The sequence below is a fragment of the Ranitomeya imitator genome, chromosome 4 (genome assembly GCF_032444005.1).
Source record: "Ranitomeya imitator isolate aRanImi1 chromosome 4, aRanImi1.pri, whole genome shotgun sequence".
NCBI lineage: Eukaryota > Metazoa > Chordata > Amphibia > Anura > Dendrobatidae > Ranitomeya > Ranitomeya imitator.
In genome coordinates, this window is record NC_091285.1 from 445,542,559 (window position 1) to 445,614,647 (window position 72,089).

The 72,089-nt window shown below is 45.3% G+C and overlaps 1 protein-coding gene across 1 annotated transcript; it reads right to left on the minus strand.

Moving 5' to 3' along the window:
• Nucleotides 1-4,219: 4,219 nt before the first annotated feature.
• Nucleotides 4,220-40,940, minus strand: ANXA2 (annexin A2). The gene is made up of 13 exons (XM_069765690.1): nucleotides 40,805-40,940; nucleotides 33,601-33,659; nucleotides 33,000-33,102; nucleotides 30,706-30,800; nucleotides 30,448-30,561; nucleotides 29,710-29,800; nucleotides 28,561-28,640; nucleotides 26,128-26,187; nucleotides 25,618-25,711; nucleotides 25,437-25,532; nucleotides 25,111-25,169; nucleotides 15,826-15,948; nucleotides 4,220-4,437 (listed from the first exon to the last, which is right to left on the minus strand). The coding sequence occupies exons 2-13, from the start codon at nucleotides 33,646-33,648 to the stop codon at nucleotides 4,378-4,380; spliced, it is 1,023 nt and encodes a 340-aa protein (XP_069621791.1). The 5' UTR covers nucleotides 33,649-33,659; nucleotides 40,805-40,940; the 3' UTR covers nucleotides 4,220-4,377.
• Between the last annotated feature and the right edge of the window lie 31,149 nt (nucleotides 40,941-72,089).

Sequence of the window (72,089 nt, forward strand, 5' to 3'; positions counted from 1 at the left end):
CTGCTATACACATTGATTGTGTGCCACCTTTTGTCTCTGATTTAAGAGCTGTGCCGCTCTCTCTTTTCTTGTGGTGTTCTATATCTATATTTAGAAGAAAGGTGGATGGTTACCATGCAGCATCCTTACATCTGAACCTCCTGATGATCCGATATGGTGAAATGCGTAGAGCTCACGGAGAAACCATGAGTACCTCTTTTGCTTGCTGTTATCAGAGTTATAGTATCTTGTTAACTATCACCATGTGTCATCGAACTTTCATCTGTTCTGTATTGACATTTTTTTTTTTTTTACTGCCTTTTATATAATAGGGCAAGCACGGTGGCTCAGTGGTTAGCACAGCAGCCTTGCAGCGCTGGAGTCCTGGGTTCAAACCCCACCAAGGACAACATCTGCAAGGGGTTTGTATGTTCTCCCCGTGTTTGCGTGGGTTTCCTCCGGGCAGGGCTGGCTCCAGGTTTTTGTGGGCCCTGGGCGAAAGAGTCTCAGTGGGGCCCCCCTTTAACACATACCACGATTCATGATCGCACATAAACACAGCCATGTAGTATATAACACAGCCCACGTAGTATATAGCACAGCCACGTAGTATATAGCACAGCCCACGTATCATATAACAGCCCATATAGTATATAGCACAGCCAGATAGTATATAACACGGCCCACATAGTTTATAGGACAGCCATGTAGTATACGCACCCCAGCCCACGTAGTATATAGCAGCCCATGTAGTATATTGCAGCCCACGTAGTATATAGCAGCCCACGTAGTATATAACACAGCCCAGCCAGTATATAAGAGCCCATACCTTGTCCTCCCAGCCAGGCTCTGCATCCCCCCGCAATCCATTGTTCCAGCCAGGTGGCAGGTGCTGCACACTTCCTGCTTGGGGACGCTCGGCTCATTCTCTGGGCACTGGACAGTCGGAAGTCACTCTGCTCTGCGTATCCATGGCAATGGATTGTGGGCGGCCCTTCAGCAGCTGCAAAAGTCCCAGAGCTCCGTGCTGCCTCCTCTCTTCAATCGTGTACCTCGGACCGCAGATGCCTGCCTCAGGGGCCGCATGCGGCAGCCTGCCCCTAACGCCAGCCCTGAATGGGCCCCCCTGACTCGCCAGGGCCCCGGCATTTGCCCGGGTACGCCTGGTGCTGACTCCGGCCCTGCCTCCGGGTACTCCGGTTTCCTCCCACATTCCAAAGACATACTGATAGGGAATTTAGAATGTGAGCCTCATCAGGGACAGCGATGATAATGTGTGAAAACTGTAAAGCGCTGTGGAATATGTTAGCGCTATATAAAAAATAAAGATTATTATTAAATACACAGCTACCCAATGAGTTTATATCTTCTGGATCTATTAGACAATAATTAGGGACTCCTGGGGACAGTCGCCGTGGAGCGGGGGCGCCATATCCGCTGACAAGTAGGGTGCCTACCTCCACTGTCAGGCATGTTTTGCATCAGCAGGGAACAGCATAGCGAGGTACTAATTTCTATCTACTTTATTACTTTGTTATTGTGGTACTATTAATCCTATTGCACATTGCTGCCATCATCATTGTCTACCTGTTGGTTATCGGTCCTCAAATTGGCAATCTCTTTGTTACTCCTTTTTCCTGTGTGTATAATTGGATGAACATGTGACTCATCAGCACAGGGCTATCTAGGAGATTCAGGGAGAGCCGCCGAGGAGCGGGAGCGCCATTCTCTTTTTTTGTGTTCAGGGTACCAACCTCTGCTGGTAGGTAGGCTTTAAAACAGTGTTCACTGTGCAGGGTGTAAGTAACCAGCACGGTTGGCTGTATGGTGATTGTTTTTATAGGTGGTGTCTGTTTTAGAGATACGTATTAAAAGTTACATTTTATCTGATTTATAACTTTGGTATAAGGTTATGTTGTTGGGTTTCTGACCTTATTGGTATATCTTTGAACATTTGACAGACCACTGTAATTGCAAACAAAGGTTTCTGAACCAAATATTAACTTGTTTTATCAAATACTTATTTCAAGTTCTGTTTTATCAGATACGTATTTCAGTGTTTTTCTGTATTTTTTTTTCCAAGATTTTGTTTTTCACAGTTGAAGTGTACCTACCATAAAAGTTACAGATACCTCCATTCTTTGTAAGTGGGAAAAGTTGCAAAGCCGGCAGTGTATCAAATACTTATTTTACCCACTGTATATGCACAGCAAAATGATGGCCAGCTTCAAGGATTTGGCTTCACAGCCTATCCACTTCGCTCGTGGCTGGAAATCAGAGCACCATGCTCGGCTGAGATCATCAAACAGACAATGATTCCATGCATACATCATTGCTCCAATTCATTCAGTCCACGAAGACTAGTTCACTTGCTAGTACATAGAGTTGATTGAATAGCTTCAGATAAGTGCCTGACTGTCACACAGCCGTGACACATGCAGCTGCGGAGCCAAACAGCTAATTATCGAGAGCGCTCCAAGAAACTGGGTTACCGGAGCAGTTATTCAGTAAGAACTATAGCTGTTTGGATAAGCACTTAGCCGAAGCTATTCGATAAACGCTACTAGTAAGGCTGATGTTTGTGTTGATTGCAATAATTAATGAAAAATTGGAAACCCATTGTATAACCACTATTATTTACACATACGAGTAAAAGGGTAACAATGTTTTGAACTTTTGACTTTCAGGCTCCATATCTCAGCATCCATTACTGCTCTGAACGTGAGACTACCATCAATCTATAGAAAATCATCTTTTTAGTTACGCAGATTCTTGCCCTGTCACTGCATCGATACGGTTTTGTTCCTGGTGGTGGAAAAATCTTTTCTTCCCGTACTATAAGTTATAAACTTGCTCTCACATTCCCTAATGGCACAGTGTGTTATTAGGTGGATTCCCAATGAAAAGGTCACTGGTTCAAATCGAGGAACAACCATGAAGATTTCCCAAGAACAGAGAAACTGCATCATCAAGCTCACCTATTATTGGTCTCTCAGCAAAGAAAATTGCCAAACTGTATGATGTGAGTGCCATGACACTTGGAATACAAAATGAAGTCTGTTCATCCATTCAAAAGCCAAAGAGGTGGATGTCCAGGACAAAATAATGGAGTCAACAAGTCAGCTCATCACAAGGTCTATCAGTTCTGGCGTGACAAACATGGTAGTGGAGTGGGCACATGCTTCGTAATAGTGAAATGAGAAACATCCATGCAAGCACCATGCTACGCATTTTGCACAAGTCTGGATTGGTGGCTTGAAAAAAGGTGAAGAAGGCTTGATTGCAATATCATCATAAGACGCGTCGGTTCGAGTTTTAAAAAAAAAAAGTAAAAAAAAAAAGTGGACAGTAGAAGATTGGAAATTGGTGATTAGAAGGAAAATTGGTAGACTAAGCTCTGATCGGTGCAAATGGGTCTGGAAAAAAAAAAAGGGACTTACTGATCGAGAAATTGAAAGAAATTACAAGTTTGGTGGAGGAAGCCTGACGATATGGGTTTTTTGTTTGTTTTCCACAGCCAAAGGTATTGGATACTTGACCAGGATCGATGATCTCACTGCTAATGGCGTAGCAAAAAAAAAAAAAATTAAAACTCCAGAATTGCTTTTTTTGATTGCTGTAACAGATGATCAAAACATCGTATCTATCCCAAAAAGGTGTCAATAAAAAGTCAGTTGAGCAAAAAAACAAAAGACCTCATCCAGCCCCAGATCCCGAAAAATTGAGACACTACGGGTATCAGAAAATGGCGCTTCTTTTGTTCCAAACTTTGGATTTTTTTTTTCACCTCTTAAAATAAAAAAATAACCTATACATGTTTGGTATCTATGAACTCATAATGACCTGGTGAATCATAATGGCAGGTCAGTTTTAGCATGTTCACTAAATGCTAAAAGAAAAAAGAAAATAAACCTCCAGAAACACCACACTTAGAAATTTTTCCCCCATTTTCCAGTACACAATAGGGTAAAAGCAATGGTGTTGTTCAAAAGTAAAACTCGTCTTTCCATATTGATGGAAAAATAACAGTTTTAGCTCTGGGAAGAAGGGGAGCAAAAAAAATGGAAATTCTCCTGGTCCTTAAGGGGTTAAACTGATTATCCTAATTTCCTTTTTACCAGGGCATGCATCCCATTATAAGACTACAGTTTGACAAATATAAACTTCTAATATAGCTTATGAATATTCATTGGCTAAATGCATCTGGAAACAGCAGAAATAGAAACCATTGGAGACAAAGTACAGAAAAAAATATATATTTAGATGGCAGAGTTGTTGTTTTGGTCATTATACTAGATAGGAACAGGTTGCGGCTCGGGAATTACAGGCCATAGGAAGCTCTGTGCAGACTTTTGAGCCAAGACGAGCAGTAAGGCAGGAGGGCAGATTTCCAGAAGCTCAGTCATCACCACCACATAGGTTTAGCAGGGCACGCTGATAGTCGCCTTTTGTATCTTGCTGCAACATAAAAAAGGAAAACAGTAGAATTTTTAGGAAAGTATTTTGACATGTACAATATCTACAAGGTGTTTTTTTTAAAGATATTGCCACCTTAAAGAAAAATATGCTGTGTAGAAGACAGAAATTAGATTAATTTCATTTGTGTACATTAAGGTTACAGTAAATTTATGAATACACATCTACCTACACTGTCTAAGAGGAGCCCAAAAGTTTTGTATACTGAGGTCTTCAGTAGGCTGTTCCATCACCACTGGTCCATGCGCTTCTTTCTCAGGGAGTGTACCGGTTTGTTCACAAATTACATATTTGCAACAAATTTTCCAACCATAATGTCTAGACGGTAAATCCACTGCTTTTTGTAGTACCAGTGTGTTTCCAATGTGTGGGTGGATTTCATAGAGTCTCAGAAAACCCGCATTGTAAAGTGAACAGTGCTGGAGATTTGCCATCCGAATTATGTTTGTTTCTGTTGTGGATACCTACTGTATATTTTAACCTTTTGATGTATATAGTCACAACATTTGTGCAGCGGAAACTTGAGCAATATCTGCATAGCTTCTACCACAGCAGATATGGTGTGAGGTTTCTACAGCAAATACATCTTGTGTGATGTCACCTCCTTTTATACATATCCTATGTTGGTACAACACAAGACTTGTCTGTGGTTAGATCCATTATACAAGTACTATCTGATAATTCTAACCAGATGTCTCCAAACAACCCATTCAATCAACACAAGCAAAGAAATCAAACCATAGATGTCTATGCATGGTTATGTGTAATAATAAGAAATGACACAGGAAAACAGGATTTTTGGTTGCTTACCGTAAAATCTGTTTCTTGAAGCCTCCATTGGGGGACACAGGAACCATGGGTGTATGCTGCTGCCACTAGGAGGCTGACACTATGCAAATAAAAAAAATTAGCTCCTCCTCTGCAGTGTACACCCCACCGACTGGCATTAAACTCTTCAGTTAGTGAGAAAGCAGTAGGAGAAAGAACAAGGTTGAAAAACCATAACCACAAACTTGAGAACTGTAAACGTGAGAACAGTCAGAGAACATATAACAAAAACATTGGGAGGGTGCTGTGTCCCCCAATGGAGGCTTCAAGAAACAGATTTTACGGTAAGCAACCAAAAATCCTGTTTTCTTTATCGCCTCTCATTGGGGGACACAGGAACCATGGGACGTCCCAAAGCAGTCCCAAGGGCGGGAAAAACAGACTTCCATCAGGTCAGAGGACTCACCACTGCCGCCTGCAGGATCCTTCTGCCTAGGCTGGCGTCCGCCGATGCGTAGGTATGGACCTTGTAAAATTTGGCGAACGTGCGGATGGAAGACCAAGTTGCCGCTTTGCACAGCTGTAGGGCGGAAGCCCTGTGGTGCACCGCCCAGGAGGCGCCGACTGCCCGGGTAGAGTGAGCCTTAATCCCAGGAGGGGGCACTCTGTTCTTGACCTGGTAAGCCTCCAAGATTGCCATTCTGATCCATCGAGCAATAGTCGCTTTAGAAGCCGGCTGGCCTCTGCGCGTGCCATCAGGAATGACGAAAAAGGAATCCGTCTTCCGGAAAGTGGACGTTCTGTCCAGATAGATCCTCACAGATCCTCACAGCCCTGACAAGATCCAGCTTGTTCAATGATCGCTCCAGAGGATGAGTCGGAGCTGGACAAAAGGAAGGTAGAACGATGTCCTCGTTGAGGTGGAAGGTGGAAACCACCTTAGGAAGAAAAGAAGGTGGGGGCCGGAAGACCACCTTGTCCTGGTGAATGACCAAAAACGGAGGACGGCAAGACAGGGCCGCCAGCTCGGAAACGCGGCGAATGGACGTGATGGCCACAAGAAAGGCTACCTTCCATGATAAAGCTGATAGAGGAATCTCCCTAAGAGGTTCAAAGGGAGAAACCTTCATAACGTCCAGTACCAGGTTTAGGTCCCATGCCTCCACAGGGGCCCTGTACGGCGGGACGACGTGGGCTACCCCCTGAAAGAAGGTCTTAACCTGTGGCCGAGAGGCCAAGGTCTTCTGAAAGAGGATGGAAAGCGCAGCGACCTGACCCTTCAGAGAACTAAGAGCCAGGCCCGAATCCAGTCCTGCCTGAAGGAAGGCCAAAAGAGAAGGCAGGGAAAAAACCATAGGCGGAAGGCGGTTGGACTCGCACCACCGGAAGTAGGCCTTCCAGGTGCGGTAGTAGATCCTGGAAGACGAAGGCTTCCGAGCCTGAATCATGGTGTGAATCACCCGGTCCGAAAGGCCCGACGCTCTCAGAACCGCGGTCTCAACAGCCACGCCGTTAAACTGAGCGACCGAGAATTCGGGTGGCAGATCGGACCCTGGGACAGCAGATCGGGCCTGTCTGGAAGGCGCCAGGGAGCGTCCGCGAGAAGGTTGACGAGCTCCGCGAACCAAGCTCTCCTGGGCCAATCCGGGGCGATCAGGATGACCGGCACCCCTTCCGCTTTGATCTTCTTCAACAGTTTGGGAAGTAATGGAAGGGGTGGGAACAGGTAGGGCAGCTCGAACTGTGACCAAGGAATGGCCAGAGCATCGACGCCCACTGCGAGAGGATCGCGGGACCTGGAGACGAACTGCGGAACCTTCCTGTTGACTCGGGACGCCGTGAGATCCACATCCGGAGTTCCCCATCGAAGACAAATCTGATGGAAGACCTCCGGATGTAAGGACCATTCCCCTGCCGCGAGGCCCTCGCGGCTGAGGAAGTCGGCGGCCCAGTTTTCCACGCCGGGGATATGCACCGCGGATATCACCGGAACCGTTGCCTCTGCCCAAAGGAGGATCTTGGATACCTCGGCAAGGGCCAAGGAGCTCCGAGTCCCCCCCTGATGGTTGACATATGCCACAGCCGTGGCGTTGTCCGTCTGGATCCGGACTGGATGGCCCCTGAGAATCCTTTCCCAGTGGCGGAGGGACAGGAAGATGGCCCGAATTTCGAGGACGTTGATCGGCAGAGAAGACTCCTGCAGCGACCAGCGGCCCTGGACCGTCAGGTGGCGAAAAACCGCACCCCAGCCGAGCAGGCTGGCGTCCGTTGTCACCACCTGCCAGTGAACTGGAAGGAAGGACCTGCCCTGGGAGATGAGAGGTGACGTCAGCCACCAGTTGAGAGACCGCCTGACCCGAAAGGAGAGTTTGATCTGTCGATCCAGGGAGAAGACCGACCTGTCCCACTGAGACAGAATGGCTTGCTGAAGGGGTCGCGAATGGAATTGGGCGAAGGGAATCGCTTCCAATGTAGCTACCATCCTCCCCAGAACCTTCATGGCCGAACGGAGGGAGGGAGGACGAGGACCCTGGAGCAAGCGTATGTCTTGACAGAGAGTGGATCTCTTGTCTGTGGGAAGGAAGACTCTGCTCTGACGAGTATCGAAAAGCATGCCCAGAAAGATGATGCGCTGAGAAGGAATAAGGCAGGACTTCTTCCGGTTTACCAGCCACCCGAAACGGGCTAAGGTGTCGAGAACAATGGACAGGCTTTCGTGGGCCTGAGCGAAGGACGGAGCCTTGATGAGGATGTCGTCGAGATATGGAAATAGGACCAGGCCTCTGACTCTCAAGATGGCCATCAGCGCCGCCATGATTTTCGTGAACACTCTTGGCGCGGTTGCGAGACCGAACGGCAGGGCGACGAACTGAAAATGGTCTCGTTGCACTGCAAAGCGCAGGAAACGGTGATGTCCGGGAAATATCGGGACATGGAGGTAGGCGTCCTGGATATCTATTGAGCATAGAAACTCCTGAGCCTCCATGGAAGCAATTACTGAACGAAGGGATTCCATCCTGAAGTGTCTCAGGCGAACTCTCCTGTTCAGCAATTTGAGGTCCAGAATGGGGCGAACTTTGCCGTCTTTTTTCGGTACCACAAAAAGATTCGAGTAGAAACCCGTGAAGCGTTCTTTTTCTGGGACGGGAACGATTACCCCGGATTTGAGCAGAGAAGCGATGGCTGAGAAGAAGCCCGGAACTAGAGCGGGGTCTCTTGGAGGACGGGATTGGAAGAAACGATCCCGAGGTTGGGAAGCGAACTCTATTTTGTATCCCGAGGATACAACTTCCCTGACCCATGCGTCCTCTACTGCGGAAATCCAGACGTCCCTGAAAAGGAGAAGACGGCCGCCCAATCTGGGAGTTGGGCTGGAGTCTTGCCGAGAGTCATGCCGAGGTGGATCTTCCAGTCCTGGGCCTGGAGGATCTACCCTGGGAGAAACGAGGACGCCAGGACGGAGTGGGCCTAAAGGACACCGCCTTCTTCTCTTGACGTGCCTGTGGCCTCTGTTGCTGCTGGGAAAGGGAGTTTGACGCAGCGAAGCGACGAAAAGGCCGAAAAGAACGAAACTGTCGTCTAGGGGGAGGGCGACGAGGCTTAGCCTGAGGGAGAAGAGAACTTGTACCCCCGGTGGCGTCCTTAATTATTTGGTCCAGCTGGGAACCAAAGAGACGAGAGCCCTGGAAGGGCAGACTAGTGAGGGACTTTTTGGAGGACAAGTCCGCCTGCCAGGCCTTGAGCCAAACGGTCCGGCGGATGGCAACGGCATTGCTGGAAGCTTGAGCCGCACAAGACGCGGCATCCAGGGAGGCGGAAACCAGGTATTCACCAGCATGGGAAATCTGGTTGGCAAGTTCCGCTAATTGCGCGGGAGGCGCCCCATCCAGGATACCCCGCCGAAGATCCTTGGCCCATTTTGAGATGGATTTTGAAGCCCAAGTGGACGCAAAAGCTGGACATAGAGCCGCTGAAGCCGCTTCAAAAGCAGATTTCGCAAAGGATTCTATAACTCTATCGTTAGAATCCTTCAGAGATGCTCCGCCGGACAGAGGAAGCACCGGGTTGGTGGACAGCCTGGAAACAGGGGGGTCCACCGAGGGAGATGCTGTCCAATTGGCGGTAAGTTCTGGAGGAAAAGGATATAATACACCCAGGCGTTTTCCCCTCTGAAAACGCCTAGTGGGGTTCTCTCTCTCTCTGGACACGATTTCCTCGAATTCAGGATGAGGAGCGAAAAATTTTGAAGGTGGTTTGGTCCGTCTGAACGAAACCGCCTGATCTGCGGGTTCCGTAGAGGGATCCTTGATGCCACATGTTTGGTTTATTGCCCCAATGAGGTTCTGAACTGTCTCACTCATGGTGGCGATTTGGTGAGGATCCAGCTCCGAAGTATCCTCCGAAGGCGCATCAGATAATGCCTCGCCTGACTCAGGGGAGGAGGATCGGTGGGACACCAACCGCGGGGGAGGGCCGAGCGGCGAGATGGAGCGCGAAGAGGACTCAGACCGACGTTCCTGTCTGGACCTTTTATGGCTTATCAAGGAGGGTTCGGGCGGCGGTTCCTGCGACCCGCTGGCCACTGCAGGGGTCTGCAGGGGTAACCGATCCAGCGCGGACACTAGAGTTTGAGATACCCGTGTTAAATCGGCCACCGATTGTGACAGAGAGGCGGCCCAGCCTGGGATGGGGGGATCACTCTCGGGCGGAACAGCCGGGGGATCCTGGGCGGTGGGAACAATCGGGTTGCTGCAGGACTGACACAGCGGGGAGGACTGACCTGAGGGAAGTTTGCTGTTACAGGACGAACATGCAAAGTACGTGACTAAGGCAGAAGATGAAGAGGTAGGGGGACGAGAGCGGCCCCCTTTAGAGGTAGACATTTTTAGGGACCCTGAAGATGCCAGTGGGTTAGGGGACAGTGGGCAGAGGGGGGTGTCAGTCTGCAGTGCAGCTACTCACGGACCCGGTCCTGGAAGATGTCCCACTTGTCCTCGGCGGAGAACTTCCCTGAGGTGCTGATTCTGCGATGCTGAGCCACAGAAGATGCGAGTGCTGCTGCTGTGAGAAGCGGTGCACACCGGCCGAGGGACCCACGAGGAAGGGGGTGGAGCCAGACGCAGAGGCGCCGGTGGGCAGGGCGCAGTATGTCGGGCGGGAAAGAAGCCCGCCCGCAGAACCGGAAGTGAGGAGCCGAGAAACCGGAAGTAGGCCCCGGCCTAAGCCGGGACCTAAATTAGAGACCGGCGCCGCCGGAGAAGGGAACCGCGGCGCCGGAGCAGTGCGCCGCAGAGTCTGAGAAGAGCGGCAGTCTGCCAAGGCTGTCCGAACGGAACTGGCGGGGTCGCGGCGCCAGAGGTAGGCCCCGGCAGAAGCCGGGACCTAAATTAGAGGCCGGCGCCGCCGGAAAATCGCGGCGCCGGAGCGTCGCCTGAGAATAGCGGCGCCGGAGCGCCGCTGGAGAGTGGCGGCGTCGGAGCGCCGCAGAAAGTAAGTGGCACGGCATCCTGCCAAGGACGCCGTGCAGACACAGGACGCCGTGCAGACACAGGACGCATTGAGGCCCCCGAGCAGTGAGACCGCAGGGGGAAGCGGCGCAGCAGCCTGCCAGGCTGTGACTCTGTAAGGGGCTGTGCGGCTGCAGGGAAAGAACTGCGGCCGCTAAGGAAGAAGAGCTTATGGCTGTCCCTGGGATCCCAAATAAACGCCATGAGGGGAGACAGGGGGACATCTGGAGAAAAGATCCCGGGGGAATGGAGGGGGAATACTCACCTAAACATCCCACGCCGTTACTAACCTGAGGGGAATGAGACGTCACGGAGCTGTGATGGACGTCCTCGTCTCCTCCAACCGACAGGCTCTGGTAGGCGAGTGGGTGGGGGACGGAGCCAGGACCGGACTTCTGAGCACGCTTCTGTGCTAGGATCTTGGTCCTGGAGAGGGATCTATGAGGATACGGGGTGGCAGTACACGCCGTACTCATAGTCCGTATTGTGGGACTACAGGTGTGACTGCTCACCCTGTATCCCTCTGGAAAAAAACCTGAAAAGAAACGACGCACATTGAGGTAGATAAGGGTCTAATGAAAGACCCGTGTCCACCTCCTACTGACACTAAGCTAAACTGAAGAGTTTAATGCCAGTCGGTGGGGTGTACACTGCAGAGGAGGAGCTAATTTTTTTATTTGCATAGTGTCAGCCTCCTAGTGGCAGCAGCATACACCCATGGTTCCTGTGTCCCCCAATGAGAGGCGATAAAGAAATAAGTATTGAACACAAGGAAAGAGGTGCAAAAAGTCATAGAAACTCATGACACCAGCTGAAATCTGTCAGCAATTAGAAAGCAATCCTGCCGCTTAATGAAAAATATCAGCCGATTCAACTGATTGTCTCAAAACCAATGTGCCACACAATAAACATCTCATGATAGGTAAAACCAGTAAACTGTCTCAAGACCTTCACACCCTTTTTGTTGCAGAACATACTGTTGGCATTGGTTGCAGAAGAATTTCTAAACTACTGAAGATTCCTGTGAGAACTGTTGGGGTCATAATCTAGAAATAGAAATAACAATTTCACCATAAACTGGCCATGACCAGGTGCTCCCCTGTAAGATTTCAGACAAAGTAGTGAAAAGATCTATCAAATGAGTGGTCCATGGACTACCTGTGCAGAGCTACAGAAAGACCTGGAATCAGTAGATACAATGGTTTCAAAGAAAACTACAAGTAAGGCTAGGTTCATATTGCGTTATTGACATCCATTTTAACGGATCCGTTAAACAGATATGCTCCAGATATGCTAACGCTGATGCCCAAAATCTTTTTCTACAATCGCACTAACGCATGGTACCATTGCATTGGCATGCGTTAGCAATAGAGGTCTATGCACAGCAAATGAGTCAGTTCGCTGTGCGTTAGACCTAACGTACCCAAAAACACGGTAAACCGAGTTCGAGGGTGCGTCACAAAGTAACAAATCATAGCTAACACATGCATTAGGATGCGTTACAATAATGTAAGTCTATGGGCACGTTAGTGCCGCTAAGTAACGGATCGCCCTAACGCAATGTGAACCTAGCCTAATGCACTCAACCTCCATGTCCTGTATGCAAGCTCACCACAAAAGACTCCATTTCTGAACAAAAAGCATGTTCAAGTGCGTTTAAAGTTTGCTCAACTACATTTAGACAAGTCTGAGAAATACTGGGAGAATTTAGTTTGGTGAAATGAGGCAAAAACTGAACTGTTTTGGATGCTGCAATACACACCATGTTTGGAGACCAAAAGGCACGGAATATCACCCCAAAAACACCATAACTGTGAAGTTTGGAGGTGGGAATATCATGGTGGGGGACTGTTTTTCAGTATATGGCTCTAGCAAACTTCATATAATTGAAAGAAGGATCAATGAACAAATGTATCGCGACATTCCTGATAAAAATTTGCTGCCATCTACCAGGATGATGAAGATGAAATTGGAATGGACATTTCAGCAAAACATTGATTACAAACATACAGTCAAGGAAACTCTCAATTGGTTTCAGAGAAAGAAAATAAAACCTAGAATGGCCCCGCCAATCACCTGTCCTGAATCCAATAGAAAATTTATCAAAGGAACTAAAGCTCAGTTCATAGAAGGGGCCCAAGGAACCATCAAGATTAAAACATGTTTATGTGGCAGAATGGGCCAAAATCACACCTGATCAATGCATTTGACTAGCTTCTCCATACAGGAGGTGTATTGAAGCTGTCATCATCAACAAAGGCTTTTGTACAGAGTGTTAATTAAATTTCAATAAGTGTAGCAGGGATTAGATTCTAACACCTATTTAACATCATGGCAATATCTGATTACCATTCCTTCAAGAGAAATATACCATATTTTCTGGCGTATAAGACGACCCCCAAATTTTCAATATAAAATATAGTTTGGGATATACTCGCTGTATAAGTCGGGGGTTATCTTATACGTCGGGTGTCTTATACGGCGTGTGCGGTTCGGATGGTTTTCAGGGTCTGGAGGAGAGGAGACTCTCCTTCAGGCCCTGGGATCCATATTCATGTAAAAAAAATAAAAATAAAAAATAGGGATATACTTACCTTCCAACGGCCCCCTAAGTTCTCCTGGCTCTCAGTGGTGCACATGGCGGCTTCCGTTCCCAAGGATGCATTGCGTGAAGGACCGGAGATTACATCGCGGTCATCGCTGTGAGCCGGGGGCCGTCGGAAGATAAGTATATCCCTATTTTTTATTTATTTTTTTTTTTACATGAATATGGATCGCAGGGCCTGAAGGAGAGTCTCCTCTCCTCCAGACCCTGGGAACCATCCGGGACGGCTCCCTGCACACGCCGTACCCGGCATAGAAGACGACCCCCAACTTTTGAGCAGATTTTCAGGGGTTAAAAAGTCATCTTATACACCAGAAAATACGGTAATCTCCCTTTTAGATAAATATTTTGTTATCCACTAGGACTCAGAATGGTCCCAAATCTGGTGACCTTCCACTGGAGGAATGCTAAATACCCTAATGCTGGAAACTATATTATAAAAGGTGTTGACAAGGTACCTGACCCCAGCTAGAGTGGCCAATGCAGTTCCTGACTATTCTTCTAATTGCATTAGAAGCTATAATACCACCGACGATATGCATCATATATGATGGTCATACTCCACAGTCCACAAACTCTGAATTAGGCCGGAGGTCACACTTGCAAGTTCAAAGCGAGAAACTCGCACGAGTCTCTCGCATCAAGTCCCGGCACTGCCGCCGGCACTCACGAACAGAGCATGTGGCTGCATGTATTTCTATTATACATGCAGCCGCACGCTCTGGTCCCAAGTGCCAGTGGCAGTGCTGTCACTTGATGCGAGTTTCTCGCATTGAACTCGCAAGTGTGACCCTGGCCTTAGAGTATACTTCCTTATTCTTTTTCTCACTGACATTAACCTTAAAAAATTCCTCATCCCATAAATATTTTTAGTGGCTAAGGAGACCATAGCCTCGGTCTGGAATAAAATCAGGTCTAGACCTATCTGAAGTTCAAAGACATCTTTTGTGGTATGGTAGTAACGAGAAATTATCAGCCATATTCACAGATAAAGTCCACAAATTTGAGAAAGTTTGAATCCCCTGGGCGCAATATGCCAATCATACCCCATTCGCCACTTCAACCAACAATTTCAACCTTTTTCAGTAAGCCTGTTGAATACTTTTTCACTGTGTTATTCTCATATTTTCAAATTGTCTCTTCAGAGAGGAAGAGGACTTTAACGCTAATGCCACCTAATGGAAGTAGCAATCCTAAAAGTCATTATCAACCCTTTAACTAGATAAAAGTCAAACCATAATCAAATCTCAAGTTGCCAAATCAGATCTCATACTCATACTGCATTTTGGGGTTTTGCGCCTTGTCAGTGCAAATTGAGATTCTGGTTTGGCTTTTATCCTAAGTCATATGGCAAGGCTCATTAAAGGGTCAATAATGACTTTTAGGATTGCAACTTCACATAGGTGGCACTAGAGTTCAAGTCCTCTTCTTTTCTGAAGAGGCAATTTGCATATTTAATTTCCCAGAGGAAAATGCATGGCTTATACTTAAGGTACCGTCACACTAGACGATATCGCTAGCGATCCGTGACGTTGCAGCGTCCTGGCTAGCGATATCGTCCAGTGTGACACGCAGCAGCGATCAGGCCCCTGCTGTGATGTCGCTGGTCGGGGAAGAAAGGCCAGAACTTTATTTCGTCGCTGGCTCTCCCGCTGACATCGCTGAATCGGTGTGTGTGAAACCGATTCAGCGATGTCTTCGCTGGTAACCAGGGTAAACATCGGGTTACTAAGCGCAGGGCCGCGCTTAGTAACCCGATGTTTACCCTGGTTACCAGTGTAAATGTAAAAAAACAACCACTACATACTTACCTACTGCTGTCTGTCCCCGGCGCTGTGCTTCTCTGCTCTGGCTGTGAGCGCCGGGCAGCCGGAAAGCAGAGCGGTGACATCACCGCTCTGCTTTCCGGCCGCTGTGCTCACAGCCAGAGCAGAGAATCAGAGAGCCGAGGACAGACAGCGGTAGGTAAGTATGTAGTGGTTGTTTTTTTTACTTTAATGATGGTACCCAGAGTAAACATCGGGTTACTAAGCGCGGCCCTGCGCTTAGTAACCCGATGTTTACCTTGGTTACCAGCATCGTTGGTCGCTGGAGAGCTGTCTGTGTGACAGCTCTCCAGCGACCAAACAGCGACGCTGCAGCGATCCGGATCGTTGTCGGTATCGCTGCAGCGTCGCTTAGTGTGACGGTACCTTTAAGTCTCCTCACTCTGACATGCTAGACCTGGCTTGTCACTCTCCACGAGGAGATCCTTTAGATCCCATTTCTTACACATGCACATCTATGGTTTTATTTCTTTGCCTGTGTGGGTTGGATGGGTTGTTCCCGACATCTGATGAGAATTTAATGTCAATAGCACCTTTAGAAATAAATTTACTTGAACAATTGGTGACGTGTGCAATAGTTATTTCACCTGCAACTACAGCAGTATGAGACAGCATAACTAGTCGAGCAATAACGTAGAATAAAGATGTGCCATGTAATACTTACGCCAATGAAGTAACTCAGAGATTTGCCATATTTCTTCTTGAACTCTGCTCTGATTTTCAGCATGTCGACTTCACTTCGGGAAACCATATTACGAATTAACACTTTATCCTTTGTTCCTTTGCCCTGAAATAAAAAAAATATATAAATATAAAATTTAATATAATCGTGGCAACTCTGTCTCTGCCATAAAGTTTCATAACTTTAGTGAAATATATTTGAAAAATATAAAAATTTTAAAAGCTGCGTCGGGAGTGTATAACAAAATGTGTGACCATACAGAAGTTCTGTTCAAACATTACAGCATTAAACATAGAAAATTGCAGCAGTTACAATTTGTCAATTTATCTTGAAAACTTATTAGTTTGGAAAACATTAAATTAATATATACATAAACCTGCAGATATCAGGAGTGCTAACTGACCCCAATAGGGTATTAATCTAAAGAGTATTAGCATGACAGCACACGGGTCATTCTGCCCACCACAGTGACCTCCAGCACCATTATGTTGTGTTGTATGATTGCAATAGCTGAGCAGTCATTAGGATGTGACTAATTTTACAATGGTCTACACTTGCCTTGAATTGAGTGGCTTTAATAACTGCTATTCTACATTCATGCATGAAGCAGGTGATTCTAACCAGTGGCTTGGTAGCCACATGTGGCAGATGGAGCCATAATGTCTGGTTCATGGCTGCCTGTTAAAGGTACCGTCACATTTAGCGACGCTGCAGCGATATAGACAACGAGCCGATCGCTGCAGCATTGCTGTTTAGGTCGCTAGGAGACGTCAAACACGGCAACAGCTGAGCGATGCAGGAGCGATCCAGTGACGTACTTATCGTTCTCTCTGGTTGTTTGCTACATGGAAAACCATTGCAGGCATCGTTGCTTTTGCTGTCAAACATGACGATACACGCCGATCTGACGACCAAATAAAGTTCTGGACTTCTAGCTCCGACCAGCGATGTCACAGCGGGATCCTGATCGCTGCTGCGTGTCAAACACAACGAGATCGCTATCCAGGACGCTGCAACGTCACGGATCGCTGTCGTTCTCGTTGGTAAGTTGCTTAATGTGACGGTACCTTTAGATTGGTTTATCAGCAAAGCGTAAACCTTAATGTGCATATATTGGCCTTGTAGATGGAGAGATAAATATGGTAAGTTGAAGATTGAATGATGCTGCTAGTTACAGGGGTGTGTGAAGCTGGAAGCAACAGTATGGTGGGATAACTCATGTGACAGATGTAATGGTGTCTTGAGATGCCGTGGAGAATGATCTGCTCCCTGCAACATCCTCCAGTAGGACCGGTTTGGCAGTGGGTCAGTAATGGTGTGGGGAGGCATTTATTTATGTGTTAGCCAGAGGTACTCTGAAGAGATCATCATGTGGTGCTCGGATTAGGCATTCATAATGCGGACAGGTCCCTATATATTATATCTCTATCATATAAAAAGAAACAAAAAACCTTCTGCAGGCAGGCACCAGCCATGGCACCTGCACTGCAACATAAATCGCATATATACTGTCTATATACTTATTGTGGATGAGGTTATCCTGATAGAAAAAAAAAAAAGTGAAAATAGCGCCCGCCACACCTGCGCTGTAGCAGCTATCGGTGTATGTAGAGGTGATTCAATAGTTGCTATTGTACAGGTGCCACCATCGCAGCTATCAGATCACCGCTATATACACAGATAGCTGCTACTGCGCAGGTGTGGCGGGCGCTATTTTGAAATGTTTTTTATTTATTCTTATTACCAGGATAACCTCAACCATAATAAGTGTATTTATAATTATATACATACATACATACATACACACACCTAAGCAGAGCATCACATGAAGACCCCCACATTCTGCCCCCCAAAGCACAAACATATCACAAACTCAATAATGAAAAAGATTACACAACAACCACAAGATGGATTTCATCAACCAAGGCATAATTTTAATACGCAAGTACAACGTCGCCAATCAGTCACTGTCTGTAGGTTACTGTGCACAATCCTGCTGACAGGTTCCCTTTAAACAACATTTCCCACATCTACTTTACATTAACACATTAAAAAAAAAAAGTTACAAAGTTATACCCTCAAGGTACTCAATACCACATTCAAGAACTTAACCCTTCGGGTGCTTCACAGAAATTTTTGGAATGTGGGGGGGAAAACGATCATTTAACTTCTTTTCACAAAAAAATTACTTTAGACCCAATTTTTTTTATTTTTACAAGGGTAACAGGAAAAAATGGACCCCAAAAATTGTTGTGCACTTGCTCCTGAGCTACTATTTGGGCACTCGGCAGATCTCTGAAGGGAAGGAGCGCCATTTGACTTTTTGAATGCAAAATTTGATGGAACAATTAGCGGACCAAAAAACTAACAAGAGACCTAAAAATATATATTTTAATGTAATAATTAAAACCGGATAACAATCTATATATATATAATTGTCTAAGGGTTTTTCCGTCTGTCTGTCTGTCTTTCTGTCTGTCTGTCCTGGAAATCCCGGCTCTCTGATTGGTTGAGGCCGCCAGGCCTCGACCAATCAGAGACCGGCACAGCATCGACGTAGAAATCCCGCGTCTCTGATTGGTCGAGGCCGCCAGGCCTCGACCAATCAGCAACGGGCACAGCGACGATGATGTCATAATGGTTGCCATGGCGACGATGATGTCATAAAGGTTGCCTCGACCAATCAGGGACGGGCACAGTCTGCCGCGAATTCTGGAATCATCATTGTCCATATACTACGGGGACATGCATATTCTAGAATACCCGATGCGTTAGAATCGGGCCACAATCTAGTAATATCATAAAGACCAGCAGTAGAGAGCCTGCGGGAAAAGGGTCTCTGGTATATATCAAAATGCCAGAAAAAATACGTACGCTACTCACCTGGTAGCAGTGTTTTTTCAGGAGCCATGACAGCACAACGAGAGAGGGGATCCGCCCTTCAGGGACAGGAAACCTCAGACATAAAAAGGGCGGCACCTCACTCCCCCGTCAGTTGGTTTACAGAGTATGAAAGGACCTTCTAGGTTATTAGCACATAAACAATATTAATATATGGTACAATTCACCCAGTGAATAAACTTAGGAATTAACTAAAGGAAGTGTTGAACCCATAAAGCAAAGAGGGTAGGGAATATAAGGGTGCTGTCATGGCTCCTGAAAAAACACTGCTACCAGGTGAGTAGCGTACGTATTTATTCAGTCGCCATGACAGCACAACGAGAGACTTTCAGAGAAGTGAAAAGTGACTAGGGAGGGATAATAGCCTCCAGCACCCTTCTCCCAAACGTGAGGTCGGAGGAGCCACCTAGATCTAACCTATAGTGTCTAAGAAAGGTGGATGGAGAAGACCATGTGGCCGCCTTACAGATGTCTTCAATCGACACTTCTGCTCTCTCAGCCCAGGATGTGGCTACCGCACGAGTGGAGTGAGCCTTTATTCCTTCTGGAACTTCCACGCCACCTGCGGTATAAGCAAGAGATATCGCCTCCCTAATCCATCTGGCTAGCGTATTCTTTGATACTCTAAGCCCCTTCCTAACTCCCTGGTAGGATAAAAATAAGGAGTGATCTTTCTTCCAGGTGTCTGTTACTGAAATGTATTTGAGAAGGCACCTACGTACGTCTAAACAATGAAATCTCTGTTCCTTATCGTTAGAGGGATTAGGACAAAATGAAGGCAGGACCACCTCCTGAGATCTATGAAATTTTGACGCAACCTTTGGAAGATAAAGAGGGTCAGGCCTCATCACCACTCTATCTTTCGTAAATTGCATATATGGACGTTGTCTGGACAATGCCTGTAGATCACTAACCCTTCTAGCCGATGTGAGGGCAACTAAGAGGGCTGTTTTGACCGACAGGATCTTGATTGGGAGAGAGTCAATAGGCTCGAACGGAGCTTTTGTTAGAGCCGAGAGCACAAGATTTAGGTCCCATGGAACTATTCTCTGTTTAATAACCGGCCTGGATCTGGTGACCGCTTTGAAAAACCTTGTTATCCAGTGATTACTAGCTATGTTGGAATTATATAGTGCCCCTAGAGCCGAAACCTGAACTCTAAGGGTGCTGGTGGCTAAGCCTAAATCTAGGCCCTTCTGTAGAAATTCTAGGATCTGAGCAATATCAGGTTTCTGATCGATCTGTGCTCCTGAGCTTGATAGGAACTTCCTCCATATCCTAACATAAATGCTAGTCGTGGAGGCTTTCCTACTTTTAAGCAGCGTATTTACAAGGTTCTGAGAGAATCCCTTCTTTTTCAGAAGTGACCTCTCAAGTTCCACGCTGTCAGATGTAAGTTGGCTACTCGTGGATGCAAAACTGGACCCTGGGAGAGGAGGTCTGGAATTTCTGGGAGAATCCATGGTTGGGAAATGGACATGCTTCTTAACCATGGGAACCAAGACCTTCTGGGCCAGAATGGAGCTATTAATATAACTCGGGCTTTGTCTTCCCGAATCTTCCTCAGCACTAAAGGAATTAGATTCAGAGGGGGAAACGCATAGGCGAGACTGAAGTTCCAGGAGATCAGAAGAGCGTCGATCGCGTACGGGTTGTCTCTTGGGTCTAGGGAACAGAATTGATGAAGTTTCTTGTTTCCTCGACTGGCAAACAGATCCATCTCTGGACAACCCCATAGACGTATGATCTGATCGAAGACAGCCGGTTTTAGAGACCAGTCCCCTTGTTTGAGCTCGTTGCGGCTTAAATAATCGGCCATGGTGTTTAGTTTTCCCTTTATATGAAGGGCCGTAAGGGAGAGTAGGTGATTTTCGGCCATCTGAAAAATACGATTTGTAACGTTCATTAATGACCTAGACCGTGTACCTCCTTGGTGGTTCACATAAGCAACGGTCACCTGGTTGTCAGAGAGTAGTCTAACATGTCTACCCTGCAGAGGTACAAGGAATGCATTCAAGGCGCGTTCTACCGCCAACAATTCCTTTAGATTGGAAGACGTGTCCCGCTCAGACTGGGACCACAGACCCTGAATGCAATCATCTTCCCAGTGTGCCCCCCAACCCGTGGGGCTAGCATCAGTAGTTATTACTCGTGTTATTTGATTTGTCCAAGGTACCCCTCTACGCAGATTCGGAATGTGCGTCCACCAAATTAGTGAATCAGTGGTCTCCGTAGATAGAGAAAATTTTCTATCAAGGTTAGCGCCCAGCCGACGAAAATTATGCAGAACATCCCACTGTAGAGACCTGGAGTGAAACTGTGCCCACAGCACCGCCGGAAAACAAGAAGTAAGGGAACCCAAAAGTGACATTGCACTTCTTAAGGAGATAACGGGATTATTAATTGCTCTTGAGGCTAGACGATGAATACTATCAACCTTTGAGTCCGGCAGGCGACATTCCTGCTGACTTGAATCTACAATAAGACCCAAGAACTGCTGTGATGTTAAGGGCTGAAGACGCGATTTTTTAAGATTGATAATCCATCCTAAGTTATGTAATGCTGCCATCACCTTCTCCAACTGGTCTTTACAGTGTGACTCTGAATGCCCAACAATCAATAAATCATCCAGGTAGGGAATTACTAGTATGTTTTGCTCATGAAGGTGTGCCATAACCTCTACCATAATCTTGGTGAAAACCCGTGGTGCGACCGCAACACCAAAGGGGAGTGCCCGATATTGAAAGTGCTCTACTGTGCCGGCAAGAGAAACCGCCACCCTGAGAAAGCGCTGATGATTTACATGTATCGGGACATGGTAATAGGCGTCTTTCAGATCTAAGACCACCATGAAGCAATTGTGAAAAAGAAGCTTTATTGCTGTTTTCACAGATTCCATTTTAAAGGATGGGATCAGCAAGAATTCATTCAAGCTTTTTAGATTGATGATGGTACGATATGACCCATCTGGCTTCTTAACCAGGAATAAAGGGGAATAAAACCCCATACCTCGCTCTTCCGTGGGTACTCTAATAAGAACTCCCTTTTGTTGGAGATCTTGAACTTCTGACTCCAATGCCAACTGTTCTGCAGGAGAAGAACGGATAGGAGTTAGTTTAAATTTGTCCTGAGGGATCTGATGGAACTGGAACTTTAATCCCTCTTTAATGATACTGAGTATCCATGGACTATTGGTGATCCTGAGCCAGGCTGGGTAGAAGGCCAAAAGCCTACCGCCCACCTGGACCGCCAGTCATTGAGTTTTCTTAGAGTCCCGAGGGGAGTTAAACATGTACCCCCTACCTCTTCTTCTGCTGCTGTAATATCTGGACGAATCTCTATTTGGTTCTCTATCAGCTCTTCGGCGATAAGACCATCCTCTGCTGTAATCACGCCTATAAAAGGGTTTTCTCAATAGAGGGAACCGCTTCTTAGAATCACCTGCCTTCTCAAGCAGCTCATCTAGTACCGGACCAAACAGATGAACCCCTTCACAGGGGATGCCACATAGTTTTGACCTGGCCTGTAAATCACCTGGCCAGCATTTTATCCAAAGCGCTCTGCGGCCTGCGTTGGACAAGGCTGAGGATCTTGCGGCCAGCCTAACTGAATCTGCTGACGCATCTGAAAGGAAGGCTGCAGCGTCTTGGATCATGGGCATAGATGATAGGATTTCACTTCTAGGAACTTTATCCTTGAGTTGGTCTTCCAGGTGGCCTAGCCACACCATCAAGGACCGAGCCGTGCAAGTGGCCGCAATTGCCGGTCTCAAGGATCCCGCAGAAGTCTCCCAAGCCCCTTTAAGGAAGACATCAGCTTTTCTATCAAGCGGGTCCTTTAGGCTACCTAGATCCTCAAATGGAAGAGAAGACTTTTTGCACGCCTTGGCCACCGCTGCATCTAACTTCGGGACCTTGTCCCAAGAAGCTGAAGCCTCCTCCTCGAACGGATACCTTCTTTTAAATGCTGGTGGCAGTGAGCCCTTTCTTTCGGGTTTCTTCCATTCTCTCGTAATCAGTGATTTGATCTTTTCCACTACAGGAAAAACCCTTCGGGACTTACGGTCTATGCCCTTAAACATAATGTCCTGGATGGAGCATTCTGACTGGGTCTCTTCAATCCCCATAGTGTTGTTGACAGCTTTCACTAGGTGATTAATCCTGTCTAGTGACAGGCATGCTCGACTAGATTCTACGTCCTCTGAAGATGAAGATGAAGGATGAGAATCCGAGCTCACACCCTCTGACTCCACGTCTGAACCTGGGGATGAGATCTCTTTCCTCTTTAGGGACCTTGTCCTGTGAGAACTGGATTTTAAGGAATCCCTGACCTCCTGTTTAACCATGTCCCTAAGGGTAGATGTCAGGTCAGGGGCCTCCTCCTCGATTAAGCGCTGTATACAGGGTCTGCACAGCTTCTTTTTATGCCCATCTGGAAGTGGCTCTGTACATACGGCACACTCCCTATGCTTGGTTTTGGAAGTACTTTTTCTCCCCTGGATAAGGAGAGAGGGAATACAAGGAGGGACAGCAATCAAAAAAGCGTACTTTCACGTAGCTCACTTACCCATCCCTGCAACGAATGGTACCGTAATCGGGGGGTCCTCTCTAGCCAGAGAATCTTTACGGCCTGAGGATTTGGTAGATTTCTGAGCAGCTTTAGCTCCACCAGCGCGACTACTGCCACTAGAACGCCGCTGGGAGCTTCTCAGAGATTTTCCTGTCTGTGGCTGCTCCAATGGTTGCTGCTGTTCACCGCACAGCTGCGGAGTTCCCTCCGGTGACTCCATGTAGGAAACGAGGACAGGAACAAGTAGAGGCGTCTGTGCAGCTCTTAAAATACATCCCCCTAGGTACTACCCCCGGATGGGGGTCAGCAGGGCTTCCTCCAGGTGCCGCTAATCGGTATTACACCGATAGGCTCCGTCCACTGTGAGCCGCGCCCCCATGCTGACCGCCGGACCCCCTGTGGCCATAATCCTCCCTCCGTCCCTGGGCGCCGCCATTAGCCAGGGAAGAAAGCGCTACCGCGCATGCGCGGCCGCGTCACTACCCCGCGCCGCTCGCCGCGTCATCCGGACACGCCCCTTCCGGTCACGGCTGCGGCGCTGAGGACAGACACGCCGACAGGGACGGCAGCGCTCCCCGGCCAAAGCGGACCACAGCGGCAGCGGTGGACAGACCCCAGAGGCCCCACAGACATGGTGCACGGCCTACTTACCAGGTATGCGGACACCTAAGAAGCTAACCCACCTCCCTTGGGTTGCTTCCTCCTGCTGCCACCTACACCAACAGTCCCCCTGCCGTGTGGTGCTACCAACCTCCTGACCAGACCGAGGCAGGGGACCCCCGCTACCTGTATCGGCCTGTCAGGAGTGGGATTCTTCTTTTCTTCAACCTTCTTCCTGAGGTCTGTCTGAAGAGGTTCCGCTGTCAGGGACAGGAAACCAACTGACGGGGGAGTGAGGTGCCGCCCTTTTTATGTCTGAGGTTTCCTGTCCCTGAAGGGCGGATCCCCTCTCTCGTTGTGCTGTCATGGCGACTGAATAAATATAAATACAAATATACAGGAAAGGACTAGGGAAGATAGACGTGCCTATCCCTAAAAGATTCCCTTCCTGGCAGCGGATTTCCTTCCTGTATATTTGTATTTATATTTTTTCTGGCATTTTGATAGATACCAGAGACCCTTTTCCCGCAGGCTCTCTACTGCTGGTCTTTATGATATTATTGTTATCCGGTTTTAATTATTACATTAAAATATATTTTTTTAGGTCTCTTGTTAGTTTTTTGGTTTTGCTTTTTTGAATATTAGACCTTAGCTATTGCAATTTTTTTTTTTTTTCTAACAATTAGCGGACCCAATGTCCCATTTGGAGAGCCTCTGATGTGCCTAAACAGTAAAAGTCCCCCAGAAGTGACACAATTTTGGAAACTAGACCCCTCAATGAATACATTTAGATATGTGGTGAGCATCTTGAACCCCCAGGTGCTTCACAAAAATTTATAACGTTGAGCCGTGAAAAGTAAAAAATAATTGTGTGCAATTTCTCCTGAGTATGTTGATACCCCATATGTAGGGGAAATACTACTTTTGAGGCACAGTGAAAAGCTCAGAAGAGAAGGAGTGCCATATTGGAGTTCAGATTTTGCTGGAATGGTTTGAGGGTGCCATGTCACATTGGCAGAGACCCCGAGGTGCCAGAACAGCAGAAATCTCCTATATGTGAACTCATTTTACAAACTACACTCCCCAATGAAAAAAAAAAATGAAAGCACAAAAACGGAATTGCCTTGTTAGGAGGGGTTAAATAGGTGTGCACCACTTCTACATAACTTCTTATGGGAAGAATTATAAATATTTTACCTTCATGGAGTCGTACAACCTGTCTGCAAAATACAGTGGCTTGTTCTGAATACTCTGCACTGAAATAGGAACACATTAAGGAATACATTAGACTAGTCCTAGTTATTAACAGCACAATGTCAGAAAATGGTAAGGACAGACATCACAAAAGTGGAGCAATAAACTGAGTGATGGGCAATAATAAAGATCTAGTTATTCTACAAATCATACTAGATTTATTAAAAAAGAAACTTATTTTGTAATAATTAAAACCAAATAGTGATATACAGTATATCTAAGGTTCGAAAAAGAATATGTATCATAGGTATGTTTTCTATGATGCTCACCCAAATTCACGAAAGCATTTTCCAGGTCACCCTTCACTTCCTTCTTAATGCTCTCCTGCATGTCATATGGACTGTAGCTCTTGTACCTTTCAAAGACTGAAGCATGAAATAATGGTCATTTAGCAGCCTGCGCCATAGTCCTCGCTGTAGAAATGCAACCAGTCGTAGATAAACCCCTTACCTTTCTGTAAGTGGGGAATGCTTCTTTCGGTCATGATTGAAATCCACTTGCTCACGTCTGTCCCCTTCCTCTTTACTCCAGCCTCATACAAATCCTGTAGCACATAGATTGTGGGATTAGTTTCCATTGTATTTACATGCATAAATGTTTCTACCATATTTGGTCCTTTCTATAGAAAAATGTGGTAGGGAAATAATTGGGTTTCAACAGAAGATAAATGCTCCCCTGTAAAAACAATTTGATTTCTAAGACGATAACTGTACATGCTACAGGTTGAATCAAGGGTGGATACAGACAGAAATGGACCTCTGTGAGAAAGGACATTACATGGGCCCTTTGCAGACCAATAGTTTGTCTATGAAAGAAGCGGTTTACCACTTTGGAGGTTTAATTGGACTACCTAACCTCTTGTGCCCCTGTGTGGTGGCTCCAAAGGTATGTCTGCCTCTGGGGTAAATATACTCTCCATATGCTTGATGAAAGCGGAGATAGATCCATTCATCTACTTACTCTAGCGTCCTGGTCAATCTTTTCATAATCTACTACATTACTCTCTTCCTGTCTTTTCCCCTGCAGACATAAGAATGAAAAAAGTTAATAAAAGGAATAGTAATAAAGAGCTTTCAGGTCTTACATGAATAGCAGACAGTATCTAGCATTATTAAAAACAAACAAACCACACACAACACAAGATGTATTGATCAACTAGTAATGTGATGAAACTAATACTCTTAAGATTTTTACAAGGAAATCCATAGAGCTGAATATATCCATGTTTATCCATCAACAACCTCACCATCAACCAAGTTATGGACAAAGATTTGCTACTTCAGTTTTTATGGTGGCAGTATATATCAACTCTAGGATTGTTATGAAGCGTGATCAGATGAATTGCAATCAACTATAAAGTTATCCTTCATCATGGTAATTAACTTAATTACAAAAATCCCATTTCCACTGAATTTCATCATTGCCAAAAAATGACCTGGTTACATAATTTCTGTGATCTTCTCAGCGGAGGTGAAAGTTAACTAGGACTAGGCAGCTGATATGCTGTTATTCTTATTAAATAACAAGAGTAGGCTTGACCATTCTTCAGCCATTTTCCGCTCTGAAGGCACTCTACAAGTTACAATACAAAGTAATGCGACAGCTAAAAAAATTTCTGTGGGCCAAAAAAAAATAGTGAAAAAAAAAAAGACTCTGTAAACTACCAAGATTAAAAGAATTAAAAAAAAAAAAAAAAAGTGTTTTCTTAAGCGTATTTCTCTTGGAAAGCTTAGAGGGTTTGCCCAGATGCAAAAGAATGTGAGAAAATACTCTAAGGCCGGTTTAACACGTCAGTGGCTCCGGTACGTGAGGTGACAGTTTCCTCACGTACCGGCGACACTGACTCACGTAGACACATTGAAATCAATGTGTCTCTACACATGTCAGTGTGTTTTCACGGACCGTGTGTCCGTGTGCAAAACACGGAGACATGTTAGTGTTCGTGGGAACGCACGGATTACACGGACCCATAAAAGTCAATGGGTCCGTGTAAAACACGTACCGCACACAGACGCTGTCCGTGTGCAGTCCGTGTGCCGTGCAGGAGACAGCACCACAGTAAGCGCTGTCCCCACCACGTGGTGCTGAAGCCGCCATTCATATCTTCTCTCCAGCAGCGTTCGCTGGAAAGAAGATATGAAAAATCCTTTTTTGTTGTTGTTTTTTCGTGTTTTAAATAAAGATCCCTATCCCCATCCCCCTCCCACCCCCTGTGCGCCCGCCCGCTGTTTATAAAATACTCACCCGGCTCCCTCGCAGCGTCCTGTCCTCGCCGCAGCTTCTCCTGTATGAGCGGTCACGTGGTGCCGCCCATTACAATAATGAATATGTGGCTCCACCTCCCATAGGGGTGGAGCTGCATATTCATGACTGTAGTGGGCGGCCCCACATGACTGCATACAGGAGAAGCTGCGGCGAGGACAGGACGCTGCGAGGGAGCGGGGTGAGTATTTTATTAACAGCGGGTGGGCGCACAGGGGGTGGGAGAGGGGTGGGGACAGGGATCTTTATTTAAAACACGAAAAAACAACAAAAAAAAGGATTTTTCATATCTTCTTTCCAGCGAACGCTGCTGGAGAGAAGATATGAATGGCGGCTTCAGCACCAGATGCAGGGGACAGCGCTTATCTCTAGCGCTGTCTCCTGCACGCTCCGTGTGGTACCCAGTCGGCACACGTGTGCCACACGTGTGCCACACGGATGGCCTACGTGAGCTCACGGACACGGATAACTCCGGTACCGATTTTTTTGGTACCGGAATTACCTGGACGTGTGGGACAGGCCTAAAGAGGATTAAACTACAGGATTGGTTCCTCACTAGCATGGAGCTTCCTCATGAGCGGCAGCAGGTGTCCAGGATTCTGCATGCACAGTGGGGATAACGCTTATGTAGGGTGCCCTGATGTCAAGTGCAAGAAAAAAAAGGCACGTCTCTGCAAAAATAACTACAGACTGACATTCTGTAGGAAATCTAGAGGACTGAGAAAGTTATTTTCTCTGATGACACCTCCTTCAGACAATTTGGCACATCTAAAAAAAGGAAAAGTTGAGCACTACCACGAGTCCTGTATCATGCCAACAGTAGAGTATCCTGAGACCATACACATGGGTTGCTTTTTCATCCTTGGAGTGGGCTCACTCACAATTTTGCCTAAGAACATTACTACGAATAAAGAATGGCATCTAAACGTCCTCCAAGAGCAACTTCTCCCAAACATCAGGGATCAATTTGGATAATGATCAATGCTTCTCCCAGCATGATGGATCACCTTCAAAACATATCTCAACATTTTTGACTGAGACTGCACAGAAAGACTGTAGATTGTGATGTGGCTGCACAGTTCATTTTTCTGGGGGGAAAAAACAAAACAAAACCATGTCCTTTTTATTTACCTTAGCCAGAGCGACCATTAACTTTCTGAAGTCTCCTGATGTGTCTGACACAATGTCTTTTTCTAATTCTGTCTTGAATACTAAAAAGGAAACAGTATTATTTAATTATCAAGAGAATTGTAAGATGCATTAAATACAATCTAGGAATCATACAGCTGGTTTACAGTTTTCAACCCATAATATAACCTATTTGGCTAAGGCTTCTTTCACACTAGCGTCGGAATCTCCCCGTCGCAATGCGTCGGGGAGAGATTCCGACGCTAGCGTTTGCTGCATTGCACAATGGGTGCAGCGGATGCATTTTTCCGGCGCATCCGCTGCCCCATTGTAAGGTGCGGGGAGGTGGGGGCGGAGTTCCGGCCGCGCATGCGCGGTCGGAAAAAGCGGTCCGTCAGGAGAAAAAAACGTTACATGTAGCGTTTTTTTCTCCCGACGGTCCGCAAAAGCACGACGCATCCGTCGCTCGACGGATGCGACGTGTGGCAATCCGTCGCAAATGCGTCGTCAATGCAAGTCTATGGGGAAAAAACGCATCCTGCAAGCACTTTTGCAGGAATGCGTTTTTTCTGCAAAACGACGCATTGTGACGGATTGCAGAAAACGCTAGTGTGAAAGTAGCCTAAGATGCTAGACTCCGATAAAGAGAAGAAGACACCATATCACAAGAATAGAGGTGAAGGACGATGTACTAGAAGTAGAATGCTACTCAAGTGCTTATTACCTCAGACTGCTGACAGCATTTGTTGAAGCAGTCTGTCCGTTACTATGGACATGGTTATGATCATTAATCCTTACTACTCAAAGGCTCACCTAAGGCACAATTGCAGACTAAACTAAAATGTACTGTGAAGGTCAGTGTGTTATAGTCTATTTATATCAATTATATACTTGGATAGAAATACATATATTTCAGCATTATAAGTAGTATTAATTTGCTTTATGTAGAAGATACTGGTTGCATGATCTTTTTTGCACTATTACAAGTTGATCATTTCATATAAAAACACATACAAAAGTGCCTGCAGTATATTCTTACACCATTCTACCCCTAGGAGGCGGCATCAAGCTTACTTTTAAGGAAGACCGTATATTGCAGCAGTGCTGACAGCGTGCAGCTTACATAAGGTGGAAATATGTTTTTATACTCACATTCTCTGTACGCTGCTTGGATTGCTTGTAGTTCTGGATTATCCCGGGAGCAAATAATTTCTATAAGAGTGTCTTCATCTGTACCAAGGCCCTGCAATGATCAGTCAGTTTAGCTAAATGCAAAGGCCACATGTGAAGACATAAGATTAAACATGCATATTCCACAATGTAGTAGTCACCGTTTAATCATTAAGTGACTTTGTACATTATGGTCAATCCTCCCTTTTTTGGAATGCTGGAGGGCAGCATTGTTCTCCTAAAATTATAGGGGTTGCTCCCTACTCGAACAATCCCTTGTCAATCACTAGGTTTCCTCCAATTAAAATCAAAGCAGATTTAATACCCCTGGGGTGGGCACAGTTCCAGCAACATCAGTTCCAGTTCTCCTGGGACTCACATAACATTGACTGCAGAGACTGGGTGACATAAAAATTAGCGTGTCACGTGATCCCTGCAGCCAGTGTCACGTGATCACTGCAGCCAGTGTCACATAAGCCCAGGACAGCCAGTGCTGACGCAGCTGGAACGATACTTGAGAAGGGTTTGTTCGAGTAGGGGGCAACCCTTTTAATATTTAAGAAAGCAATGGTGTACTGCTCTTTATAATATTTTGATATGAGCTTTGGGTAATGAATAAGTGTCTTGCTCTAGTCAGCCTCAAAATATAAAGGTTAAAGAAGTATACTTCATATTAAGTGGAGAAGAGGAACTAGACTCAATAACTTGTACACGACTTGCCTTCATTGAAGACTTTAGTTCTGATGCATCATACTGAGGTCGTGTTTTCATCAATCCAAGGATCAGTGTCTCAAGATGACCAGAAAGTGCTCCTTTCAATGCTGATGGGAGATCCTACGAATGAAGGAAAAAGTACAATATTATTACTTGGCTCAAGGATTAAACGGTCAAAGTTTAATTTCTTTAGATAGAATATCAAGATATGTCCATAAATACCATCATTTACAAGAAGACCTAATGTACTGTCTCAACTATTACCTTCTTGGTTCTCCTCTGATAGGCGAATGCTATGTCCTGCCTTTGATCATTGCTGCGGTTTGTTAAGATGTTGATGATTGTCAGCTCATCCACGCCTGAAATATATTAAATGTTTTAGGAATGAGATAACTGTATATAAAGAGCTGAAGAATAGATAATACTTAAGGATGAGAACAATACCCAAATTATCAGCATTTATCTCTTAAAAATGTCATCCCACCAACAATAAAGTAGTGGTACAGAGTTTCATGAACATTTAAAGGGAACCTGTCACCCCCAAAATCGAAGGTGAGCTAAGCCCACCGGCATCAGGGGCTTATCTACAGTATTTTGGAATGCTGTAGATAAGCCCCCGATGTATCCTGAAAGATGAGAAAAAGGGGTTAGATTATACTCACCCAGGGGCGTTCCCGCTGCGGTCCGGTCCGATGGGTGTCGCGGTCCGGGACCTCCCATCTTCTTACAATGACGTCCTCTTCTTATAGTCACGCTGCGGCTCCGGAAAGGTCACAGAGGCCCGGCGCCTGTGCACTGCAGTACTTTGCTCTGCCCTCAACAGGGCAGACAAAGTACGCCTGTTGCGGAGCCGCAGCATGAAGACAAGAAGAGGACGTCATCGTAAGATGGGAGGCCCCGTACCACGACGCCCATCGGACCGGACCGCAGTGGGACCGCCCCTGGGTGAATATAATCTAACCTCTTTTTCTCATCTTTCAGGTTACATCGGGGGCTTATATACAGCATTACAGAATGCTGTAGATAAGCCCCTGATGCCGGTGGGTTTAGCTCACCTTCGATTTTGGGGGTGACAGGTTCCCTTTAAGTCACCGATTGTCCCACATATGGAATAAGAAGTTCTTCTTTGCCCTCCCAAGAAGTGAACTAGACATTGGTTACTACAGGTAAACTTACATAACATCTAATTCAGTACCTACTACTCCCTTTGCATTTAAAAACATTGTTCATTAATTATTTAAGATATGAATAGGAAACACAATATATTTGTACCTTTCCATTAGTCATTGCCCTATCTGGAATCAGAGTGGAAATTACTGCCCCTATTGAAAGGCCAGGATTAAAAATAAGCAATCAGAACTCGGACGATGAAGAATAATGCATGTTATTTTTAGCCAGAAAAAGTGCTTCTGAATTATGCATAGTCTGTGCACTCTGTGCTCACATGTTCCTGTACAACGCAAATAAACACAATTATCCTCAGGCAAAAGGATTATTGATTGCAGCAGATACAGGAACTGCTTCTAATTGGGTTTAACTGTGTAGTCATGAAAGCCAGACAAAGAAAAAAAAAGTCTGCAATGTAAGGAGGGGAGGAAAGAAATGTATTTCACAGCTCGTAACTGGTACACACCTCTCCCTTTCTGGAATGTTATATGTATATAAAAAAAAATATCGTAAAAGTAAAAAAAGCAGAGCTGAGAGGAAATCTGTCCTGCTTCCTCCATTCCTGCAACTTGTTGAGATCCACTCAGGTTATTTCTGGCACAAGCACAAAATTTGGGTGTAATAAATTTAAAAAAACATTTAGTTTGGGTACAGATGTCTGGGCTTTTAACAACTGCAACTATTCCAATTATATGGAGCACATGGTATCCACAGGAAGGAGGGAAAAAATGTGGCGGAAACTAAGTGGAAAAATAAAACAGGCTGTAAACTTCAGGGGAAAAAAGGAATAAAGGAAGCCTGGAGATTTACAAGTTCTATTGAAGCATGTACGCTATGTTGGAGATGATGCCAACATGTCCTACAGAGGTTTACAACCAGGGGAGATAACACACATAAAAGGTGAGAATTAAAGATTCAAAAAGAGAGAGGACCCTGACTATTAGCGCTTACAATCTCACATCAGAGGCAACTCAATTTTTATGCTTGGCAATCAATCATAATTATGGATTCCTTGTACGGTTTTCTTGTCTACAATAGTGGACCAGGCAAGCTAAACCAGATTATCTTCAGTTGAAGATGGAAAAGACCAGGGGACAGATTGCCAATATGGGCAAGGCATGACGATTTGGGGAGTGGTCACCCACACCCATTAATAGTTGTATGCCAGCCCCCAGCGACGGCACACGCTGGGTATCAGACCTTTATTAAGATTTGAACGCTGCTTAATTACTCTGGTGAGTATACTCCAGTGCACCCTACTCCAGTCTTAATAGATCGAACCGGGGAGTATATGGATTCGTGTTACTTTTCTCACTGATCATTTTTATCCTATTTCTTTACTTAAACTCTTCCTTAAAAAAAAAAAAAAAAAAACAACAAAAGGAACCAACCTTTAGTCTTAATGGCAGTTTCAAGGGCTGCAGCATCTTTCTCTGCATCAAAGTTTGTGGAAGGCCTCACAGTACCAAGAGCTGATGTACTGGAGGAGGATTGCTGAATCGGGTAAAGCAAGAATTAGAAGTGGAAATATAAAACTGTAAAAGAATATAAATATTATATATGATAACATAATCACTGCAGAGGATCAGTACAAAAAATAATGAGACCTTACAATTATTATTTCCACTTTGAGGCTATGTGCACACGTTCAGGATTTGTCGCCTTTTTTTTAGATTAAAACGTGATAAAAACACATTAAAAAACGCATACATATGCATCCTATCATTTAGAATGCATTCGGCAATTTTGTGCACATGATGCGTTTTTTTCCACGAAAAAAACGCATCGCGGTAAAAAAAAAAAGCAGCATGTTCATTAATTTTGCGGATTTTTCGTGTTTTTCCCGCTATGTAATACATTGGGAAAAAACGCGCAAAAAAACATGCAAAAAACCCATGCCGGTTTCTAGCACAAATGTCCGGTTTTATTAAAGTGAAATTTAGAGTGTTTGATGTGACTCCATATTAGCTCATGTCATGCAACTGTACTTACAGTTCCTTCCAATTTCAGCTTGCATAGAATTTCATGGATAGTAGCCATGGCTATAGACTCTGAAACACAGAAAGCAATAAACAAAAAATATTAGGAAAAGAGCAGTAAAGTCACATACCATGAACGAAGTAACCTAATCTCAGCTACATCTGAAAATTCTTAAACCGTAGAGTATTTATAGATATAATCTATAGTTACTAGATGCATGTTAGAATATTTCTAGCTTGGGTAGTCAATGTAAAAACTGATTTTTTTTTTTTGCCGTTTTACATACAGTATATAATGCATGCAGGCTGACATCAATAGTTAAAACCCCACGATCATGCATTCAGAGCCAGCTACACTTAATGAGGTGTTAAGAATCACGTCCCAATCACTGTAATGTAATATTATACACTCAAAAAGCTATGAGATCTGCTGACAGCAGCTTGTTGATTCTAACAAAGAAACAGGCGATTATACACTACAAAATGAAAATTAAGCAAACGACAAATATTTACCTTTGCTAACTTTAGAGCCACTGCTATGCAAAGTTTTTTAAAAAGGGAATCCATCAGAATGATTCAGTTTGCCCCCCACCATATAAAAACAACTTTATCTTTCAGAGAGCAACATATACATAGAATGTTTTCCTGTTTTCCACACGTTTACTTATGCAATCTGTTTCCATCTGCATGAATAGTTTTTTGTTTTTTTTTTCCTTTACGGATAAAATTCAGATGAAAATGAGGCTTAAGTTCTCTGGGAGTGGCAAACTCTTCCCAAGCTCACTGGCGGCTGTGCAGACAAGTAGAGGCCAGAGAGCTGTCAGTCAAGCAGAGAGGGAGCTTATCGGGGAATAAAGTCAGGCAGGGAGAGGCTTGGACAATCCCAGAGCACATAACGGGCATCTGTCAGTAGAATTATTATTATTATTCATTTTTATAGCGCCATTTATTCCCTGGCACTTTACATGTGAATCAACCCTTCTAAGCCCACTATATAGGCATGCAAGTCAAAGGAAGGTGAATAAAATCACACCTCGATATCTGAGATCTGATGTCTTATTCCAGATAAATCCATGTTCTTCTTAATATGTAAATTAGCTCTTAAGTTCTATGGGTCAGACACAGATCTTAGTGAGAATCTGCATCCAGAGGTTATTTTAAATGAACAGTTACCAATATGAGACATGTAATGACTGACTGCTCTCCTGATCTACATGACTCACATTGGTAACACTCACTTTCGTTTATAATAATCTCTGGAGGAACATACTGAGGGAGTTCTGTGTACAGCCCACAGAGCTTAGCAGCTCGTTTATATATAAGAAAAACGTGGCTATCATTTTATTCAGCTTTCTATGACCTACATGTCCATAGAGATGGCCTAGGAGGGTTGATCATACTGTCAGATTCTCTTTAAGGCCGAGTTCAATGCAAGAAATTCGCATGAGTCTCTGGTATCAAGTCCCGGCAGCCGCCCACTCCGGTCCCAAGTGCCGCGACTTGATGCGAGAGACTCGTGCGAGTTTCTTGCATTGAACTCGCAAGTGTGACCCCGGCCTAAGTCTCATTTGCAACATTTTTAGACAGGGAGCAACAGATTGCACAAGTAAAAGTGTGGATAACATTATTTCGAGAAGGCAAAACATGACCAAATATACAGTTTCCTTTTGATACATTTCTGACATCCTCTTTAAAGGGGTCGTTCACTTTTTGGACCACCCCTTCTGAAGTGCCCAGAGTAAAACAAGAAAAGCTTGTACTCTCCTCCCGCACATGCTCATTTTCAGCCATATTGGTAAAGGATCTCCCTGCGCTCGAGTGACATTTTAATGTCATATGGGCGCTGCAGTCAATCAACAGCCACTGATCGCTTTACTATTTTGGACGTCCATTCTGACAGAACATGGATGAGTAGCAGTCAGCTTCCGCTGATTAGCTGCAGCGTTAATTGACTTAATATCATGTGAGTGCCCAGGGACCTGGCGCAAACATTTTACTCTGGGCATTCGGAAATTAAGAAGTGTTTGTCTATTTAGTGGAAAACCCCTTTAGCCTTCATATATCTCATGGTCCTGTGTGATTTATAGTTCCCTGCAAGTGAGATATAAGAATGTGACCATACTTTGGTGGAAAATTTCTGCTGAGGATTTGGGTGGAAATTATAGTAACACACACTTATTTGTTAAACCCACCTAGAAAATCTGCACTATAGCTGAGCATAACTGAGCTTGGCCCAGCGTGCATGTGTTATCAATAGGAGGGGAGAGGAAATAGCAGCCGGCAGACATTTTCTCTCAATTCAGAACAGTTTTGGGTATTTTGAAATTCATCATGCCGGATCCTTCTTTTCCTAACATCTGCTACAGAGGGAGAGTTGGGACAACACCATATATACAGACACTCACACACTGTGTATGGCCACATTTAGAGAGCTTAAAGGGCCACTGTCACCCCCCTCCAGCCATTATAAACTAAAAGAGCCACCTTGTGCAGCAGTAATGCTGCATTCTAACACGGTGACTCTTTTAGTTTTTGTTGCTGATATTCCCACAATAAAGGTATTTATAATTTTACTCAAATACCTGTCTTTATACCTGGAGGCGGGTCTGAAGCCTCCTCATCTCTTCTGGGGCGATTGTCGCCGCCCCCTCAGCAATGTTATTGTCCGAAATCCGGCGCCTGCGCTCTGCTCTTCTGCCTGGAGCAGGCGCATAGAGCAGAGGCCGTCCTACCTCTGATGCCGGGTTCCGGTCTGCGCCTGTGCGGCCACCCTGTTACTGAATCCCCGCCCCGCACTGTGCATAATGCATAACACAGTGTGGGGCGGGGATTCAGTAACAGGGTGGCCGCACTGCCCGCACAGGCGCAGACCGGAACCCGGCATCAGAGCTAGGACGGCCGCTGCTCTATGCGCCTGCTCCAGGCAGAAGAGCAGAGCGCAGGCGCCGGATTTCGGACAATAACAATGCTGAGGGGGCGGCGACAATCGCCCCAGAAGAGATGAGGAGGCTTCAGACCCGCCTCCAGGTACAAAGACAGGTATTTGAGCAAAATTATAAATACCTTTATTGTGGGAATATCAGCAACAAAAACTATAAGAGCCACCTTGTTAGAATGCAGCATTACTGCTGCACAAGGTGGCTCATTTAGTTTATAACAGCTGGAGGGGGTGACAGTGTCCCTTTAAGTGACCTTTTTATCAGGTAGCCAAATGCATATCTTTAGGGGTAAAGCCTCCTCTCAACTTTCCATAAACATTTATTTATTTTATTCGCTTATATAGAGCCAGTTCATTCCACAGCGCTTGACAGACATCATCATCATCACTGTACTCATTGGGGCTCACAAGCTACATTTTCTAAATCAGCCAAACCTGGCTTGAAATATCGGTAGACAGACAGATGTATATGGGGACTCCGGCTTCTCCGCCGACAGATGATTTCTGGGGAACAAGGGTTGCGGCAGATTGGCATTCTAACAGCCTATCCTTTTGATCTCTCAGGAGATAGAAGCCGCCAGAGGAGTCTGGCAGTGGCTCTCTCAGAGAACATCGGAACTGTCCACAAAACTGAGCATTTCTGTATATGCGAAGTTGGGATAGAGAGCAGTCAGCCAACATCTATCTAATGTATATGGAGGCCTTGAGATCTGAGTTTTCTTTCCAAAAAAACATAGATGTTGCAGGGTGCGTTTTACCAGTCACAAGCCTAAATAAAAGCACCATACTTCAGAAGCAACAAGTTAGACCTCGCTCTTTCCTCTGTTTTATTTCTAGTCTAATTTTAGAGATTTCCATCATGAAAAATGCTAAATTTTAACATCAGCCCACATATCACTTTGATGTATCCTTAACGCATAGTTTATATATCTGTCCCACATATGCCCCCACAAATGGATCTAATGGCAGTGTTTAAGGGGAATCTGTCACTCAATTCATGCTGTCTAAACCATGGGCAGCATGAAACAAGAGTCTGGGTGCATGGTAAGTCCTTCACAGCAAGACATAGTTTGAAGTTGGACTATAGGGAGACCCCTGACTAGTTTGATGAGGTCCCTGCTCCTGTTAATTGACAGGTCTCTCCCTTGTATTTAGGGAGAGACCAGGCAATCATCTGAAGCAGAGCGCGTTGCCGGACTAGTTATGTCTCTCATTATAGCCCCCCGGTGGCCCTTCAAAGTTAAACTATATTCTATCTGAAATACCAGAGTGTTTCAGAGACAAACATACCTAGATGCAATCGTGCAGCCAGGCTCGGATTCATGCTGACCCTAGTTTGGGCAGCATGAATTGGACAGTTCCCCTTTAACAGAGGCATTCCACCAAATGTGAAAAGTAGATATAATATTGCAGCCGGCTTTAGTAAACATAGATGTTTCACACAAGAAGGGTCATTAGCATAAAACTGTGGGATAATATCTGGCAGGAACAATACAAGCCCATGGCAATAGGACTACACCCCTAGGGAGGGAAAACAGAACCTGAGTTCACAGTTTAATTTCTCAGATTATATTTATGCAGTTAGAGTCAGATCCACTAATCACAACGACACCATTTCATAGTACGGATGGAAGCTAACTAAACAAATCATTGCACAATGCCATAGTGTGTGAATTGTGCTGTGACAGGGTTAATGTCTCCTAGACAGCGAGCTGCAGTTTGCCACATGCAGTTGTTCCTAGGGTGTGGTGCGGAGTTGTCACTGCAGCCTGCTCTACCACATCCAAGCTGAACAAATACGCTCCTCATGTCAAAAATGTATAGATGTGATGTCAGCGCCTCAACGGATCAGTCAGCACCCCTGACATGTTCGTTCATGGAGAATTCAAGTCTTTTCTAAAACTAACAACTTTTCTACAGCTCTACATTGTGCAGTTCTCCCTAAACCAATATGAATAAAGTGACAACTGGGTGTTCCTATTCCCTTTGTCAAAGGGGTGTGTCCCCACACAGCCAGTCATCTCTGATTGGACAGTGTCAGGCTGTAGGGACACACTCCCATCTGGTAACACCCAGTCAGGAACATTTAGGAGGAATTATAGATTCCAAGAAAAGATGCTCCTGAATTGTTATTCCATGAGGTCTATTATTTAGGACAAGAGACATGTCTGGAGAGACGATGGTGCCCTATTAACTTACACTCAAGATGGTATATCTGGGATTACACAGAGCTCAGACCAAAAGCATGCCCAGAATGTAGAAACAGGGGAGACCTCCCTGAAGAGTTGGCAAATCTCTCAAGTGTCCCCTAATTTGTATCCCATTTTCAGTCATTTTAGTCTAGGGCTTCTTGCTGCTTGAAATCTAGAAAAAGCCATGATGATCCCAAGGTTTTCTTTCCAGAAATGCTAAAATGTATTTACTTGTGTGTGAATTGTCATTTTTGTTCTGGTATTGGTATGCAAGCTCAGCGCTCCTGAGAACTTTGCTCAAACTCCTCTGGGTCACGACCTTGCATTATTACAAGACGTCTCTATGAGATATGGCATTGTCTCTAGGAGATATGGTGTCGTCTCATGACACTACATTCTACTAGGCTTCTCAGCAGCAGATTACATGGAAGGGTCTCAGTAATGCAGTGTAATTTGGCTTTTGGTAAAATCCTCCCACTCAACAGAAGAAGTCAGAGCCAGCATCAGGCTCAGTGCCAGTATTTACTCCACCCAAATCATAACTCTCCCTGCCACACCTATCCTAATCCACAGGGCCTGGCAAAGCCTGCTGGGTAGAGGATAGCAAATTAGATATTTAGTGAGAGAACATACACAACATAAAGAACAAAGTGGCAGGAGAGCTGGACGTAGATGTCATTTTCCGGAGACTCTATAAGGACTCTTCTACATTACCACCTACAGACTGATGTATAGACAGAGGGGCATATTTAGGTTTCTTAATGGTATGCTAGTCTAGAGAACAGGCGTAGGGTGTTCCTTTAGTTTTTTACAACTGAAAAAGTGAGGTACACCTTAGTGACCCATACCTGGTTGTACCAATAACCTCTTTTGAAAAATTCACTTTTGGGACTGAAAAAATTGTCTCCATCTCCACGGCATTTACGCTGAACACCATGTTTTTCAATGCAAATATGTAATGAGCTGTCTAAATGTGATGGATAAGTCTCCCATAATGCGCACAAATCTGGAATGTAGATCACAAATGCCGACTCCACGCTCTGAAGACAAAGAATGAAGAAATGGGACATGCTTCAAAGATCGCACCCACTAGATAGATAAAAACACAGATAGGAGAGGAGCTCCTGGAAACATATACTTTAGGTAAAAGTTCTGTCCCCTGCATTTCTCATATATGATCCTGATTTAAATGTTTAGCTTGTTCTCAGAATACAGTGGCCAAGAAGGAATGGCAGCCCTGGTACCTTACACTCAGCTTAGGGAACAAATACACCCCCAGTGCTGAAATATCCTGCAGATCATCGCTCTCCTAACCATAGGGAAAACCTGGAACATGAGAACACGTCTCCATTAATAATCAACGAGTCATTACATCGTCCTGTACAAAGTACATAGTAAGTGGCAATTTATGAGGTCAACAGGAAGCAAAGTGTTTCAGGATGTCATAGAAAGGTGTAGATAGCGTTCCAGATTCCATCAATGGCCACCGGATCAAGGAATCCAGAAATGAATGAATGATCATGGGTGGGGACGATCACAATCACATCCCCATTACTGGAAGCATTCGCTGATTCACAAGCCATCACCCTGCTCCCACCCCATGAAGTACTGGCCCTCTACTTGCCCATTCAGATTAAATGCAACATCCCAGATAACGATGTACTATTGACGCTTTATAGGGTGTCTACAGAGAAATACATATATACACACATATACATGATATACTCACACTCTGAGATTGGGGGACCTCTCTGCCCTTAGAACCTGCAGTCACTAGACCACAGGGAGCACATCATCTACAGCATCTGTTCTACAGAAGAACACTGCCCAGTTGGCTGATAACAGTGACCAATAGCGTGCACAACATAGGTGGGCATAGTTGGACTTCAGGACTAGAAGTCTCCATTTCAGACTTGCTGGGACTTTTGGTAGTACGGCTGATAGTAACTAAGTACATGTACTATCTAGTGACTTCTATGCATCTAGCTATTATTTCTGGGACTAGGACTCTCAGCATGTGCAGAAGAGTAGTAGTAGTACTGGGCAGCAGAGCTCAGTGTGAGGAGAGGACCAGGCGGGAGAATTACCTGAGGCGCCGCAGGAGGAGGCAGGAGCGGCCGCTGGCTGGGACGGAGGAGCAGTGAGTGCTCAGTATCACCCGGGCGTGGCATTTATCAGGCGGCCACGTCGTAGTCTGCACCAACCCTCCACAACATCCTCGTACCCGCCCTGCTGTTCCTCCCACTGCCCGCACTACCACTAGTCCTCCAGCTCCGCTATGCGCCGCGCCAGGCACCGCCACCTCACCTACTGCTGCTGAGAGGGTGTATATGGGCTGCTGCTGAGGAGAGTGTGTGTATGGGCTCCTGCTGCTGAGAGGGTGTATATGGGCTGCTGCTGAGGAGAGTGTGTGTATGGGCTCCTGCTGCTGAGGAGAGTGTGTGTATGGGCTCCTGCTGCTGAGGAGAGTGTGTGTATGTGCTGCTGCTGCTGAGGAGAGTGTGTGTATGTGCTGCTGCTGCTGAGGAGAGTGTGTGTATGGGCTCCTGCTGCTGAGGAGAGTGTGTGTATGGGCTCCTGCTGCTGAGGAGAGTGTGTGTATGGGGCTCCTGCTGCTGAGGAGAGTGTGTGTATGGGCTCCTGCTGCTGAGGAGAGCGTGTGTATGGGCTCCTGCTGCTGAGGAGAGCGTGTGTATGGGCTCCTGCTGCTGAGGAGAGCGTGTGTATGGGCTCCTGCTGCTGAGGAGAGCGTGTGTATGGGCTCCTGCTGCTGAGGAGAGCGTGTGTATGGGCTCCTGCTGCTGAGGAGAGCGTGTGTATGGGCTCCTGCTGCTGAGGAGAGCGTGTGTATGGGCTGCTGCTGCTGAGGAGAGCGTGTGTATGTGCTGCTGCTGCTGAGGAGAGCGTGTGTATGGGCTCCTGCTGCTGAGGAGAGTGTGTGTATGGGCTCCTGCTGCTGAGGAGAGTGTGTGTATGGGCTGCTGCTGCTGAGGAGAGTGTGTGTATGGGCTCCTGCTGCTGAGGAGAGTGTGTGTATGGGCTCCTGCTGCTGAGGACAGTGTGTGTATGGGGCTCCTGCTGCTGAGGACAGTGTGTGTATGGGGCTCCTGCTGCTGAGGACAGTGTGTATGGGCTCCTGCTGCTGAGGAGTGTGTATGGGCTTCTGCTGCTGATGAGAGCGTGTGTGTGGGCTCCTGCTGCTGAGCAGAGTGTGTGTATGGGCTACTGCTGCTGAGGAGAGTGTGTGTATGGGCTCCTGCTGCTGAGGAGAGAGTGTGTGTGTGGGCTCCTGCTGCTGAGGAAAGTGTGTGTATGGGCTTCTGCTGCTGAGGAGAGCGTGTGTATGGGCTCCTGCTGCTGAGGACAGTGTGTATGGGCTCCTGCTGCTGAGGAGTGTGTATGGGCTTCTGCTGCTGATGAGAGCGTGTGTGTGGGCTCCTGCTGCTGAGCAGAGTGTGTGTATGGGCTACTGCTGCTGAGGAGAGTGTGTGTATGGGCTCCTGCTGCTGAGGAGAGAGTGTGTGTGTGGGCTCCTGCTGCTGAGGAAAGTGTGTGTATGGGCTTCTGCTGCTGAGGAGAGCGTGTATGTATGGGCTCCTGCTGCTGAGGAGAGTGTATGTATGGGGCTCCTGCTGCTGAGGAGAGTGTGTGTATGGGCTCCTGCTGATGAGAGTGTGTGTATGGGCTCCTGCTGCTGAGGAGAGTGTGTATATGGGCTCCTGCTGCTGAGGACAGTGTGTGTATGGGCTCCTGCTGATGAGAGTGTGTGTATGGGCTCCTGCTGCTGAGGAGAGAGTGTGTGTGTGGGCTCCTGCTGCTGAGGAGAGTGTGTGTATGGGCTCCTGCTGCTGAGGAGAGTGTGTGTGTGTGGGGGGGCTCCTGCTGCTGAGGAGTGTGTATGGGCTTCTGCTGCTGATGAGAGCGGGTGTGTGGGCTCCTGCTGCTGAGGAGAGTGTGTGTATGGGCTCCTGCTGCTGAGGAGAGTGTGTGTATGGGCTCCTGCTGCTGAGGAGAGTGTGTGTATGGGCTGCTGCTGCTGAGGAGAGTGTGTGTATCGGCTCCTGCTGCTGAGGAGAGTGTGTGTATGGGCTGCTGCTGCTGAGGAGAGTGTGTGTATGGGCTCCTGCTGCTGAGGAGAGTGTGTGTATGGGCTCCTGCTGCTGAGGAGAGTGTGTGTATGGGCTCCTGCTGCTGAGGAGAGTGTGTGTATGGGCCGCTGCTGCTGAGGAGAGTGTGTGTATGGGCCCCTGCTGCTGAGGACAGTGTGTGTATGGGCTCCTGCTGCTGAGGACAGTGTGTGTGTGGGCTCCTGCTGCTGAGGAGAGTGTGTGTATGGGCTCCTGCTGCTGAGGAGAGAGTGTGTGTGTGGGCTCCTGCTGCTGAGGAGAGTGTGTGTATGGGCTTCTGCTGCTGAGGAGAGCGTGTATGTATGGGCTCCTGCTGCTGAGGAGAGTGTGTGTGTGTGGGCTCCTGCTGCTGAGGAGAGTGTGTGTATGGGCTCCTGCTGCTGAGTAGAGTGTGTGTATGGGTTGCTGCTGCTGAGGAGAGTGTGTGTATGGGCTCCTGCTGCTGAGGACAGTGTGTGTATGGGGCTCCTGCTGCTGAGGACAGTGTGTATGGGCTCCTGCTGCTGAGGAGTGTGTATGGGCTTCTGCTGCTGATGAGAGCGTGTGTGTGGGCTCCTGCTGCTGAGCAGAGTGTGTGTATGGGCTACTGCTGCTGAGGAGAGTGTGTGTATGGGCTCCTGCTGCTGAGGAGAGAGTGTGTGTGTGGGCTCCTGCTGCTGAGGAAAGTGTGTGTATGGGCTTCTGCTGCTGAGGAGAGTGTGTGTATGGGGCTCCTGCTGCTGAGGACAGTGTGTGTATGGGGCTCCAGCTGCTGAGGACAGTGTGTATGGGCTCCTGCTGCTGAGGAGAGTGTGTGTATGGTCTCCTGCTGCTGAGGAGAGTGTGTGTGTGTATGGGCTTCTGCTGCTGAGGAGAGCGTGTGTATGGGCTCCTGCTGCTGAGGACAGTGTGTGTATGGGCTCCTGCTGATGAGAGTGTGTGTATGGGCTCTTGCTGCTGAGGAGAGTGTGTATATGGGCTCCTGCTGCTGAGGACAGTGTGTGTATGGGCTCCTGCTGATGAGAGTGTGTGTATGGGCTCCTGCTGCTGCTGATAAAAGTGTGTGTATGGGCTCCTGCTGCTGAGGAGAGAGTGTGTGTGTGGGCTCCTGCTGCTGAGGAGTGTGTATGGGCTTCTGCTGCTGAGGAGAGCGTGTGTGTGGGCTTCTGCTGCTGAGGAGAGTGTGTGTATGGGCTCCTGCTGCTGAGGAGAGTGTGTGTGTGGGGGGGCTCCTGCTGCTGAGGAGTGTGTATGGGCTTCTGCTGCTGATGAGAGCGGGTGTGTGGGATCCTGCTGCTGAGCAGAGTGTGTGGGCTCCTGCTGCTGAGGAGTGTGTATGGGCTTCTGCTGCTGAGGAGAGCGTGTGTGTGGGCTCCTGCTGCTGAGGAGTGTGTGTGTATGGGCTACTGCTGCTGAGGAGAGTGTGTGTATGGGCTCCTGCTGCTGAGGAGAGTGTGTGTGTGTGGGCTCCTGCTGCTGAGGAAAGTGTGTGTATGGGCTTCTGCTGCTGAGGAGAGCGTGTGTATGGGCTCCTGCTGCTGAGGAGAGTGTGTGTGTGTGGGCTCCTGCTGCTGAGGAAAGTGTGTGTATGGGCTTCTGCTGCTGAGGAGAGCGTGTGTATGGGCTCCTGCTGCTGAGGAGAGTGTGTATATGGGCTCCTGCTGCTGAGGACAGTGTGTGTATGGGCTCCTGCTGATGAGAGTGTGTGTATGGGCTCCTGCTGCTGAGGAGAGTGTGTATATGGGCTCCTGATGCTGAGGAGAGTGTGTATATGGGCTCCTGATGCTGAGGAGAGTGTGTATATGGGCTCCTGATGCTGAGGACAGTGTGTGTATGGGCTCCTGCTGATAAGAGTGTGTGTATGGGCTCCTGCTGCTGAGGAGAGTGTGTGTGTGTGGGCTCCTGCTGCTGAGGAGTGTGTATGGGCTTCTGCTGCTGAGGAGAGCGTGTGTGTGGGCTCCTGCTGCTGAGGAAAGCGTGTGTATGGGCTCCTGCTGCTGAGGAGAGTGTGTGTATGGGCTGCTGCTGCTGAGGACATGTGTGTGTAGGGGCTCCTGCTGCTGAGGAGAGTGTGTATATGGGCTGCTGCTGTTGAGGAGAGTGTGTGTGTGTGTGGGCTCCTGCTTCTGCTGCTGCTGCTGAGTGTGTGTGTATGGGCTCCTGCTGCTGAGGAGAGTGTGTGTATGGGCTCCTGCTGCTGAGGAGAGTGTGTGTGTGTGGGCTCCTGCTGCTGAGGAAAGTGTGTGTATGGCCTTCTGCTGCTGAGGAGAGCGTGTGTATGGGCTCCTGCTGCTGAGGAGAGTGTGTATATGGGCTCCTGCTGCTGAGGACAGTGTGTGTATGGGCTCCTGCTGATGAGAGTGTGTGTATGGGCTCCTGCTGCTGATGAGAGTGTGTATATGGGCTCCTGCTGCTGAGGACAGTGTGTGTATGGGCTCCTGCTGATGAGAGTGTGTGTATGGGCTCCTGCTGCTGAGGAGTGTGTATGGGCTCCTGCTGCTGAGGAGAGTGTGTATATGGGCTCCTGCTGCTGAGGACAGTGTGTGTATGGGCTCCTGCTGATGAGAGTGTGTGTATGGGCTCCTGCTGCTGATGAGAGTGTGTATATGGGCTCCTGCTGCTGAGGACAGTGTGTGTATGGGCTCCTGCTGATGAGAGTGTGTGTGTGGGCTCCTGCTGCTGAGGAGTGTGTATGGGCTTCTGCTGCTGAGGAGAGCGTGTGTGGGGGCTCCTGCTGCTGAGGAGAGCGTGTGTGGGGGCTCCTGCTGCTGAGGAGAGCGTGTGTGTGGGCTCCTGCTGCTGAGGAGAGCGTGTGTATGGGCACCTGCTGCTGAGGAGAGCGTGTGTATGGGCACCTGCTGCTGAGGAGAGCGTGTGTATGGGCACCTGCTGCTGAGGAGAGCGTGTGTATGGGCTCCTGCTGCTGAGGAGAGTGTGTGTATGGGCTCCTGCTGCTGAGGAGAGCGTGTGTATGGGCTCCTGCTGCTGAGGAGAGTGTGTGTATGGGCTCCTGCTGCTGAGGAGAGTGTGTGTGTGTGGGCTCCTGCTGCTGAGGAAAGTGTGTGTATGGCCTTCTGCTGCTGAGGAGAGCGTGTGTATGGGCTCCTGCTGCTGAGGAGAGTGTGTATATGGGCTCCTGCTGCTGAGGACAGTGTGTGTATGGGCGCCTGCTGATGAGAGTGTGTGTATGGGCTCCTGCTGCTGATGAGAGTGTGTATATGGGCTCCTGCTGCTGAGGACAGTGTGTGTATGGGCTCCTGCTGATGAGAGTGTGTGTATGGGCTCCTGCTGCTGAGGAGTGTGTATGGGCTCCTGCTGCTGAGGAGAGTGTGTATATGGGCTCCTGCTGCTGAGGACAGTGTGTGTATGGGCTCCTGCTGATGAGAGTGTGTGTATGGGCTCCTGCTGCTGATGAGAGTGTGTATATGGGCTCCTGCTGCTGAGGACAGTGTGTGTATGGGCTCCTGCTGATGAGAGTGTGTGTGTGGGCTCCTGCTGCTGAGGAGTGTGTATGGGCTTCTGCTGCTGAGGAGAGCGTGTGTGGGGGCTCCTGCTGCTGAGGAGAGCGTGTGTGTGGGCTCCTGCTGCTGAGGAGAGCGTGTGTATGGGCACCTGCTGCTGAGGAGAGCGTGTGTATGGGCACCTGCTGCTGAGGAGAGCGTGTGTATGGGCTCCTGCTGCTGAGGAGAGTGTGTGTATGGGCTCCTGCTGCTGAGGAGAGCATGTATGGGCTCTGTACATAGTCTGTATATGAGGGGACGTCTTGTAACATGGCACTATGGGCTGCAATTTTATTATGGTGTGTTGGGAACTGCAATAAATATAGAAAATAGAGCTCAGTCACACGCGACATGCTTCTTGTCTGTGACGTATTTGTACTTGGCTGTTTTATTTACCTCAGACTCACCACTCTAAGGCTACGTTCACATTAGCGTTGCGCCGCTGTTGCGTCGGCGACGCAGCGGCGACGCAGCGGCGACGCGCCCCTATGTTTAACATAGGGGACGCGTGCGTTTTTTGGGTGGCGTTTTTCGCCACGTGCGTCGTTTCCGACGCTAGCGTCGGACGCAAGAAAATGCAACAAGTTGCATTTTCTGTGCGTCCGATTTTCGTCAAAAACGACGCACGCGGCGCAACGCTAATGTGAACGTAGCCTAACAAAGTCCTGAGCGTCGCTGTTACCGCACATTTCTGTAGCCCTAGCCTTACTAACATTTGTGTATGTCTCTTTCTAAGGGCTCATTCACATGCCAGTTTTTCTTGGACAAGTGCTATCCATGTTTTTCACGGCTAGCACTGGTTCCTATGAAAACCTATAACGCAATACATGGCACTGCCGCCGACACTCAGGACCGGAGCGTTCAGCTACATAGAAATACATGCAGCCGCACGCTCCGGTCCCGAGTGTTGGCGGCACTGAGGTAAGTTTCTTGCATCTGAGGTAAGTTTCTTGCATCACACTCGCAAGTGTGACCCCGGCCCAAGACAATGGATCAGTAAAAGAATCTGACAGCATTCTGATGCCATCTATTGTGCTGTCTGTTTTCACTGACTGAAGAGAAGGTGGAGAAATTTATTTTCGCATTAGTGAAAAAACTGCTGTAACTCTTACCAAACTGATTAAAATCTGATAAAACTGTGATAAAGTCACTGATAAACCTCAGTCCGTCTTTCTCGTACGTTTTTAAAAATCTGAGTGAGGTCTAAGAGTACGCCCGGCACACACCTTTCACAAGCACATTAACACCCTGAGCTTTCCAATAGGAAGACACATCAGAACAAGTCTGTGAAACATAATTTTTGGTAGTTTCCTGACCACTTATTCTACTTTTTTTGTTTAATATTTATTTTGGGGCTTCTTTTTTACTGGCATTTTCTAATCTTTTTTTTTTGGTTTCCATTCAACAAAGAAGAAACTATTAGGCTACGTTCCCACGATGAGCTATTGGTGTATTTTTGACTGCGTATTTTTGCTGTGTCAAAAAGCAAGCGTCTTACAGTTCTAGCAAAGTGGATGGGATTTATAGAAATCTCATGCACACTGCGCTTCTTTTTAACCCTGCATAAACTGACCTGCGGCGCGTGTTTCAAATCCACACCAGTTAATTTCTCTTGTGGGAACGCTTTTCTGTGCAGCTTTTCCCCATAGACTTACATTAGATGCTGTCAAAGTGGAAACGCATCAGAAACGCATGTGAGCCACACCTAAATATAGCAATAAAATTTTGTCAAAGCATAAAAACAGGAAGAATAAAAAAAAAAAAAAACAGTTTCATTTAAGGTATGACATGCCAAACAGAGACAAAAATACAGCGTAAAAAATGCACGTTGAAAAAACACACACAAAAACCCAATGAAAAAGTCAAGTAACCTAATATAAAAAATAGGTGCAGAAATTCCACAACATCAAATATGCACCAAAAACTCATCGTGGGAACGTAGCTTAAGAGGTTTTTGAAAAAGGAACGCTGGGAAAACACTCATCTTCTGGGCATCTTTTGAGCCTTCCCATTGACTTGTAAACAGTGGTGTACCGCCAATGGCAGCAGGTTACGTGACAGCTATGGTGCCCGTGAATCAGGAGGGCATAGTGCTAGCACCAGAACTGGGCCCCCCACACCTGTCAGCGCAAGTTCAACTATATTGGCATCCTGGATGCCGATACAGTAAAGTAATGATGAAAGCGGAAGCATTAAATTATACTTCTTCCTCCTACATCATTCTTCCTCGGCATCTGATGTCTCAGTGCAGCGGGCGCAATGGCAATGACGTCACTACATGGCATCCGCTGCTCTGAGATGTGCAGAGATGCAGAATGGTCGCTGCAGAGACTGGAGCAGCAGGGGAATGACGAGAAGATGTGAATAGTGCAGTATACTGTATGGAGGACTATGAGGAGTGCATTATACTGTATGGAGGACTATAGGGAGTGCCATATGCTGTATAGAGGACTATTGAGAGTGCAGTATATAAGAAAGGAGGACTATGGGGAGTGCAATATACTGTTGAGGACTATGGGGAGTGCATTATACTCTATGGAGGACTATGGGGACGGGAGTATACTGTATGGAAGACTATGTCAAAATGTCTCCTTCCCTAACAGTGCTAAGCTAAGGACCCGGTCATGTGGTCTCAGGGCTGCCACTAGGAATTTCAGGGCCCATACTGGTGAAATATTTGGGGCCCCTTTAGACTCCGCCCAAGCTCCACCTCCACACCTCAAATCTTCCAGACTCCCACCATCCACTCTTGGATAAACTCAACTTCTGCACCATGTCCTTACCAATCAAGTATTAACAGTTCCCAGCAAATACCATATCACATACAGCCAGCAGCTTTTGTTTTGACCAAAAGATTTTTTAAGTCGCGATGAGGCAGACACTTTTGGCAGTGCCCTATTATACTCTAGCCTATTAAACATTTCTTAAAATATCCAATACTCTTTTTCGGTATGTTTTTTTTAATTTTTCTTTAAGGGAACGAGTCGCATACATTTTTTAGAATGACTTAATACCACATACAAGGGAGAAATACCACCACACCATGACAAGAACACATAGTAACTGAATACTACCACATAAAAGTGAAAAATACAGCCACACATTCACTTTAGGGATGTTACGTTCGTACTCAACGTAGGCATGAGGATGTTCATCAGCCCATAATCAGACGTTATGGAGATGAACATGTCCACAGATATGGAAGGTCGCCTCATCGCTAAACACAATCTTCAGCAAAAATCTTGCATCATTGTCGATCTCATGAAGCATATCTGTTGCAAACGCACATCGTTTGGGTATATCCGCCGGTTTAATAGCGTGCAATAGCCGCAATTTGTACCCTGTAAAACAGACGTTTCTTTAACACCTTATGAACTGTATTCTTGCTTAGGTGTAATTGTCGAGCACACGCACAGATTTTTTAGGGCTCCTTAGGTAGCTATCCCATGTAACCTCAACAGACTCGTCACTGACTGATGGCCTACCAGAAGGGGGTTTCTCCACCAAACTGCCGGTTTCCTTCAACGGCTTATCCCACCGAGTAATGTTATTCCTATGTGGAGACACTTTGTTATAAACGTGCTGATATTCACGTAGCACTTTGGTCAGGGATTCGAATTTAGTGAGCCACAGAACACACTGAACTTTCCTCTGTACCGTCCACATCTCGATTGGCATGGAAAACCACACAAATGGCATACGCTTGTGGTTGCATTATGTCAGAGATCTGGCAGCGTATTAATCAGAGTTCAGTTTATCAGGGGTTAATCTGACTGGGGGCTCAGCAACAGCTTAAATGAGTTTGTGTTGTTTGATTGGTTCTTGTTATCTCTCCTCATGAACAGGTCTGATATGATTGTACCAGAAAAATTTTAACTATAAATAGATCCTGTGACTGGTCAAAAGTGCACCGTGACTTTAAGGTCACACTGTATTATACACAGGAGCTCTGTATTTACTGTCAGTGTGCAGGTAATACAGTGATCATCAGTGACATTATACACAAGAGCTCTGTATATAGTGTTAGTGTACAGGTAATTGTTATGATCTGGTGGTTTAGGAACAACATGAGACAAGCTCTGAAGGAGGTGGTATCTGTACTGACCGCAGACCCTGAACCAAGCAGCGCAACTAGAAATAGCCGTGGGGGTTACCTGACGCTCCCTAGACCCCTCGGCACAGCCTAAGATCTAACTTCCCCTAAAGATGGAAACAGGAAACCTATCTTGCCTCAGAGAAAATCCCCAAAGGAAAGATAGCCCCCCACAAATATTGACGGTGAGAGGAGGGGAAAATAACATACGCAGAGATGAAATCAGATTTTAGCATAGGAGGCCAGTCTAGCTTGATAGATAGGACAGGAAAGGATACTGTGCGGTCAGTATAAAAACTACAAAACAATCCACACAGAGTTTACAAAATCTCCACACCTGACTAAAGGTGTGGAGGGTAAATCTGCTTCCCAGAGCTTCCAGCTAACAGAAAAAATCCATAATGACAAGCTGGACAAAAATAGAATGCACAGAACAATAAGTCCACAACATGTGGACTGAAATGAGCAAAGCCAGAACTTATCTTTGCAGAACTGGTCAGGAAACCAGGAGAATCCAAGCAGAGATGTGAACCCAGCCTGAAAACATTGACAAGTGGAATAGGCTGAAGACTAGAGCCAGGTTAAATAGCAGAGCCAGGAGAGACGATTAGTGAAAGCAGCTGCTAAAGCTAAACCCAAGGAGCGGCAGTTCCACTCAAAACCACCAGAGGGAGCCCAAGGGCAGAATTCACAAAAGTGCCATTTACAACCACCGGAGGGAGCCCAAGAACGGAATTCACAACAGGTAATACAGTGATCATCAGTGACATTATACACAGGAGCTCTGTATATAGTGTCAGTGTACAGGTAATACACTATATACAGAGCTTGTAAGTGGCATTTTTCAGTCACTATGCCATGGTAATATGTGCTTCCCGAATAGTTGCCTCAGCAACCTGGATATCTGGAGCGCTTCCAATAATCAGATGTACAGCTGCATGTGTGGCAGCTGTGTAACAGGCACAACACATGCTTGTATAGCCTGCTTGCTGTAACTGTCACACAATGGCGGCACCGAACAGTTGATTATTGGGAGTGCTCCAGGTATCCAGGTTACCGAGGCAGATATTTTGGAAGCGCTATAGGTGTTCGGATAAGCACTTATCCGAAGCTATTCGATCAACCCTAATAATAACTAATTATATGGATGTGTAGTGTAGAAAGGAAAAAAGTGGGAAATGTGCTCTGGAAGTGGTGCTCTAGGTAACTATGTTATTTTATGCAGAAACGAGTCCTGGCTGGTAGAAGTGATGGCATTCTGCTCTGCATGAAAAAGTAAAAGTGATTACCTGTACACTGACACTATACACAGAGCTCCTGTGTATCATGTCACTGGATATCACTGTATTACTGCTATGGGGGTACATTATACTGCTATGGGGCCGCATTATACTGCTATGGGGGTGCATTATACTATGGGGGTGCGTTATATTGTGGGGTGGATTACACTACTGTGGGGCTGCATTATACTAGGGGGGTGCATAATACCACTATGGGGATGCAATATATTATCCAGTGCATTATACCACTATGGGGCTGCATTATACTATGGGGTGCATTATACCGCTATGGGGCTGCATTATTCTACTATATATGATTTACAAGAATTAAAGCAAATGGAAGGATTTGGGCCCTGGAGAGAGGCAGGAATTAGAAGGATGGGTCAGCTAATGGGTCAAGGGAGACTTAAGACATTCGTGGAGTTACAAACAGAATTCTAGTTATCACATTTAAATTTAGATCATTATAAAAGAATTCAGCATGCGTATCAGTCTCAATGTTGGAGAAAACTTATTGAGATCCAGATTGATATCATGCTGGCTTCCATTTTGGAGAACAGCGGGACAAGGGGGGCAATTTCAGAAGTGTATAGAGATTTATTATTCACCTTTCTAGTCAAACATCCCATCAAGTCTAGATTGAAATGGGAAGCTGAATTGGGAGAGATAAATGATGATAGATGGGAATCTATTTTAGAATATGTGCCTAAGATCTCTATGAGCGAACCTGGGAGGATGTCTCAACTATATGTAATTCATAGAGCTTACAGAACTCCCGATAGACTGTTCAAGATGGGTTTGAGGTCTGATTCCAAGTGTCCATGATGTTCGCAGGAACGGGCAGACATGTTACACATGCTGTGGCATTGCCCTAGATTGTCTGCCTTCTGGACTGTTGTATTGAATCGGATTGAATTGGTATATAGGTGTGTAATTCCCAGAGACCCTTTGGTCTGTATATTAGGTTATGTGGAAGAAATAGCAGCGGTATCTATGGTTAAACTGGCGATTGCTAGATTGTTATTCATAGCAAGGAAATTGATAGCTCGGTTCTGGATTAGAGAGGAGCCTCCGACTAGACGAGACTTTCTTACGCAGGCGGATCATATAATTTTATTGGAAAAAAGTATACATACTAAGAGAAATAAACTCGATGTATTTCAAAAAATATGGCAGCCATGGGTAGAATGGAATTAGATTTGCGGTGAGGATGCATAATGTTATAGATGATGTTCATACTATAGAACTGTATTTGGATTGGGGAAGGAATATCGGAAAGGAAATGAGGAAGGCACTAAGGGGATCTCGAAGGGGGGGGATAGGTGGGGAAAGGTGGGGGGTTTGTTCATAAAAATATATGATTATATGTGAACAATAACTTGATGTCATATGTTATAATTGTTTTCCTTAAAGGGAACCTGTCACCCCGTTTTTTGAGATTGAGCTATAAATACTGTTAAATAGGGCCTGCGCTGTGTGTTCCTATAGTGTATGTAGTGTACCCCGATTCCCCATGTATGCTGAGAAATAACTTACCAAAGTCGCCGTTTTCGCCTGTCAATCAGGCTGGTCAGGTCGGGAGGGCGTGGTGACATCGCTGGTTCTTCCTCAGCTTTACGTTGGTGGCGTAGTGGCGTAGTGGTGAAGACACAGCGCGCGATCTGCGCTGTCATCCCTTTCGTTGGTGGGGGCGGCCATCTTCCTGGGGCCGCGCGTGCGCAGATCGAGTGCTCTGCTGCACGGGGCTTCAGGAAAATGGCCGCGGGATGCCGCGCGTGCGCATTAGAGATCGCGGCGGCCATTTTCCCAAAGCCGAGATGCAAACTCGGCTTTGGGAAAATGGCCGCCGCGATCTCTAATGCGCACGCGCGGCATCCCGCGGCCATTTTCCTGAAGCCCCGTGCAGCAGAGCACTCGATCTGCGCACGCGCGGCCCCAGGAAGATGGCCGCCCCCACCGACGAAAGGGATGACAGCGCAGATCGCGCGCTGTGTCTTCACCACTACGCCACTACGCCACCAACGTAAAGCTGAGGAAGAACCAGCGATGTCACCACGCCCTCCCGACCTGACCAGCCTGATTGACAGGCGAAAACGGCGACTTTGGTAAGTTATTTCTCAGCATACATGGGGAATCGGGGTACACTACATACACTATAGGAACACACAGCGCAGGCCCTATTTAACAGTATTTATAGCTCAATCTCAAAAAACGGGGGTGACAGGTTCCCTTTAACTTTCGATAGGTTGAACGCTAAATACTAACTGCCATGGGTTTAGTGCAGTATCTACCTCAATTATATTGCTGCACACTATCCTACTTATCATGTTATCCTCCCTATTTGTAATATGCTGTTAAAATTGATCAGCTACTAGCCTCCCCAACATCTTTTACCACTCAAGCATCATCAGGGGAATGAGGCCATGAGGACCATTCTTCATGGACGGTTTCATAGGATCTGATTGAGAAACCACCATAAATTTGTTTGTTTTTTTCATATGAGAAAATACTGATTAAACTCTGATGGTAAAAACTGATACACTGATCAAACTCAAAGGGCTAGGGCTGATGGCATTGGCACTGGTCCTATCAGAGGTCAATGGAGGGTTTATACTAATCTCAGTTCTGGCTGGAAGGACGCTGTTCATAGAAGTTCCAAGTATTACTGAGGCCTTGCATGCTGCACTCTAAAGTGACCTTTCCTGTATAAACTCTAGCGGTTGTCTGTCAGCTGTAGTCAGATGAAACAGCTGGACACCACATTATTACACAATGATGGCAATAACATGGTACACCCCCTTCAAGTCATCCCACCGTGACTGGTGACAACAGAACAGAGACAAATTACTATAGATGAGTGAATTATATTTGTACACTCTTACAGGGGATTTTCATGGTGGAAATCCCACATAAGAAATGCTGCTGAGAACATAGTTGTAATTATGGTGCGGTTGTGCTGCACATTTTCATCCTTTGGTTTGCAAAGAGTGGAATCATTCGTCAAACTATAAAGAAGTCGCTCCTCTGTCGAAGTGACGTCTGCGGAAGCCACTATATCGCCAGAACAAGTGGTCTGTGACGCTCCATGCTGGCAGGGATCAGCACTGGGCACAGCAAGCATGTAGTGGGCAATCATCTACCTGTCAGCGCTTAGGCAAGCTGTAAAAAAAAAAGTCCCAGATAAGCCCTTTAATTTATGGTGAGAGTAGTCTCCACAGCGTGTGCGTGAAGTTTCTGAGTCTCATGCATACCATGGGTACTGTAAAACAAGGGATTTTCCATGTGCCACCCACAGAAAAATAACTCGAAGATCCTAAAGACTTGCTCCCTAAACAGTTGCAAATATTTGATACAGTATTTATCCCCATATCTAACATTATAACAGGATACCGATAATGACCAAAACAGATTGGACCCAGCCTACTTTATGTTTATATAGTCATAAAGAAAATCAGGATCACACCCAATTTGATATTATTCTGTCCTTTGGAAAACTTCAGACCTAGTGATCTTTGGACGGTGTTAACATACAAGTGCCAAAGTGCTGAATTCCTGTATTGTTCCCCGTCCTGTTTGCTCACAGCCTGGGATAGCCCTGAAGCCCTTTGTCTTCTGACTATCTCTTGCTTGAACAGATATTGTGAAGACATCATAAAAATAAGCTGCTCTTGAGAGACTGATCAAGTGGCCATAAACACGGGACTATTCAATCAATCAGTATTAATGAAATCTGTTACATACTTGGATGCTCATGGGTAACTAAATATCTGTTGTCATTGCACTGATTCAATAAAGTATAATGTCATGTGAAAAACCATAAACTTACCCACATCAGTTGTCTGGTGAAATTTATTGGAGCCGAGTGGATCAATGTCAGCTAGAGAGCTCGAAAAAGTTATTGCCAGGGGGGAAACAATGGATTTAGGGTCTGTTTACACTGAGCAATTATTGTGAAGTTTAGATAATTTCCAGACAATAATAATGCTTTTTTAACAAAAAAAAATCTTTATCATAAGAAAGCAGAAGAGATAAAAGGGAGACAAGTGCACATAGGGTGATACAGTATCGGGTAGACGACGTTAGTGGAGGTGAGGGGGTGCTCACCTGACCAGGTTGTCTATGTCACAGCCCCATTACATGCCCATAGAGTATACAGCTGCTGCAGTCACGCCTGTGGATAGAGGGAAATTTTCATCTGCAAATATATTGAGAAGTAAAAGGAGATGGAAGTTTCTGGTTGACCGCGCTGCTGGTGGAAAAGGAAACACACAGAACAGAAACTGAAAACAAGAAACTGACTCTCCTATGAATTACTCAACTTTTTTACTTTATTTACTTGAATACACCAGTTTGTAAACTACCATTAGAGTCTACTCTGCAAGGTGATGTATTTCATGTATAACTTCAGACATAATCTACTTACCTGCTCAGTGTTTGCTTGTTTTCAGTTTCTGTTTGGAGTGCTTACATCTCCAGTTTTAACCTTTTAATCATGTGTTCCAATAAAAATGATTTACTTTCCAGATAAGTTATAACTGGAGGACCTCTTCTTTACATAGGTTTTCTCTTGCGCCACGGTCAAGGTTTATTTTGTTATTGGAAAAGTAGTTGTTCCACGCTGTGGTAGTATGTAATAGTCACAAAACAGGAGTTCAACGAACTGGTCCTAACCTCTGTTATTAAAACCTTACCATGTGTCAAAGTGACATCAATGTGAATAAGGGTCAAGTGGGGTAGTATTAATTCCTACCACAGCGTGTAACGACTGTTTCCAGCAGCAGTGTGGCCAACCAGAAACTTCCGTCTTCTTTTACTCCTCTATATGATAAAAAAGTTGTCCATTAGCAATATATATATATATATATATATATATATATATATATATATATATATGTATATATATATATATATATATATATATATACATATATATATATATATATATATATATATATATATATATATATTATTTTTACAGATTTATGGATCTAAGAGAAACAAAACCTGATAGGTTTGTAGTTACATCATATGCTGGCACATGATAAGGCATATGCTCAGAGCAAGGTTCAATCTCTTGCTTCGGCATAAGCAGAGTGAAGCAATACCACTTAATTATTCATGTAAGAAGCCAAATCCAGGCAGGGCTAAGGTGTAAGAAGGGGCTTATCCACACCCATAGAAATACCACAAAACAAGAACACCAGCTTTCAGTGTCTTCTTAATATGAGCATTTTATTCACCTGCCTTAGAGAAAAAAAAATCCAAAAAACGTATTCCTTTATAAATCTGACATCAGTCAGAAATGAACAAAACAGAAAATGTGAAAATTTGCTAAATGTTTTTTTTTTTTTTTGGAGCGCAGAAATAGGTCATATTTACTTCAGCCCTAAAGGTTAGAGCATAAGATACATTAATTAGCAATAATAAAAATTAACAGCAGGTGTGTGCTCCCTTTAAGATCTAGAAAAACAGTAAATCAGATGTGAATTATGAAGCAATAAAAAATTTTTATTAGAGAGCAAAATCTTGCTACCTACAGACTGTAGAAAACAACAATTTATAGTAAGTACACTGTTATCTTCCTAGTTGTCTACAGCGAGCAGCACAATAATGAGGACAACGCACCTCTACCATGAGGCGGGATGAGCATTTTCCCTTAGGCAGTGGTCTGAGGGGGTCTCTCTTGCAAAGATTTTGGTAGTTCTCCGGACGGGTTATTGAACTGACAAGCTGGTCCGAAGAATTGGTGGAAAGGCAGTTCCTTGGTTTCTGCACTCCATTACATTTGAGTCATTTTATATATATATAAAAATCAGAGTTAACAGCATTCATTTGTAAACTAAATGCATTATCATATTACATAATAGACATACGGTATATAAAACAAATTGTTGCATTTTCCATAAAGAAAAAACCCTTATATTAAGACCATATACTCCCTACTCCAACAACCAACAGTTCCCCTCCCCTCATTTCTGGTGTGCCGCCCATTACTAAATCTATTTTTATTAATATTATATCAATAAAATAAATGACACATCCCCTACCAACTCCTCAGTGACCACCCTAGAGCATCTGCTCCAATTACCCCAATGTTTACCAAATGTAGCCGTTGCTCCCCTTTTAATATACATCTTCTTTTCCATCAATATTTTATTGTTCATATATCGTATAATTTCATCTATCAAAGAAGGATTTTTTGCTAACAAGTATTTGGCTATGGCTTACCTAACGTGATGCAGTATTTGGTTAGTGGCCAACTGCATTGGATTCTGGCCTACCTTCTCTCCAACAAGACCAAAATACATGTCTTAGGGTCAAGTAAGATTTGGTGACCATAGACTTCATTGATTAATTTTCCAATATTTCCCCATAACTTAGCTAGTTAAGGGCAAGACCAAAACATATGTATTAGGCTGCTCCTTCCACCCTGCTTCTCGGACAAGCATTGTCACTTCTAAGACAAAGTGCTTTGGGGGTTCTCTAAATTCATATTGATCAAGTCCTTCTCTGTCAATTCAAGGACATCCTCCCGCTCCTTCTTCAAAATGTTTCCCACATCTCTCTCCCATCTATCTTTAACAGAGGCCATGGGATCTTCCAAAATTTTCATCACCAGAGAATTATATAATAAGGACATCAGTCCTTTGGTAGCTTTAGCGCATACCACATAATCAATTATTCCATTAAATAAGATAGTGAGATCTGAGGTATTTTCCTTTTTTCTAATTGAGTGCCTTAATTGTAAATATGTAAAAAAAAATCTAAATTATTCACATTAACCACAAGATTGAAATATTAAAATGAATATAAACTCTTCTGCATGCAGTGTCAGGGGACGGGAAGAAAAACATTAGACTCGAACAAAGACGACCCAGGAAAACATACTCAGAAGGGAGGTAAGAACATTTCTAAAACAATCCACAGTGAGGAGATTGGAACAAAACAAAATCCTCTAAACTGCATGCTCGCAAACGCCAGAAGCCTGACAAACAAGATGGAAGAACTAGAAGCAGAAATATCTACAGGTAACTTTGACATAGTGGGAATAACCGAGACATGGTTAGATGAAAGCTATGACTGGGCAGTTAACTTACAGGGTTACAGTCTGTTTAGAAAGGATCGTAAAAATCGGAGAGGAGGAGGGGTTTGTCTCTATGTAAAGTCTTGTCTAAAATCCACTTTAAGGGAGGATATTAGCGAAGGGAATGAGGATGTCGAGTCCATATGGGTTGAAATTCATGGAGGGAAAAATGGTAACAAAATTCTCATTGGGGTCTGTTACAAACCCCCAAATATAACAGAAAGCATGGAAAGTCTACTTCTAAAGCAGATAGATGAAGCTGCAACCCATAATGAGGTCCTGGTTATGGGGGACTTTAACTACCCGGATATTAACTGGGAAACAGAAACCTGTGAAACCCATAAAGGCAACAGGTTTCTGCTAATAACCAAGAAAAATTATCTTTCACAATTGGTGCAGAATCCAACCAGAGGAGCAGCACTTTTAGACCTAATACTATCTAATAGACCTGACAGAATAACAAATCTGCAGGTGGTTGGGCATTTAGGAAATAGCGACCACAATATTGTGCAGTTTCACCTGTCTTTCACTAGGGGGACTTGTCAGGGAGTCACAAAAACATTGAACTTTAGGAAGGCAAAGTTTGAACAGCTTAGAGATGCCCTTAATCTGGTAGACTGGGACAATATCCTCAGAAATGAGAATACAGATAATAAATGGGAAATGTTTAAGAACATCCTAAATAGGCAGTGTAAGCGGTTTATACCTTGTGGGAATAAAAGGACTAGAAATAGGAAAAACCCAATGTGGCTAAACAAAGAAGTAAGACAGGCAATTAACAGTAAAAAGAAAGCATTTGCACTACTAAAGCAGGATGGCACCATTGAAGCTCTAAAAAACTATAGGGAGAAAAATACTTTATCTAAAAAACTAATTAAAGCTGCCAAAAAGGAAACAGAGAAGCACATTGCTAAGGAGAGTAAAACTAATCCCAAACTGTTCTTCAACTATATCAATAGTAAAAGAATAAAAACTGAAAATGTAGGCCCCTTAAAAAATAGTGAGGAAAGAATGGTTGTAGATGACGAGGAAAAAGCTAACATATTAAACACCTTCTTCTCCACGGTATTCACGGTGGAAAATGAAATGCTAGGTGAAATCCCAAGAAACAATGAAAACCCTATATTAAGGGTCACCAATCTAACCCAAGAAGAGGTGCGAAACCGGCTAAATAAGATTAAAATAGATAAATCTCCGGGTCCGGATGGCATACACCCACGAGTACTAAGAGAACTAAGTAATGTAATAGATAAACCATTATTTCTTATTTTTAGTGACTCTATAGCGACAGGGTCTGTTCCGCAGGACTGGCGCATAGCAAATGTGGTGCCAATATTCAAAAAGGGCTCTAAAAGTGAACCTGGAAATTATAGGCCAGTAAGTCTAACCTCTATTGTTGGTAAAATATTTGAAGGGTTTCTGAGGGATGTTATTCTGGATTATCTCAATGAGAATAACTGTTTAACTCCATATCAGCATGGGTTTATGAGAAATCGCTCCTGTCAAACCAATCTAATCAGTTTTTATGAAGAGGTAAGCTATAGACTGGACCACGGTGAGTCATTGGACGTGGTATATCTCGATTTTTCCAAAGCGTTTGATACCGTGCCGCACAAGAGGTTGGTACACAAAATGAGAATGCTTGGTCTGGGGGAAAATGTGTGTAAATGGGTTAGTAACTGGCTTAGTGATAGAAAGCAGAGGGTGGTTATAAATGGTATAGTCTCTAACTGGGTCGCTGTGACCAGTGGGGTACCGCAGGGGTCAGTATTGGGACCTGTTCTCTTCAACATATTCATTAATGATCTGGTAGAAGGTTTACACAGTAAAATATCGATATTTGCAGATGATACAAAACTATGTAAAGCAGTTAATACAAGAGAAGATAGTATTCTGCTACAGATGGATCTGGATAAGTTGGAAACTTGGGCTGAAAGGTGGCAGATGAGGTTTAACAATGATAAATGTAAGGTTATACACATGGGAAGAGGGAATCAATATCGCCATTACACACTGAACGGGAAACCACTGGGTAAATCTGACAGGGAGAAGGACTTGGGGATCCTAGTTAATGATAAACTTACCTGGAGCAGCCAGTGCCAGGCAGCAGCTGCCAAGGCAAACAGGATCATGGGGTGCATTAAAAGAGGTCTGGATACACATGATGAGAGCATTATACTGCCTCTGTACAAATCCCTAGTTAGACCGCACATGGAGTACTGTGTCCAGTTTTGGGCACCGGTGCTCAGGAAGGATATAATGGAACTAGAGAGAGTACAAAGGAGGGCAACAAAATTAATAAAGGGGATGGGAGAACTACAATACCCAGATAGATTAGCGAAATTAGGATTATTTAGTCTAGAAAAAAGACGACTGAGGGGCGATCTAATAACCATGTATAAGTATATAAGGGGACAATACAAATATCTCGCTGAGGATCTGTTTATACCAAGGAAGGTGACGGGCACAAGGGGGCATTCTTTGCGTCTGGAGGAGAGAAGGTTTTTCCACCAACATAGAAGAGGATTCTTTACTGTTAGGGCAGTGAGAATCTGGAATTGCTTGCCTGAGGAGGTGGTGATGGCGAACTCAGTCGAGGGGTTCAAGAGAGGCCTGGATGTCTTCCTGGAGCAGAACAATATTGTATCATACAATTATTAGGTTCTGTAGAAGGACGTAGATCTGGGTATTTATTATGATGGAATATAGGCTGAACTGGATGGACAAATGTCTTTTTTCGGCCTTACTAACTATGTTACTATGTTACTATGTCGTATAAAAGTTTGATACAGGAAAGATATATATCTTTGTACCGTGTTAGTCAGTTGATAAAAAAAATATTTAGAATTGAAAAAAATCTTGAAAGCTTGCAATTTGTTACCATCTTTTCAGTTAGCCATTAAAGGGAACCTGTCACCCCCGTTTTTTCAAGATGATATAAAAATAGTGCTAAGTAGGGGCAGAGCTGTGCTTTAAATTAGTGTATTTTTGGAGCCTTTATTCCCCACCTATGCTGCCGAAATACCTTTGTAAAGTCGCCATTTTGGGCTGTCACTCACGCTGGTCTGGTCATATGGGTGTGGTGACAGCGCTGTTTCTCTCCCAGATCTCCGTTGGTGGCGTAGTGGTGTGCGCATGCCCAGCAGGCAAATCCAGTGCGCAGGTGAAGGAAAAAAGCGTGATCTGCGCTATTCCGCGGTTTATTGGTGGGCGCGGCCATGTTTGTGAGGCCGCGCGTGCGCAGATGGTACTTCTCGGCTTCCCGGGGCTTCAGGAAAATGGTCGCGGGATGCCACGCGTGCGCAGATGGAGATCGCGACGGCCATTTTCCTGAAGCCGAGTTCGCATCTTGGCTTCAGGAAAATGGCCACCGTGATCTCCATCTGCGCACGCGCGGCATCCCGCGGCCATTTTCCTGAAGCCCCGGGAAGCCGAGAAGTACCATCTGCGCACGCGCGGCCTCACAAAGATGGCCGCGCCCACCAATAAACCGCGGAATAGCGCAGATCGCGCTTTTTTCCTTCACCTGCGCACTGGATTTGTCTGCTGGGCATTCGCACACCACTACGCCACCAACGGAGATCTGGGAGAGAAACAGCGCTGTCACCACGCCCATATGACCAGACCAGCGTGAGTGACAGCCCAAAATGGCGACTTTACAAAGGTATTTCGGCAGCATAGGTGGGGAATAAAGGCTCCAAAAATACACTAATTTAAAGCACAGCTCTGCCCCTATTTAGCGCTATTTTTATATCATCTTGAAAAAACGGGGTGACAGGTTCCCTTTAAAAGGTATCAACCACTGAGGACTCAATTCTAAATATGTAAAACTTTGGGCACTCATGGTGAAAATTACTGTTATTGTGAACAGTTCAGCAAGTTGAGGTTGAAATGATCCCTTAAAGGGCTAAAGTTAAAGATGACACATTTCCTTTGTATTTTAGGCCAAATATATATATGTATTTGTGCTGTAGACTTAGAGAACATGAAGCCTGATCAGAACGTATTATGGAGGTTATGACATTATTTAGTCTTGTTGGAAGGATTTTAGCAAATATCTTGACATCTGATGTCAGCAATGAGATATGCCTATATGAATCCAGTAATTCCCTTTCTTTGTGCTCTTTAGCTAGAACCACAATCACCGCTTCATATGAAGATCTTGGGAGATCCCCAGACTCAAATGCATTATTAAAACCCCTTTCCGACATCGGGCGTAATAATACGCCAATGTCAGACACCCAACCTTTTATGTGGGCTCCGGCGCTGAGCGCACATCTTTTCCGGCACATATCAGCTGTTTTGAACAGCTGACATGTGCGTTAACAGCCACAGGAGGAATAGCGATCCTCCCGCGGCTATTAACCTGTTAAATGCCGCTGTCAAACTCTGACAACGGCATTTAACATGCGCTTCCAGCAAGCGCGCCGGAATTCCACCCACTGGTGACCCCCGTCACGTGATCGCAGGTCACTGATGGGTTGGCATGACAACCAGGTCTCCTGCAGTCCTCTACGGTTGTCACTGCCGGATTGCTTTGAGCACCACCCGGTGGTTGGCGCTCATGGCCAGTGAGTAATTCTGCTCCATCAGGAGATCTGATCATCGCCTGTATGTAGCAGAGCGATTGGGTTATGGCAGCTTATAGTCTCCCATGAAGACTATTGAAGCATGCAAAAAGTAAAAAAATGAAAAAAAAAAAAAAATATATATATATATATATATATATATATATATATATATATATATATATACAGTGGGGCAAAAAAGTATTTAGTCAGTCAGCAATAGTGCAAGTTCCACCACTTAAAAAGATGAGAGGCGTCTGTAATTTACATCATAGGCAGACCTCAACTATGGGAGACAAACTGAGAAAAAAAAATCCAGAAAATCACATTGTCTGCTTTTTTAACATTTTACTTGCATATTATGGTGGAAAATAAGTATTTGGTCAGAAACAAACAATCAAGATTTCTGGCTCTCACAGACCTGTAACTTCTTCTTTAAGAGTCTCCTCTTTCCTCCACTCATTACCTGTAGTAATGGCACCTGTTTAAACTTGTTATCAGTATAAAAAGACACCTGTGCACACCCTCAAACAGTCTGACTCCAAACTCCACTATGGTGAAGACCAAAGAGCTGTCAAAGGACACCAGAAACAAAATTGTAGCCCTGCACCAGGCTGGGAAGACTGAATCTGCAATAGCCAACCAGCTTGGAGTGAAGAAATCAACAGTGGGAGCAAGAATCAGAAAATGGAAGACATACAAGACCACTGATAATCTCCCTCGATCTGGGGCTCCATGCAAAATCCCACCCCGTGGGGTCAGAATGATCACAAGAACGGTGAGCAAAAATCCCAGAACCACGTGGGGGGACCTAGTGAATGAACTGCAGAGAGCTGGGACCTATGTAACAAGGCCTACCATAAGTAACACACTACGCCACCATGGACTCAGATCCTGCAGTGCCAGACGTGTCCAGGCCCGTCTGAAGTTTGCTAGAGAGCATTTGGATGATCCAGAGGAGTTTTGGGAGAATGTCCTATGGTCTGATGAAACCAAACTGGAACTGTTTGGTAGAAACACAACTTGTCGTGTTTGGAGGAAAAAGAATACTGAGTTGCATCCATCAAACACCATACCTACTGTAAAGCATGGTGGTGGAAACATCATGCTTTGGGGCTGTTTCTCTGCAAAGGGGCCAGGACGACAGATCCGGGTACATGAAAGAATGAATGGGGCCATGTATCGTGAGATTTTGAGTGCAAACCTCCTTCCATCTGCAAGGGCATTGAAGATGAAACGTGGCTGGGTCTTTCAACATGACAATGATCCAAAGCACACCGCCAGGGCAACGAAGGAGTGGCTTCGTATGAAGCATTTCAAGGTCCTGGAGTGGCCTAGCCAGTCTCCAGATCTCAACCCTATAGAAAATCTTTGGAGGGAGTTGAAAGTCCGTGTTGCCAAGCGAAAAGCCAAAAACATCACTGCTCTAGAGGAGATCTGCATGGAGGAATGGGCCAACATACCAACAACAGTGTGTGGCAACCTTGTGAAGACTTACAGAAAACGTTTGACCTCTGTCATTGCCAACAAAGGATATATTACAAATTATTGATATGAAGTTTTGTTTCTGACTAAATACTTATTTTCCACCATAATATGCAAATAAAATGTTAAAAAAACAGACAATGTGATTTTCTGGATTTTTTTTTCTCAGTTTGTCTCCCATAGTTGAGGTCTACCTATGATGTAAATTACAGACGCCTCTCATCTTTTTAAGTGGTGGAACTTGCACTATTGCTGACTGACTAAATACTTTTTTGCCCCACTGTATATATATATATATATATATATATATATATATATATATATATATACACACAGGTCCTTCTCAAAAAATTAGCATATAGTGTTAAATTTCATTATTTACCATAATGTAATGATTACAATTAAACTTTCATATATTATAGATTCATTATCCACCAACTGAAATTTGTCAGGTCTTTTATTGTTTTAATACTGATGATTTTGGCATACAACTCCTGATAACCCAAAAAACATGTCTCAATAAATTAGCATATTTCACCCATCCAATCAAATAAAAGTGTTTTTTAATAACAAACAAAAAAAACCATCAAATAATAATGTTCAGTTATGCACTCAATACTTGGTCGGGAATCCTTTGGCAGAAATGACTGCTTCAATGCGGCGTGGCATGGAGGCAATCAGCCTGTGACACTGCTGAGATGTTATGGAGGCCCAGGATGCTTCAATAGCGGCCTTAAGCTCATCCAGAGTGTTGGGTCTTGCGTCTCTCAACTTTCTCTTCACAATATCCCACAGATTCTCCATGGGGTTCAGGTCAGGAGAGTTGGCAGGCCAATTGAGCACAGTAATACCATGGTCAGTAAACCATTTACCAGTGGTTTTGGCACTGTGAGCAGGTGCCAGGTCGTGCTGAAAAATGAAATCTTCATCTCCATAAAGCATTTCAGCCGATGGAAGCATGAAGTGCTCCAAAATCTCCTGATAGCTAGCTGCATTGACCCTGCCCTTGATGAAACACAGTGGACCAACACCAGCAGCTGACATGGCACCCCACACCATCACTGACTGTGGGTACTTGACACTGGACTTCAGGCATTTTGGCATTTCCTTCTCCCCAGTCTTCCTCCAGACTCTGGCACCTTGATTTCCGAATGACATGCAAAATTTGCTTTCATCAGAAAAAAGTACTTGGGACCACTTAGCAACAGTCCAGTGCTGCTTCTCTGTAGCCCAGGTCAGGCGCCTCTGCCGCTGTTTATGGTTCAAAAGTGGCTTTACCTGGGGAATGCGGCATCTGTAGCCCATTTCCTGCACACGCCTGTGCACGGTGGCTCTGGATGTTTCCACACCAGACTCAGTCCACTGCTTCCTCAGGTTCCCCAAGGTCTGGAATCGGTCCTTCTCCACAATCTTCCTCAGGGTCCGGTCTCCTCTTCTCGTTGTACAGCGTTTTCTGCCACATTGTTTCCTTCCAACAGACTTACCATTGAGGTGCCTTGATACAGCACTCTGGGAACAGCCTATTTGTTGAGAAATTTCTTTCTGGGTCTTACCCTCTTGCTTGAGGGTGTCAATGATGGCCTTCTTGACATCTGTCAGGTCGCTAGTCTTACCCATGATGGGGGTTTTGAGTAATGAACCAGGCAGGGAGTTTATAAAAGCCTCAGGTATCTTTTGCATGTGTTTAGAGTTAATTAGTTGATTCAGAAGATTAGGGTAATAGGTCGTTTAGAGAACCTTTTCTTGATATGCTAATTTATTGAGACAGGTTTTTTGGGTTATCAGGAGTTGTATGCCAAAATCATCAGTATTAAAACAATAAAAGACCTGACAAATTTCAGTTGGTGGATAATGAATCTATAATATATGAAAGTTTAATTGTAATCGTTACATTATGGTAAATAATGAAATTTAACACTATATGCTAATTTTTTGAGAAGGACCTGTATATATATATATATATATATATATATATATATATAAATAAAAGTCACTCTCCTGTCGTCCCACTCAAAATAAAACAATAATAAAAGAAATCAAACAGACATATTTGGTATCACCGTGTTCAGAGTCACCCGATCTATTAATAAACAGAAAGGATTAACATGATCGCTAAACGGTGTAGCAAGAAAATGGCGTAGCAAGAAAAAAGTCAAAACACCAGAATTATGTTTTTTGTCATTGAAGTACAATAACGGGCGACCAAAAGATCGTATCTGCACCAAAATGGTATCATTAAAAAATTCCAGCTCGGCGTGCAAAAAATGAGAGACACTACAGGTATTGGAAAATGGTGCAATTTATTATTTTTTTTTTAACAAAACTTTGGAATTTTTTTCCACCGCTTAGTTAACACGCAGGCGCTATATGCATGTGTTGTGACTGTCACACAGCCACGTAAATAAGGCAGCACACTGCAGCGCCAAAACATGTAAACTTGAAAACACGAAATTTGAACTGCATTACTGCACTAGAAATATGAAAAATGAGAGCTTTTAGCGCATAAAAATGGCCAATTTTATGTGTACCTGGTAGCCCCTTTACGGCATCTCTCTTATACCAGGTCCTAAACTTGCCTTACATCGCTGAGAATAAACGTCTCCATCTGAATGGGTGCATGTAAAACCTCTTCTTAGACTAAAATTCTCTCTCTCTGTGGAGGGGTATTGGACCTGCTGTAATTAAAACACCTGAAGCTAGGAGGCGGAGTGCACGATCAGAAGGCTAGAGAATACATTTCAAAAACCTGACCGGCACATCCAAACATAGACTAAGTGTGAACAGGTGCTGAACCTAGAGTCGCCAACTCGTATACAGTTAAGTAAATAAGGCAGCACACTGCAGCGCTGAAACATGTAAACTTGAAAACACGAAATTTGAACTGCATTACTGCACTAGAAATATGAAAAATGAGAGCTTTTAGCGCATAAAAATGGCCAATTTTATGTGTACCTGGTAGCCCCTTTACGGCATCTCTCTTATACCAGGTCCTAAACTTGCCTTACATCGCTGAGAATAAACGTCTCCATCTGAATGGGTGCATGTAAAACCTCTTCTTAGACTAAAATTCTCTCTCTCTGTGGAGGGGTATTGGACCTGCTGTAATTAAAACACCTGAAGCTAGGAGGCGGAGTGCACGATCAGAAGGCTAGAGAATACATTTCAAAAACCTGACCGGCACATCCAAACATAGACTAAGTGTGAACAGGTGCTGAACCTAGAGTCGCCAACTCGTATACAGTTAAGTAAATAAGGCAGCACACTGCAGCGCTGAAACATGTAAACTTGAAAACACGAAATTTGAACTGCATTACTGCACTAGAAATATGAAAAATGAGAGCTTTTAGCGAATAAAAATGGCCAATTTTATGTGTATAAGGGGCTACCAGGTACACATAAAATTGGCCATTTTTATGCGCTAAAAGCTCTCATTTTTCATATTTCTAGTGCAGTAATGCAGTTCAAATTTCGTGTTTTCAAGTTTACATGTTTTAGCGCTGCAGTGTGCTGCCTTATTTACTTAACTGTATACGAGTTGGCGACTCTAGGTTCAGCACCTGTTCACACTTAGTCTATGTTTGGATGTGCCGGTCAGGTTTTTGAAATGCATTCTCTAGCCTTCTGATCGTGCACTCCGGCTCCTAGCTTCAGGTGTTTTAATTACAGTAGGTCCAATACCCCTCCACAGAGAGAGAGAATTTTAGTCTAAGAAGAGGTTTCACATGCACCCATTCAGATGGAGACGTTTATTCTCAGCGAGGTAAGGCAAGTTTAGGACCTGGTATAAGAGAGATGCCGTAAAGGGGCTACCAGGTACACATAAAATTGGCCATTTTTATGCGCTAAAAGCTCTCATTTTTCATATTTCTAGTGCAGTAATGCAGTTCAAATTTCGTTTTTCAAGTTTGCATGTTTTAGCGCTGCAGTGTGCTGCCTTATTTACGTAACTGTTTACGAGTTGGCGACTCTAGGTTCAGCACCTGTTCACACTTAGTCTATGTTTGGATGTGCCGGTCAGGTTTTTGAAATGTCACACAGCCACGACACATGCAGCTGCGGAGCCGAACAGCTGATCAGCCGGCGCAATCCAGGAAGCTGGGTTCCCTCTGCAGCTTATTCTGTAAGCGCTATAGCTTGCCGAATAAGCAGGGAGCCGAACAAATTCGCTCATCTCTAGTGTCTGTCCCAGAGAGTGCTTAGCCCTAGATGAGTCTACCTGCACCTGAAATGAAAAAGGAGAGGGATCTGATAAGGATTTGGGGGGAGTTCTTAATATGAAAAGTACCATGAGAGAGTTGCAAAGAACCAAGTCAATTCTTGAGAGAGATTGGAAAGTCTCAGAGGCACACCAGAGGGTCTTTGACAATGGGAACTTTTCCCTCCATATATCTATCAGGCACAATTCACTAATAAGCTGGCCAAAGGGAGACAAAGCATCAGCAACCCCTGGGAACCTATTCTTACCAGGGTTACCAGTATTATTAAAGTCTAGGTCCGAGCTCAACTTTCACTTGTAACTGATCCGTTTTTTGCATATTGGATCCAGAATGAAAGAAAATGGACGGCTGATTAACTGATCCGTTTTCCATAGACTTCAATGCTAAAAAAAAACAAACAGATCCAGCAGAGATCAATTATTTAAAAATGGACTAAAACATTGTGTCTGCATAACTTTTTTGCCAACAGATTGCCGCTGGATCCGTTCTAACCGATGACTACTGGACATGTGAACATTGCTTTACATAGTTGTAGAGATGTGGACTGTTGTACCTTGTTCCTGTCCCTGAAGACAACACTAGCACTGCGGTTTTACATATGATAGTGATGTGCGTCTTATATCATGTGTTATTTTAATATACATCATATAAGTCATGTAAAGTGTTAATATACAATGTGAGTAGCGTATAGTCAGGGGTGGGATTCGGCCGGTTCTCCCCAGTTTGATTGAACCACTTGTTAAAAAAGCAGCTGGTTCCCCGAACCGGGGAGATTCAGAGCCGCGATCCAGTACCACACCTCCCAAATGTCCCGTATCCCACTGGGCAGTCCAGATTTTGAGAGTGCCCCGTGGTCCCACACTGCAGAGCTGCATCCCTCCCCCACAGAGAGCCGCACAGCACATATATGGCTGCCACTGCTCTGTGCGCACAGGACCTGTGATGAGGTCACAGGAGGGAAGGAGTCATATGATCAAGGGCCTCCATGTATTGCAGGACTCTGCCGTGCTGTCATGGTGCTGGATGAGGGTAAGCTTACGTGTGGGGTCAGGAGGGGTTTACAGTGTGGATGTAGCAGAGCCATGTGTATGAGGTGTGCGGAGCCGGGTGTGTACGAGGTGTACGGAGCGGAGCCGTGTGTGTACGAGGTGTAAGGAGCGAAGCAGGGTGTGTACGAGGTGCACGGAGCGGAGCCGTGTGTGCAAGGTGTACGGAGTGGAGCCGTGTGTGTGTACGAGGTGTACGAAGTGGAGCCGTGTGTGTATGAGGTGTACGGAGCGTAGCTGTGTGTGTACGAGGTGTACAGAGTGCAGCAGTGTGTGTACGAGGTGCACGGAGCGGTGCCGTATGTGCAAGATGTACAGAGCATAGCAGTGTGTGTATGAGGTGTACGGAGTGGAGCCGTGTGTGTACGAGGTGTACGGAGGCGAGCCGCGTGTGTAGGAGTAACTATGTGTGGCCATTATACAGTATGGAGCACTGCGTGTCCATTATACAGTATTAAGCATCATGTGTGGCCATTATACAGTATCAAGCACTGTGTGGCCATTAAACAGTATGGAGCATCATGTGTGGCTATTATGCTGTATTGAGCATCATGTATGGCCATTATACAGTATGGAGCATCATGTGGGGCCATTATACAGTATGGAGCATCATGTGTGGCCATATTTTTCTGTTTATAATTATTGTTTATGAAACAGTGTGATCAGCAGTGCTAAGTGGGTGTGGTTGGGACGTGGGCATGGGCGTGACTAATTGTGAAATGCGCTGCAAACTTTCTCCCTCTTTCCCTTCTTCTACTTGTATATGTTTGAGGAAAAGGTGTGTGTACATGGGTGTGGCTTAAACAATGGGTGTTGTTTTCCTACACACAAACACAGAACCTGTTGTTAAAAATTTGAATCCCACCCCTGCGTATAGTGCTACCTTGGATTAGCATTGGATTAGCTTTAGGATAGCACAAGTATGGTTTATATAATAAGTGGATTAGCAACAGCATAGGGTGTAGGACAAGAAGGTTTAATCTATAGGATAGGAAATAGTTAATGATTGAACTATCCCAGTGGGTGAGGACTAGTGTTAATAAAAGGGGTGACTGGTTAGAAAAGTGCAATGTGAAGGTTCAGGTGTATTGGGCTGATAAGGGCAGCATGTGCCAATGGAGGCAGTGGGAGGCCTTGCAGAGATCCCTGATGGATATTCCGGTCATGTCTGGAACCTAGGACTTGGCCCAGCTACCAAAGAGAGGGCCTGGTCTTCTGACATCTCGAAGGTCAGTGGACATGGAATTATGTGGGGGGGAGAGAGGGGAAGATGGCAGGTCCTGGGTGCACTGCTGAGGTGGAAATCTCTGAGGCTGATGGAATCAGCGGGATTAGGGGTACGAACAAGTGGCAGGGCTGAAAAGCTGTCGTACTAAGGAGGAAGGAAACTTGAAATGCTGTGCCCTATCCCACGTCACCAACCTGATGAACTTGAACTGACTAGGAAACGTTTGCGGGTTGTAAGGAACCTGGTGTCCCCTGAATTGTGTGCGGTGGCTCCTAAGGATGGAAGCCTGGAGGCAGCGGAGGCCTGCGGCTTACAAGTGAGTGTGATGCAACTGATCATTTAGATGTCGCTGTCAATTTTGATGATCCAATAACTGCTACTGCATAGGCGGCACCATCTTGCTAGAGAAAAAAATTGCTTCCTCTATCGGATCGCTAATAGATGCTACTGCGTAGGTACGGCCAACACCATCTTGGAGGTGGCAATTTTTCTTTTTCTCTTTCAAGATGGTGCCGTCAACGCCTGCGCAGTAGCAGTTATCAGATCGCCGTTACCTGCTAGTGTGCAATTTTGAGACACATTTTAATTTATTTATTTATAGCATCAAATAAAAGAATTAAATACACATTACATAAGTGATCATGCTGCAGCGCAGGCGCCGCCGTCTGCCTGCTGCAGGTGAGTTTTTTTGTACTCAAAATATATATTATTCATTATGTAAACTAGGGGGCAGGTCAGTGAGGGATCAGTGACCTGTCAGCAGTC

What these genes read in the sequence shown, in the direction of transcription:
- ANXA2 (XM_069765690.1), bottom strand. Translation starts at nt 33,648, where the DNA reads ATGGCTACTATCCATGAAATTCTATGCAAGCTGAAATTGGAAGGAACT. An exon ending in AACTAAAGTCTTCAATGAAG is followed by an intron (nt 29,801 to 30,447) that starts GCAAGTCGTGTA and finishes TGATCATTGCAG; the next exon opens with GGCCTTGGTACAGATGAAGA. An exon ending in TAATGGTCGCTCTGGCTAAG is followed by an intron (nt 26,188 to 28,560) that starts GTAAATAAAAAG and finishes TTATGTCTGCAG; the next exon opens with GGGAAAAGACAGGAAGAGAG.